A 72,089-nucleotide genomic window follows, 5' to 3' on the forward strand; every position below is an offset into this window, starting at 1 on the left:
TCTTTTCGCTGCAGAGGAAGCTCAGTTGTTAAACCTCAGTTGAGCTGAGCATGTCGAGTCGTAGATGCTCTTTGAAACCACGTGAACTATTGAATTCCCGGCAATACTTGCATGAGGGAGTGTGGTCGGTATGGACAACAGCTGATTAACGCATGTTTCTTGACATGGAGTAGTGTATCAAGTGGGCTAACCAGTGCAAACCAACACAGAAACAATGATAATCACTCTCCACAACAAGAACAATCTATTCTCGTTGGAATGTCAAGGCAGCTGAGACTAATTTGAACACTCAGGGTATGTGTTATAGCTGATAACAAAAGCCATCACATTCCATCAACTAAATTGCTACTGTGTTTCTACCGAAGTGAGAATATTACAAATGCAAGGGATAAATATTATTTATAGCTCATTTTAAATGGGTTGAGAAATATACAATGCATAATATTCATTGTGCAGCTTTTATTAAATCGAGTCGCCACATCCAAACTAAGATTAAAATGAGAAGCAGGTAATGAGTATATATATTTTAAATTCTCAACGTAATGATTACAGTGAGAAGGTACTTTACCCACTTCTCGGGAAAGAATGAGTTTGAGAAGAAGACAGTGAGATATAGTTGTGAAAATAAGTGTAATGGAGTCTGCACCATCATGACTAAAGTACAGATGAAACTGATGTCCACAAAAATTACATAACAAAGCAAACTTAAAGCAAACTCACTGTAATGAAAGTTTCTGACATGCCAACCACTGACAGAGGAAACACAAATTGGTTTAGTCAGAATGAATACATCTCTCAAAGCTTGCAAAAACATGTTAGGCATTAATACACCGAATTCTAAAACCCATTTTAATTTGAAACATTTTTACTTCCTTCTTTTGGTTTTGTTTACTGCTGTGTATTTTGTATGGTCCCTTCATCCAAGTAAAGCCGCAGTTCCAAGGTGATAAAAAATCTCTGGTCCATTGTTCAGTTACATTGAATAAAATTTCAAAACACATCGAAAGCCCAAGGCATCCCACCAATGGAATTTGCATATGTTGTTGATCAATTTTGCGAGCACACAATGAAACATTGGTTATAATATTTATTGTAACTCTGTACTCTGTAAATAATTCCAAATTAAAGAACTGCTTTGCACGCAAAAAAATGAAAATCTGATTTAAAAGCATAATCCTTTCAGAATGCTCTGCATTGTTCTTAGGTAAATAACTAAAAATGCAAGTTCAATAATCCAGCATTAGTGGGAATTAAGGTGTGTAACAGGTTGGAACAATGTAGTCAATTATTTGTCTCAAAATTACTGATTGCGATATTGGACTATTAACATGTGCTTTAGTTGAATGATTTTCCATATGCTCAGCAGTTTATCTGAGACTTTGATCCACACAAAACAGATGGGTAAGTGCTTCTGTTGAAATATCCTGCAGAAGGATGTTGTAGAAAGAATTAAGACTTGCATTTCATACTTGCCATTTTTATAGCATCATTCACAATCTCAGGGCGTTTTAGTTTAGAGAAAACAGGCCCATCTGCCCACCGAGTCCACCTTGACCATCGATCACCCGTTCACACATTAGTTCTACACACACCCTCCACACTTGGGACAATTTACAGAGGCCAATTAACCTACAAACCTGCATGTCTAAATTTAGATTAGTTTATTAATTTGCTTTATTATTGTCGCGTGTACAACGGTACAGTGAAAAGCTTTTTTTTGCACGCTATCCAGTCAGCGAAAAGACTATATCAAGCTGTCCATAGTGTACAGATACGGGATAATGGGTATAATATTTAGTGCAAGGTAAAGTCCAACAAAGTCCGGTAAAAAATAGTTCAAAGATCTCCAACGAGGTAGATGGGTGGTCAGGATCAAGTTTGTGATGTGGGAGGAAAGCAGAGCACCCAGAGGAAACACACACAGTCACATGGAGAATGTACCATCTCTACACAGACGGCACCCAAAGTCAGAATCAAACATGGATCACTGGCACTGTAAGGCAGCAGCTCTCCCAGCTGCGCTACTGAGCTTCCCTATGGCATGGAATAGAATCAATTCTTTTGAGCTAATTATATACATTTGAAGTATGAAAAGTGCATTCACACTTTTTTGAAGGTTCAGAAAAGGGGGACGTCACGTTTCCCATTCCAAGCAATACTGAAATTAACCTTGTTTCCTCCAGTTTTCACCCACACCCTAGAGATGTACACGTTAGTAGGTTAATTGGTGACCCCAAATTATTTCTAGTTTGTAGGCGAATTGTAGAATCTAAGGGGAGTTGTTGGGAATGTAGGGACAAGAGATTACTTGGAAAATTAATGGGGTCATGGGACCATTCACCAACACAGTACAAATGAAAAACTGATATGTTCACGTTCACATGGACCATCTCTTCCTTCATCAGTTCCGACACCAACTACAGGCTGCGACTTTCAGAGTAAAACCACGCGGTGATGCAAGGTCGCACACCGGGTCTATTTGTTAGAGCCCCAGATGGAACGTGCGGAGTAACGCAAGCGAGACAGGCAGTATCTCTGCCGAAGGGGTGTGCTGATTTGGGTCGCCCCTTCTCAGACAGATCTGCAGCAGTCCCACCAGCATCGGGCGGGAGAATGTCGCCGTTCGCGGATTAGCCCCAAAAGTGGTCTCCCATTGGGAGCTGGGCTCCCGGTGTGCGGCCGTCCGCCAAACCCGCAGTTGCAGCCTCTGAATCTCCTTCAGGTCAGGTACGTCAGCAGCGCTCCACCTCTTGGTTGATTGATTGCATTGATTGAAAGATACAGCGTGGAACCAGGCCCTTCAGCCCACTGAGTCCACACCAACCATCAATCTATGTTATCCCACTTGCGCATCACTCCCTACCCTCCAGGGGCAATTTACAGATGTGCGGAGCAAGTTTTTTTACACAGAGGGTGGTGAGTGCCTGAAGCGTGCTGCTGGGAATGGTGGTTGAGGCAGATACGATAGTGGCATTTAAGAGGCTTTTGAACAGGCATATGAAAATGCAGGGATTTGGATTATATGGTATCATAGCCGGCACAGACATTGTGGGCTGAAGGGCCGGTTCCTTTGCTGTGCTGTAATCTTCTATGTTCTATGAAGTCACTTCTCATTCATTAACTTCAAATGTCCCCATGATTGCAGGGTGCAAAAGTGGGATAACATAGAATTAATGAATGGGTGATCGATGGTCAGCATGGACTCGGTGGGCTGAAGGGCCTGTTTTCACGCTGTTTCCCTAAACGAGACTAAACTTGGTCTACAGTCAGCAATCGTCTCGCCTCCTCTGTGCCTCAATCAGTCTAATCAAACTGCACTGCACTGATTGTGTGGCTTCCTGCTGCCTGCTATTAATCAAATTAAAGTCCTGGATATAGCAAGTCAGAGTAGGGGACAGCTGCAAACAGGAGGAATTAGAAAGTGCAGTTTGGTATTCCATCCCTTGGTGATGATACATTGAGGTGCTCAGTAGATGTTGCCTGTTGTTTATTAAAAAAATGCACGTAAATTCAATAAAGAAACCTGCGGTTGCGTTTGGATGTTGGATGTTGAATGTCTAATGTCTGAACGTTAGTGGAGATGTCTGAATATTGGAGTGCTCGTAAAATGGCTGCTACAAATTGATCCATGACAAGAAGTGACAGTGAGGATAATGCAAGATTTTTTAAGATGGAAAAGAGAAAGAAACGTGTAAAACTTGCAAGAGTATAGAGTAATTGTCAAATTTGAGGTCCCAAGGTACTGCAAATGCTGGAACCTGGCATAGAACTTAAAGTAACCCATTGGTTAAGGCAGCATCTCTGATGGATATGGATAGGCAAGATTTTTTGTTGCACCACCTTCTTCTGACTGCATAACCCACTGAGTTACTCCAGCACTTTGTATTCTTGTCCAAACTGAATGTGTGTGGATCTGGCCAGACCAGTTGTGAGTTGGGAAGACTCCTTCAAGTGTGGGTGCAGAAGTATTGTAGTCATCCAGACTCTTAAGCTAATAACAGAATATATGAGTTCAAATCCTGCTCAGGCATAATGGTAAATTCAAGTACTTTTATGCTACTAAATTGTTGGAAAATCCATTTAGTTATTTGATATGGATGGAAACAAAACAATGAGAGCAGCTGAAGGAACTCATCTGGTCAGGCAGCATCTATGGAGGAAAATGGATCCGAAACATCAACCGTTCATTTCCTTCCACATATGCTGCCTGACCCATCAAGTTAATACAGGGTCTCTACTTACTTGCTACAGATTCCAGCATCTGCAGTCTCTTGTGCCTCCATGTAAAGAAATAACATTGTTATTCTATATTGTAACCCAGACCACAGTTATCCCCTGAAAATGTCACACAAGCCACACATTTCAATGGCAATTAGAGATGGGGAACACATCTTGGCTTTATCATTAATTGCCAGAAATGATGAATGAATAAAAGCCATGTGGTTGGATATTACAAATAACCAATTGTAATGAGAGGATGAAATCACTAGATGGCAACAAAATATAATGGAAGTGTTCTAATTCAACTGAGCAAATGCATAAACAGTGATAAATCAGTGGGAAACTGAGGAATATTGTGACCATCTATGGGGATACATTTTGTAGACATTAGCTATCTTCAGTCTTTTGTTCTGTTACTGGCTTTTTATATGCAAGGTCAACTTCCAACAATAATTTGCATTAAATGATATTCATATTATGACTAGAAGGAGGCCATAATGGCTCATTGAATCTGTGCCGTACTGCAGTACAATCCTATCCCCGCACTCATTTTTTTCCTGTTCTCCCTATATTCTCATCAGTTCACCCCAAATTCTACCCCCCACTTACATTAGGGGCAAGTGCCAGTGTCTCATTAACTTGGCTAAAACAACCAATGGGGAATTATTGGGCTGAATTTGACACTGAGTTCATGGAGATAGACTGTTTGGTGAAATTTGACAAATGTAAAAAAATTGTACTGAAAAAATTTGTATAGTCTCCGAAAATGTCGGATGAATTTTGTTTGTTTGAATGGTTCAGGAATTGTATATATTTATCAATTGAATAAAGTCTATTTTGAAATTTTAAAAAAAATAATAAAAAGTTCATGGAGATATTAGAGTAGGAGCCCAAAAGCTTGGTCAAAATGATAGATTTCAAGTACAATGGGATTATAGCAGGCTCGTGTGGTTGGATTCATGAATCATGTTCATCTCTATCTATCCATTAACTATTAAAAGTCTGATCTTGCATGTGTGTGTTTGTTTGTGTATAATCACATCTTCACGAAAAAAAAGACGCTGTAACGGTAACATTTTTACATATTCCGGTAGACATTTTTCCCGTGGAGTCCAAAATCTACTTTTCTGAAAATTTCATGCTTTATTTCTCGAGTTATTACTGAAAATGTTCAAAAATCTGACAAAACTTTGAATTCAAAAACAACTGTCTGTTGCTGATGATGTCACAATAGGTCTGCGTGTCGTCTTCCTCGTGCTGCGAGTAATGTCACCCCCCCCCCCCCCCCCCCCGGTTATTTTAAATGCAGAAAGAATGAGCAAGTCAGGCCCTATACTTGCCCCGGGTCAGCACATGGTGGGGAGGTTGCTGGAGCCTGGAGCATTGCATTCGGAAACCAGCCCTCCCCTGTGATGCCGTTCCCCCCCCCCACCCTTCAAACTCAACCCCCTCCTTCTCTGCCCACCCCCTGCTCCCTCTCTTCTCCCCCCCCCCCGTTCGCACTCTGCCTCCCCCCCGCCCCCCCCTGCCTCTGCTGCCCTCTGCCCTCTGTCTCTGCCCTCTGTCTCTGTCCTCTGCCCCTGCCCACCCTCTGCCCCTGCCCTCTCTCCGCCCCTGCCCTCCCTCTGCCCCTGCTCCCTCTGCCTCTGCCCCTGCCCCTCTGCCCCTGCCCCTGCCCCTGCCCTCCCTCTGCCTCTGCCCTCTCTCCCTCTCCCTCTCTAGCCACGCCTGCGAGTTAGGGGCTATGCATGAGTGGATAGGGCGGGGGATGGGGTAAAAGGAGCGAACTAATAATCTATATTACTAAAAGTCTGTTCTTGATCGGTTTTGGCCATCTGCGTTTTCCGAGAGAACGCCGCCACCTACGGCCGCCATTTTTGGCCACCTCGCTCAGAGCCCCCCTCCACCGCATGTGTGCCGAGGATTTTTCCAGTCGATGAAAAATGACAGAGATATTAATGATTTTACAAAATTCCCCATTCTCTCTGCTGCCCCCGCTGGCGGCAGGGGGGATGGACTATAAAACCAGGAAGTGGTGTGCCTCAATTAGTCTGCAAGCTGGAGGAAGGCAGAGGGTCACGTTTCTCAGAGCTGTGAATAAACACATGTCCACACAACTGGGAGTAAGTACCCTTAATGTGTTTTGAACATGAAAATATGGTTAAAGTAAAAAAGCACTGCCTGCAAATGGTTGTTTGGGGGGTTTGGGTTGAAATAAAAAGGCACTCTCTTCCCCCCCCCCCCCCCTCCTCTCCTCCCCACTCTCCTCTCCCCCCCTCCTCTCCCCTCTCCCCCCCACTCTCCTCTCCCCCCCACTCCCTCTCCCCCCCCTCTCCTCCCCCCTCCTCCTCTCCCCCCTCCCTCTCCCCCCCTCTCCCCCCTCCTCTCCTCTCCACTCCCACCCTCTCTCTCTCCCCTCTTTTTTCTCCCCCTCCTCCCCTCCATCCCCTCCCCCCCTCCCCTCCCTCCCCTAAACCACCCTCCCCTCCCACACACCCTACCCCCCTTCCCTCCACCCTTCTCCCCCCCCTCCCTGCTCCCCACCTCTCCCCCTCCCCTCACCTCACCCCCCTATCAGCACACCCCTCCCCCCCCCTCTCTCCCCCCTCTCCTCCCCCCTCTCTCCCCCCCTCTCCTCTCTCCCCCCTCCTCCCCCCTCTCCCTCCCCCCTCTCCCTCTCTCCTCCACCTCTCACCTCCCCCCCTCTCCCTTCCCCCCTCTCCTCTTCCCCCCTCCTCCTCTCTCCCCCCCCTCCTCTCTCCCCCTCTCCTCTCTCCCCCCTCTCCTCTCCCCCCCTCTCTCTCTCCCCCCCTCTTTTTCTCCCACTCCTCCCTCCCCTCCATCTCCTCCCCCCCTCTCCGTCCCCCCTCCCCTAAACCCCTCTCCCCTCCCCCCCCTACTTTCTCTCCCCCTCCCCTCACCTCCATCCCCCTCCCCCCGTCCCCCCCTCCCCCTCCCCTCCTCACCTTTCCCCCCCTCCCCTCCCCTCCCTCTCCCCACCCCTCCCCCTCCTCACCTCTCCCCCCTCCCCTCACCTCTCCCCCCTCTCCCCTCACTCCTCCCCCACTCCCCTCACCCTCTCTCTCTCTCTCTCTCATCCCCTCAACCTCTCCACACCCCCTCTCCCACCCGCGATCCCCTCTCTCTCCCCCCTTTCTCCCTCTCTCCCTACCCTCCTTCCCTTCCTCCCCCCTCTGCCACCCCCCACTCCCACCCCCCCCTCCCCCCCCCCCCCCTAGATGTGACTGCCAGTTGGGGGGTATGGGTCAGTAGATAGGGTGGTTTTGGGGTAAAAGGAGCAAATTAATAATATTAATATAATATCAAGGGGGGTAATTAGCGTGAGTGCGGGGGGGGGGGGGGCGTAGTTAGTGTGTGTGAGGCTGCAGGCCGCCCCCCCCCCCCCCCCCCCCCCCCGCAATCACTCGTTGAGGAGACTAGACCCAACGGGTCCCACGTGGTCTAGTAGAAAATAAACAAAATAAAACTAAATAATTGGATTGCTGTCTTAATGTTATCCCAAATCCTCTACTATTCTAAATATTTTCGGTTCGAAAAATGGTCAGTTTGAAAAATGTGATTTTTTTAAAGATTATTGTTATCTGATTTAGTGCTATTTTAAGATTATTGGCATCTGTAATTTCTGATTTAGTGCTTCCTTAGAGGAGCATTACTACATAGCCAACGCATTAGTCTGTGGCTCTTGTGAAATAATTGAATTCTAAATGATACTGCAGGATATATTCAATGCAATGCTCGAGATATAGATTTTATTGTGCACACTGTCTTAAAAATCCAAGTTACATGACTTGGTCTGCAATGTCCTTCACGGTTGAATCCTGGGAATTAGATCCAAAAGTGAACCCTGTGCACCAGCCTCTCCAATGCTTCATACAAGCGTTGTTTATGCATGAAACGTGAGTAGCTTTGATGCATTGTAGTTGATGGCTAAATGGACAAAGAGAAAGGCATGTCCTTTCTGCATTTATTAATTACTAGACCAAGTGCAGACCCGTTGGGTCTGTTTCCCCAACAGGGGGGGGGGGGGGGGGGGGGGGGGGGGGAGGCTGCTGCATCACACTCACATTAACCCCCCAAACACACAGGTGGGGGGATGGGGGTGAGAAGAGGGGAGGAAGGGGAGAGGAGGAGGACGAAACGGGACAGATTTGGGGAAAGGGAAAGGAGAGAGGGGTAGGGGGTGAGAGGGGGGGGATGGGGAGAGAGATGTTGGGGAGGGGGGGGGTGGGGAGGTAGGGGAGGAGGAAGGGAGGGGGAGAGGGAGAGGGGTGGGGGGAGAGAGGGGAAAGAGTGGGGAGAGAGAGTGGCGGGGAAGGGAGAGATGGTGAAAGAGCGGGGAGGGAGGAGGAGAGGGGTAGGGGGAGTGATGAAAGAGGTACAGAGGGGTAGGAGGAAGGGAGCGGGTGTAGAGAGGGAAGGGGGTGGTGTAGAGAGGGAAGGGGGGGGGAGGGAGGGATGGGGTGGGAGAGGGAGTGGGGTGAGGGGAGGGAAACATAGAACCATAGAAATTAAGTGCAGGAGTAGGCCATTCGGCCCTTCGAGCCTGCACCACCATTCAATATGATCGTGGCTGATCATCCAACTCAGTATCCTGTACCTTCCATCTCTCCATACGCCCTGATCCCTTTAGCCACAAGGGCCACATCTAACTCACTCTTAAATATAGCCAATTAACTGGCCTCAACTACTGGCAGAGAATTCCAGAGATTCACCACTCTCTGTGTGAAAAATGTTTTTTCTCATCTCTGTCCTAAAGGATTTCCCCCTTATCTTTAAACTGTGACCCCTTGTTCTGGACTTCCCCAACATCTGGAACAATCTTCCTGCATTTAGCCTGTCCAACCCCTTAACAATTTTGTACGTTTCTATAAGATCCGCCCTCAGTCTTCTAAATTCTAGCGTGTACAAGCTGAGTCTATCCAGTCTTTCTTCATATGAAAGTCCTGGCATCCCAGGAATCAGTCTGGTGAAGATTCTCTGTACTCCCTCTGTGGCAACGATGTCTTTGAGCATTGGGCATTGTGACATTCACACGATGGAACATGAATCAAACAGGAAGAAAGGCAGGCAGCCGGCAGCCGGACGGATGAAGTAGCCAGTTATTTTTGACGTGGGATATCGAAGGATTTGATTAAAAATGTGTACCTAGGCGGCAGCCACAGACTTTTATATAATAACTAGACCAAGTGCAGACCCGTTTGGGTCTGTATCCCCAACGGCGTTTGCGGGGGGGGGGGGGGGGGGGGGGGGGGGGGGGGGGGGGGCTGCGGCATCACACTCGCATTAACCACCCCTCAAGCACACAGGTGGGGGGGAGGGGGATGAGAAGAGGGGAGGGTGGGGAGAGGAGGAGGAGGAGGAAATGGGACAGATTTGGGAGGGAAAGGAGAGCGTAGGGGGGTGAGAGAGGGGAATGGGGAGAGAAATGTGAGGGGGGGGGGGGATGGGGAGGGAGGGGAGGAGGGAGGGAGGGGGAGAAGGGTGGAGGGAGAGAGGGTAAAGAGTGGGGAGGGAGAGTGGAGGGGGAAGGGGGGAGAAGTGGAAGAGTGGGGAGAGAGGACGAGAGGGGTAGGGGGAGTGATGGAAGAGGGACAGAGGGGTAGGAGGATGGGGGCCAGTGGAGAGAGGGAAGATGGTGGGGTAGAGAGGGAAGGTGGGTGGGGAGAGAGGGATGGGTGGGAGAGGGAGGGAGTGAGGAGAGGGAAACATAGAAACATAGAAATTAAGTGCAGGAGTAGGCCATTCGGCCCTTTGAGGCTGCACAACCATTCAATATGATCATGGCTGATCATTCATTATCCTGTACCTGCCTTCTCTCCATATCCCCTGATCCCTTTAGCCACAAGGGCCACATCTAACTCCCTCTTAAATATAGCCAATGAACTGTCCTCAACTACCTTCTGTGCCAGTGAATTCCAGAGATTCACCACTCTCTGTGTGAAAAATGTTTTTCTCATCTATTTCATAAAAGATTTCCTCCTTATCCTTAAACTGTGACCCCTTGTTCTGGACCTCCCCAACATCTGGAACAATCTTCCTGCATCTAGCCTGTCCAACCACTTAAGAATTTTGTATGTTTCTATAAGATCCCCCTCAATCTTCTAAAATCTAGCGAGTACAAGCTGAGTCTATCCAGTCTTTATTCATATGAAAGTCCTGACATCCCAGGAATCAGTCTGGTGAACCTTCTCTGTACTCCCTCTATGGCAACAATGCCTTTGAGCATTGGGCATTGTGACATCACACGATGGAACGTTCACCAGGGGCTGGGGCTGCTTCTATGGGTGAGAAGCCAGTTTATTTTTGAAATATTGGGGGGGGGGGGGGAAGGATCTGATTAAAAGTGTACTTAAACACGACAAAATGTAATGAGGAGCGGATACTTAGAAAGAAAAGTGAAATCTCTACCGAAATGGAAAAGATGTCGGCGATTCTGCGTCTTGTTTCGGAGTTGCAGGGAATCAAAGGAAGAAAGCCGGCAGCTGCAGCCGGCAGCCGTCCATGTAAATGGATCCATTCTGATTGGACATCTGCGAGTATTGGGCATTGTGACATCACACGATGGAATGAATCGAAAGGCAGCCGGACGGCCGGACGGCAGGCGGCAGCCACAGACTTTTATATAATAACTAGACCAAGTGCAGACCCGTTGGGTCTGTTTCCCCAACGGCGTTTGCGGGTAGGGGGGTTGTTTGGGGGGCTGCGGCATCACACTCACATTAACCACACCCCAAACACACAGGCGGGGGGAGGGGGGTGAGAAGAGGGGAAGGAGGGGAGAGGAGGAGGAGGCAACGGGTCAGATTTTGGAGGGAAAGGAGAGCGGGTAGGGGGTGAGATGGGGAGAGAGATGTGTGGGAAGGGAGGGAGGGGAGGCGAGAGGGAGGGGGAGAGGGGTGGGGGGGAGCGAAGGGAAGAGAGTGGGGAGGGAGAGTGGAGGGGGAAGGGGGAGAGAAGTGGAAGAGTGGGGTGGGAGGGGTAGGGGGAGTGGTGGAAGAGGGATAGGGGAAGGGGGTGGGGGGAAAGGGAAGGGGGTGGGGTAGAGAGTGAAGGGGGTGGGGGAGAGAGGGATGGGTGGGAGAGGGGTGAGGAGAGAGAAACATAAGATTCTATAAGATCACCCATCAATCTTCTAAATTCTAGCGAGTACAAGCCGAGTCTATCCAGTCTTTCTTCATATGAAAGTCCTGACATCCCAGGAATCAGTCTGGTGAACCTTCTCTGTACTCCCTCTATGGCAAGAATGTCTTTGGGCATTGGGCATTGTGACATCACACGATGACACGGTCACCAGGGGCTGGGGCTGGGGCTGGTGCAAAGGCATATTTAAATGGATCCATCCCGATTGGACATCTGTGAGCATTGGGCATTGTGACATCACACGATGGGAATGAATCAAAAGGCAGACAGGCATCCGGACAGACGGCAGGCGGCAGCCACAGACTTTTATATAAAAATAGATAGATAGAAGATAGATAGATGTTATAAATAACATATTTATTTGAAAGAAATATCACTCATCAGCTATAAAACTGTATGCTAGACACTTGGAGGTGACATGCAGATCATTTTTTGCTTTGACAAACACTTCAAATTTAATTTGAAATTTGCACATGAGTTAGTATATCTTACTCTCTGTTTGGATGTGACTGGGTAGGTTGAAGCTCAGGATTCATTATTGGCTTTGTATTATGGTGTACAATTTTGGTCACCTAATTATAGGAAGGATGTCAACAAAATAGAGAGAGTACAGAGGAGATTTACTAGAATGTTGCCTGGGTTTCAGCAACTAAGTTACAGAGAAAGGTTGAACAAGTTAGGTCTTTATTCTTTGGAGCGAAGAAGGTTAAGGGGGGACTTGATAGTCTTTAAAATGATGAGAGGGATAGACAGAGTTGATGTGGATAAGCCTTTCCCATTGAGAGTAGGGAAGATTCAAATAAGAGGGCGTGACTTGAGAATTAAGGGACAGAAGTTTAGGGGTAACATGAGGGGGAACTTCTTTACTCAGAGAGTGGTAGCTGTGTGGAATGAGCTTCCAGTGGAAGTGGTGGAGGCAGGTTCGATTTTATCATTTAAAAATAAATTGGATAGGCATATGGACAGGAAAGGAATGGAGGGTAATGGTCTGAGTGCAGGTAGATGGGGCTAGGGGAGAATAAGTGTTTGGCATGGACTAGAAGGGCCGAGATGGCCTGTTTCCGTGCTGTAATTGTTATATTGTTATATGGTTACATGGTATGTGGTAATTATTTCGTTTCATCTAATGCAAAAGGCAAAGTGCTGGATCTTGCAGCATCTTTGGAAAGAAATGGACAGACGATGTTTCGGGGTCAGGATCCTTCTTCAGAAGTCCAATTCCTTCCATGAGATGCTGCCTCGCCTGCACAGTTGCTCCAACAATTTGTTTTTTGCTCACGATTCCTGCATCTGCAGTCTCTAGTGCCTCCACTTTGTTTCATTTAAAGTTTCTTTCCCAAGACTCTGAAGTTCAGCAACAGTGGCTGGCTACAGAAAACATTTGGGGGAGTTCTGGGCGAACACAATTTCTCAAACCAATACGCAAGTCTGAGAAACCAGCGAGGGCAGGTTACCTTCTTCCAGCAGAAGGATCGACAAGCCAACCAGAGAATTTCGGAAATTCTGTCTGTAGGTTCACACAAATAAAGTTACTTAAACTGTGAATATTGATCCAGGAGCCTGCACTCAGGCACCAAATCCCCACGTCTCAGAGAATAAAGAGGGAGACAGTGTAAAACCTGAATGTTTTTACTGGGAATAACAGTTCAAATCGAGCACGCCAGCTCCATATTTTTTTTTACTATTGTTACCATAATGTGAACCTTGTTTGATTCCAGCACCAACATTTTACTGTTATATCAAGAAAGCCTAACCAGAACGCGACGGACTCAGAGGTTAAAAAGCATTTGCCAGCTATTGACGTATCTGTTGTTTGTTGCACTGTGTCGTCCAGCCCTAACCTCACAGTCTCGCCGGGACAGTCAGCTGAAGGATTAGAAATCTGACTGGTTACCAGCTCAGGCAGTGGAGTTAGTGGAGCTCAACGACAGGCAGACCCCGCACTCTGAGGCCTTTCATGCTGATCGTGTGTGTGTGCTGCCGACTGGTTGTTCCACCACATTGCTAAGGTACCCAGATTCCTTGAAAGGTAAGGAAATACTTCAATAAATATTTTCGGCTGTGCTAGGATGACACTGAACTGCAAATTTAATGGTGTCAGGATGACATGCAATTTTGCAGACTGACGCAGATTAGATTTCAGCCATCAGTGGAATAAACCTGCTCCTGAGTGTTTAAAATGGTTTATTTAAGGATGAAAAAATGCATATAAAGAGAGACTGATTTTTCTCTGAAAGAGATTTAGCTCTATTCCAATATGTACATTTGCTCTCGATGCCACTGATCTATAATTTAACTGTTGCATTGCTTTGGAACCTTGAATTTTAAACTGCCTCCCTAATTATTTTGACAACACCGAGCTTCCTTTTGAAAACCTTTATTTTAGAGATTCAAAATGGAAACAGGCCTTGTGGCCTTACTGAGTCCATGCTGACCACCGATCACCTGTTCACACTAGTTCTATGTTGACTCGCCCACTCCCTACACACTAAGGATAATTTATAGATGCCAATTAACCTACAGACCCACACGACTTTGAGATGTGGGAGGAAACCGGATCACCCGGAGAAAACCCACACAGTCACAGGGAGAATGTGCAAACTCCACACAGTCAGCACCCAAGGTCAGGATTGAACCTGGGTCTCTGGCGCTGTAAGGCAGCGTCTCTACCAGTTGCACAACCGTGACACCCAGCCACTTACGTTTTCCACAGTAAAACAGATCATGACTCTGGTTAAAACGTAAAGAATAAATGTAGTACAAAATTCAGAGTTGAAGTCAGTTTTGGCAAGTCCGGCTGGAGTTTGACTAACCACAATTCACTTGAAATATTTTGATCCACATATGATAAAATGTGGATGTATTTTTTAGAAGCTGAAAGGGACGTTGTTAAAATTCTCACTCGTATCCAAGATTAATACAGGAAGATTTTCGCTCTCCAGGTCTCTACCCGAAACATCACCCATTCCTTCTCTCCAGAGATGCTGCCTGTCCCATTGAGTTACTCCAACTTTTTGTGTCTATCTTCGGTTTAAACCAGCATCTGCAGTTCCTTCTTACACAATACTTTTTTACCCTTTTTACCATTTTGTTCCACCCGATATTGTAGTTCCCTGTTGTTCCAGTGATAGGTGGTGGTCATGGATTTTGGGTCTATTAAGAAAATGGTGGTCTGGTGGTTATATTGTGGAACTAAGTACCAAATTCTAGGTGAAATGAAACTGGCTATGCTGAGGAGGAAGAAAGATCTGCTTTTAAGAAGCAACATCCATAACCTCGGAATCCTGCTTTGCAGTTCCTGATTGAATACTTTTGATGTGTTATGATGCAAGAAACAGCTGCTGCAGCCTGGGAGAGCAACCCAGCATATTTAACATTGTGACCATGCTAACTTGTGAAGATGGTTGAGGTATAAACGATGCCCAGGTCATTGAAGGATAAATGTTGCCTATAATGCTGAAGGTAGTTCTCTATTCTCTGAACTAGTGCCAGGAAATCATGAGGGAGCAGACATGACCTTGGTTCAACTTGTTTACGAAGAAAAAAGGCACCTCCGCATGTGAAGCGTCCCTTCAGTAACCACACAAGCATAGAGCCATCCAAACTTAGAGCATGCAAGGCCACACTGCAGCCCATGAAATATGCCACTTGTGATCGGGTGATTCAGGTCCACTAGGGTTTTGTGGGTTCTGGGTTGAAAGAGGTTACATGTGGACAAATATTCACCTCAGCGCCCTAGAAAAGGTAAATAACTTTGCCTGCCATTATCTGGTGATTTCTGTTGATGGATGCATGGCCAAGGTAGTGTTGCATCCCTCAATCATGCTGATCCCACACCGTCCAAGGTCATTCACATGGATCAGAATCAGGAACCAGAAGACAGCTATGCTTGTGGAATATTTTTCTCCTCCTCTTCTTTTCTCATGGGACGACAGATGGCGCAATGGGCTAAGTGTTCAGCTGGCGACCAGAAGGTAGCCGGTTCGAATCCCGCTTGGAGTGCATACTGACGTTGTGTCCTTGGGGCAAGACACTTCACCCACCTTTGCCTGTGTGTAAATGTAATGTAATTATGTGAAGCACTTTGGGGTCAATGCAAGTTGACTAAAAATGTGCTATATAAATAAGATTATTATTATTCCTAAGGGAGTTCTTCAGGATTGAGGATGACTTACTCCCACTCTGGTTCTCTGGGTTGTCAGGGGGTCGATGAGAGGCCAGACGTTTTCATAGATGGGGCAAGTGATGGCCCACAGGATGAATGAGCGCATTGTAAGGTGACCCATTCCTTCTGCCATTTACACAGGTCCAATGCTTATGTCCGGGCTCTCAATAGCTACCCCAGTGCTCCCTCTTCACTTTGAGTGATCACGCGTCAGAGATTCTCAGGAATCGGTGTTCATGTCACAATTCTTGAAGGAAGATTTGAGCGACTTCTTGAATCTCTTCCTCAAAATCTCTTCTCGTGAAAGTGCTTGGAATAAGGTGCCTGTTTCACGGGTCTGGTGCTGGGTATGCATACAAAAGTAAGTCTGAAAAGGAATCCCGACCTGTAACGCCACCTATCCATGTTACCCAGAGACGCTGCCTGACCTTCTGAGTTGCTCCAGCACTTTGTGTCGTTTTTTTACACGAACAAAGTGACTTTCCCAAAGGAGTTAACAAGGAGCTCAATGGTGAAGATGTTGACCCGAGAGAGGACACTGGTTGCTTATCCTTCCAAGAGGACTTTGCAAAGTCAGCAATTTTTCTATGTCTTCTGTAGGTAGTCCTCGTCTGTCAGAAGGGATCATTGTGGTCAGGAAACTATTTATTTTATGCCAGGTCGGGGGGTAGGGTCTGATTTCCAAGCACCCTTTTCCATTGGTCTACCGAAGGTGATGGTGAATCTCGTCATTGATGCTTGTCGGCGATAAGAGGTAGCTCCCAACTTGTTTGAAATAGTCCCAAGTTAAAATAACAAGCCCAAGGAAACCGCTGCTATCTCCACTGAATCCTGAAGTTCAGCAGTGAACACCTTCAGTTTAAAAACCTCAACACCCACATGTGAGAAGAGGAGTATGTAAGAAGGGACCTCAAAGATGCTGTAAACATTAATCGTCTTCAAGAAAGGAGACAATCTGGCTGTGATAACTACAAAAAGCTCATCCTACAGGAGTATAGTGAAGGTCGTCTCCAAGCTCTTCTTCAACTGCCTCCGCCCAGTGGCTAAAGAGCAGCTCCCTGAATCACAGTGTGGATCCCAAGCATCCAAAGACACAGTAGGCATGATCTCAATAGCTGGCCTTCTCTCCCTCGTATCCAAACCAACAAATCCTTTGGGGGTCACAAGAGAGGAAGACAATTGCAGAAGAATCCCAATTTGTGGCCGTAACCTTGTTAGCCTTTTCTAGAATGGAGTTTGCATGTTCTCCCTGCGACAACGTGGGTTTCCTCCATTTATTCCGTAAAGACATGCAGGTTTGGAGGTTAAGTGCCCTCTGTAAATTGCCCCGAGTGCATAAGAAATTTAGATGACATTGAACTAATGTGAACAGGTGGTCAGTGTGGACCTGGTGGGCTGAAGGGCCTGTTTCCATGCTCTTATCTTTCAATTCAATTCAAATCATTGCATTCACTAGAATTAAAGCAGGTTTACTGTGGAAACCAAAGCTCCGCTATAAGATCTTTGGTGGAAACAGTATCCCCTCGTGGTCTAAAGCACCCCCTAGTGGTCGAAAGTACTGCACTACAACTGTCAAAGGGTAACATCTGGAAAGAAAGGAATTCTCTCATCAAAACCTGCATGTTGTAACATTGAAAGGTAATTTTGCAGTATTATGTTCTGAATCTTGTTGTTAAATTAATCTCTCTTTCCCAACAAACTGTTGTCAGCACTGATAACAACCTTCCACTGTAACAACAGTCATTGATTTATGTGCACAGTAACAGTCCATTCAGCCCAACAGGTCCGCACACCAACTATGATGTCCATCTCTAACATAATTTGCCTGCATTATACTTGTATCCCTCTACTCTCCTCCTATCCAAGTACCTGTCCAAATGCCTTTTAAATGGTGTGATTGTATCAGCCTCACTCTACCACCTCCTCTAGCAGCTTATTTCAGACACCCGCTGCTTCCTGTGTGAAAAACGTACCCCTCCGAACTCCTTTCAATTTCACCCCTCTCAGCTTCAGCCTTCTAGTTTTTGACTCATCTACCCTGGGAAAAATAATCTGATTATCCACCACATGATTTTATAACCCTCAATACAATCACAGCTCAGCCTCTCATCAATGAGAACAAAGCCAGCCTATATAATCTCTCCTTATAACTATAGCTTTCTCATGCGGCTCAGTCCATATTTGCACCAACATCTACATTAAGGTTTGTCCCTCAGGTCTCTTTTGTCTTATCCCTCTTACCTTAAGCCTGTGCCCTTTAGTTCTGGATTCCTCCACTCTGAAAAAATACTATTCACCTTGGCACAGCTGGAAGAGCTGGGGAACCTGAGTTCAACCCTGACCTTGGGTGCTGTCTGTGTGGAGTCCCTGTGATCCCATGGGTTCCTCTGGGTGCTCTGGGTTCCCCCATATCTAGGGTTGCCAACTTTCTCATTCCAAACATAAGGAACAAAAGGACAAAATACGGGACAGATTTCCGGCGGCAGTTCGTTGACTGACTCGGCCGTGACTGGGTGAATGATGAGTTGACCTGGGTGCTGGACTGCACACAAAGCCCAGCCGGCGGGCCAGCTGAGTAGTTTTGGCTCGGGCCATGCAACATCGCGCGCAAAGTCCGGCGCCCATCCATCTAATGAGCCGATGATCGGTCATGAGAAGGAGGGGTGGTGGTGTCGGCGGTAAGCAAAGGTCCGAAGGTCGGACAGCTGGCCGGGCTGACGACTGACAGGGCCACGGGCGAGGCGCTGCAGCTGCACTCCATGGGCTGCACTAAGTCACGGCGGGGGAGGCGGGGCCGGATGCGGGGCATCGACCCGAGTAATACCAGTCAAATACGGGACAAGGGCGGTCCCGTATGGGACAAACCAATTTAACTCAATACACGGGATGTCCCGGCTACTACGGGCCAGTTGGCAACCCTACCCACATCCCAAGAACATGCAGGTTTGCAGGTTAATTGGCCTCTGTAAAAATTGCTTCTAAAAAATGGGATAACTTAAAATTAGTGTGAATGAGTGATCAATGGTCAGTGTGGAGTTGGTGGGCCACAGGGCCAGACATTGTATCTCTAAACAAAGCTAAGCTAAACCATATCCATTCCTCTCATAATTTTGTATACTCAGCTCCTCTGCTGTCCAAGCCTATCCAGCATCTGCATATAACTCAAGCACTTGAGTTCTGGTGACCTCTTGTTCAACACCTTTTCAAGCTGAATAATATCTTCCTACAACATCGTGACCAGAACTGCACACAATACTCCAAATATGGTCTCACCATCATCTTGCACAGCTGAATGCATGCAAGTCAAATGACTTCTTCACCTCCCTTTCCACCTGTGGCACCACTTTCAGTAAAGGTGTATGTCTTTACCCCTCGGTCACTCTGCTCTCTAACACTCTCCAGTGCCCTCACATTTACTGTTTAAGCTCTACCCTTGCTTGACATCAAAAATACATCTCCTCACTCTTGTCAAAGTAAAATTCCTGTTGTCATTCCTTGGTCCATTTCCCTAGTTGACGCAGATCCTTATGTAAACGTCGAAAGTCTTTCTCACTGTCCATTATACCACCAATTTTGGTGCATCCTCAAGTTTACTAAACTTTGTGAACAACATTGGCATCCAAATCATTAATATAGATGACAAACAACAGTGGACCCAGCACAGATCCTCATGGCTCACCTCTGGTCGCAGGCATCCAGTCAGAAAAACAATTAAGACCTGGCCCATCTCCTGTGTCATGACACATAGATTATTCCATGTTGATCCTTAAGGAGATTTATTCTATTACTTGTAACCCTTTTGCTCTTACCCATACCTGTTGAATCTCTTAAATCTTTCCTTTATCTTGTGTACCAGAGCTATCTCATGTCTTCTTTGTGCCTTCCTGATTTCCTCTGAAGTATATTCTTACATTTGTTAAATTCCTGCTTGAGGTACCAGCTGGCTGCACCTAACATCCGACTTATTATTTCTGAAAAAAGTCTCAATATCCTCATCAACCAAACCTGCCAGCCTTTCCCTTCACTCAAACAGGAACATGCTCTCCCAATCTCACCTTTGAAAACCTTGCACTTTCCAAGCATCTCCCAGTCAACTTCTGCACGATCCTGTCTAATATCTTCAAAATTGACCTTGTCCCATTTTTTGTACTTAAGGTAGTTCCCAGTCAACTACTTTGGTAGATCTAATTCCCCATTAGGCCAGAGCAGATAAAAACAGTCAATTTCCTTTCCAAAAGAAGAATGGTTGTAACTGGATAAATAATAATTGTCACTATTGGTACAATATAACCATATAATAATTACAGCACGGAAACAGGCCATCTCGGCGCTTCTAGTCCGTGCCGAACACTTACTCTTACCTAGTCCCATCTACCTACATTCAGACCATAACCCTCCATTCCTTTCATAGAAACATAGAAACATAGAAAATAGGTGCAGGAGTAGGCCATTCGTCCCTTCGAGCCTGCACCGCCATTCAATATGATCATGGCTGATCATCCAACTCAGTATCCTATACCTGCGTTCTCTCCATACCCGCTGATCCCTTTATCCACAAGAGCCACATCTAACTCCCTCCATATACCTATCCAATTTATTTTTAAATTATAAAATCTAACCTGCCTCCACCACTTCCTCTGGAAGCTCATTCCACACACCACCACTCTCTGAGTAAAGAAGATCCCCCTCATGTTACCTCTAAACTTCTGTCCCTTAATTCTCAAGTCATGTCCTCTTGTTTGAATCTTCCCTACTGACAATGGGAAAAGCTTATCCATGTCAACTCTGTCTATCCCTCTCATCATTTTAAAGACCTCTATCAAGTCCCCCCTTAGAATATCCCCTCAAAAGAATAAAGACCTAACTTGTTCAACCTTTCTCTGTAACTTAGTTGCTGAAACCCAGGCAACATTCCAGTAAATCTCCTCTGTACTCTCTCTATTTTGTTGACATCCTTCCTATAATTAGGCGACCAAAATTGTACACCATACTCCAGAATTGGAGACACCAATGCCTTGTACAATTTTAACATTACATCCCAACTTCTATACTCAATGCTCTGATTTATAAAGGCCAGCACACCAAAAGCTTTCTTTACCACCCTATCTACATGAGATTCCACCCTCAGGGAACTATGCACAGTTATTCCTAGATCCCTCTGTTCAACTGCATTCCTCAATTAACTACCATTTACCATATATGCCCTATTTTGATTTGACCTGCCAAGATGTAGCACCTCACCCTTATAAGCATTAAACACAATTTCCATTAGTGAGTAAGCTGAACGCAATTTTGACGGATTCCATTTTGAGATTTATATTCACGCTTCACAATAAGAGTAAAGGCTTGGCTTAGTAATCTAATAAGGTGACCATCACTGTGCCCTTTATATTTATTAAGTTTATAAACAAAGACCAATTTCAGTTGTTTGTTAGGCAATATCTATATTACTAAAAGTCTGATCTTAACCACTTCCTGGTGTTCTGTATATTGATTTTAGAAAAAAAACTGCCACTTATGGCTGTGATTTTTGGCCTTCTTATTCAGAGTCCCCCTCCGCTGTGCAAAGAGGATTTTTCCCATCGATTAAAAAAAAAGTTATTAGTGTTTTAAAAATGTTGAGATTCTCTCTCCTGAAAGCCACGCCCCTTCCGGAGGGACTATAAAACCCGGAAGTGTAGAGTGCCTCAGTCAATCTCTGCAAGATGGGGGAAGCGAGAGGGTCACGTCTCTCAGTCTGAGCTGTGAATAACATTGAACACATGTCTACTAAACTATGAGTGTGGTTTTACTGACCTTGAGCGCCCTTATTGTGGTTCGAAAATGAAAATGTGGTAGGTTCGAAATAAAGCACAGCGAATGGTTGGTGGTGGTCGGTTTGAAATAAAGTACAGCAAATGTTTGAAATGGCAAATGATTAAAAGCCTAGGTACACAAAAAAGCTGGAGAAACTCAGCAGGTGCAGCAGCATCTATGGAGCAAAGGAAATAGGCAACATCTCGGGTCAAAACCCTTCTTCAGACTTAACTTAGACTTAAAAGCCCAAACTTGACAACTTCCTGTTTGCACGGTATATTGATTTTAGATAAAACACTACCACTTATGGCTGTGATTTTTGGCCATCTTACTCTGTCCCCCTCCGCTCATCAGGTGCAGATTATTCATCCCATCAATGAAAAATAAAAGTGTTATTGGTGTTTAAAAAATATTGAGAATCTCTCTCCTGTCAATCATGCAATGAAGGCCACGCCCCTTCCGGTGGGAGGGGGGAGGGATTATAAAACCCAGAAGTTTGGGTGTGGCTCAGTCTCTGCAAGATGGGAAGGGAGAGATCACGAATCTGTCTGAGCTGTGAATCAACTGAGCACACTGAATGTCTACTGAACTGTGTGTGGTTTTGTGGTGGTTTGTGTGGTTTTATGGTGGTTTCACTCTGCTTGAAATGGTATGAAACTGCATTTGAATGTGGTGGCCTTGCACCCTGCATGAAATAGGATGAAACTGCACTTGAATTTAGTGGCCTTGTACCCTGCTGGAAGTGGTATGAAACTGCACTTGAATTTGTTGGCCTTGCAACCTGCTTGAAGTGGTGTGAAACTGCACTTGAATTTTGTGGCCTTGCACCCTGCTTGAAGTGGTCGGAAACTGCACTTGAATTTGGTGGCCTTGCACCCTGCTTGATGTGGAAGAAAACTGCACTTGAATTCGGTGGCTTTGCACCCTGCTTGAAGTGGTAGGAAACTGCATTTGAATTTGGTGGCCTTGCACCCTGCTTGTAATGGAATGTCAAGGAATAGCCGTGAGTCAACTGCCAGCCCAGCAGCCATGAGTGAGCTACCAGCACATCAGGCTTGAGTGACTGAACTGCCACCTGAAGAATCCATTTCGCCCACAATGTCCAATATAGCCCTCTGGAAACCAGTCCCATCAACCCACAACACCCATACTAACATTCAAGACAGCAACCTTAGCACCCACCCCCCCCCCCCCCCCCCCCCCCCCCACCCCCCCCTCCACCCCAATGGCCACCAATATTGGAATTGGTGGAGAGGTGGAATATTACGTTGGGGGACCAGCCCACCCAAACGGGTCCCACTTGGTCTAGTTATTATCTATAATTCTTTGTTACCCTCAGTCTAATAACCTTATCACATCTCACTGATCAATGGTATTGGCCAGAAAACAATAGTATATTCCTGAAGATTGTAAATAGAATGATCAATATTATAATATCTGAAGAAGGGTCTTGACCCAAAACATCACCTATCCATGTTCTCCAGATATGCTGCCTGACCTGTTGAGTTACTCGAGCACTGTGTGTTCTTTTGAGTATAATCATCTACTTGGGTAACTTCTTTAACAAGGAAATAAAACATCTTCCTGAGCTGTTCAGGGGCATGATTTAAAAGATAACTGCTGCAGGAACAAAGCACTGTTTTGTGTACCAGGATGTTGCTGCCTTACAGTGCTTGCAATGCCGGAGACCCAGGTTCGGTCATGGATATGGACGCTGTCTGTACGGCATTTGTACGTTCCCCCCGTGACCGCGTGAGTTTTCGCCGAGATCTTGCTACTCTTTGGACGTCATCTCCTCAATTCCAAAGACGTACAGCTTTGTAGGTTAATTGGCTTGGTATAAGTGTAAATTATGTGTAGGATAGTGCAGGGATCGCTGGTCGGTGCGGACTCGTTGGGCCGAAGGGCCTGTTTCCGCTCTATCTCTAAACCAAAACTAAGCACTGGAAAGACCAAAGTTAAGTCGTTAGCTGAAGAAGAAGGAAGTAGATAGGATGTGAGGTTTGAGAGGGGGGATTAATGAAAGGGGAGAAGCAGGTGGTGGGACAGGACTTCCAAAGAGTAGGATCTAGGCAGTTAAAGGCAAAGCTTTTAATTTTGATACACAGAAGGTCAAGATGAGAGGAATAGAGGATTGGGGAGATTACAGTGGTAATGGCAATGTGGGCAGACAGGGATTGAAACAGTCTGCACAGAATCGAACTGCAGGGTGATCTAGACATAACATGGGTTGAGATGTGGGTACGGGTGCTTTGGTTGAGCTAATGTTCGTAGAACGAGGAAAATGGAAAACCACCAAACACTATTGAAATCTGGAGGTGACAAAGACATTGATGACGTTCTCTCCACTGTAAGTGGGCCAACATTTGCATGGGTCTGCTTGACAATCAATCAGAACAGGGTAATCAAAGTCTGTGTTTATTGAGATGATACCAAGCAAGGCATGGGGCTGAGGCAGACCCCAGGAGGAAACTGGGATATCAACTTTAAAAGAAATGAACAAACCCTGTCAGTGTTAATCAATTGTCTATTCAGGATTCCTGGATTCGGAAAATAATTTTAGAAAGGAAAATTAAATAAAACTGACTTTAATTAAATTGTAAATGGACTTGCACTGGAGTAAATAACCATTGCGTCATCAAAGGATATCTGACCACAGAATAATTGAAGACTATGTCTAAACTGTGTTCATTATGGCGTCTGTCCGATATTTTATCAAAAGAACAGGGGTGGTGGGTGGGTGGCATGATGAGGGGCAGATGCACAGATTGTTCACAATGCCCCTCTCCCTTAATGCGTTGGGTGCCAAGGATGAAGTGTGCCTCACATGCACCACACCTGTTAAAGCCCCCAAATCTGCTGCCCCAGGCTATTGAAATTGCCTGGCACAGCTCCAGCACAAGCCTGGCTGATGGCAAAGTCTAACTCCGTGAACCAGAGATGAAAACAATTGCAGTGGGGCAAACGACCTTCTTACGCACCGTCAAATTCACTGTAAAATTTAACATGGAAACGGTGCTTTTAACAGCACTGTGCTTCAAGCTAAATTTACTCGCAATGTGTTTCACTCCCGTGTCCCTCTCTTGCAATCTGTCTTGATTACTTCCTGTTTGCCGCTGTTTCCAGACCGGCAAAGAAGGCAAGTACACGGTTCAAAGCTGGTCTCTTGTCATCATGCTTTTAACTGGAAGCTCTATCTGATCTTTCACGTTAACTGTTAGTGGTTATTAAGTGGTTGAAATGTTCAGCGCAGGGAGTCGTTACAAGGTGCTCGAAACTTAGGAGGCAGTCGGTTTTGAACAGGTGTGAGTTTCTTCTCCTCTCTATGCAACAACAAACAAATGGTAAAGATCAAACCATTTCCTATGTGCACACTTTCTATTCATTCCTGTTCTATGTGGACTGTGGAACTGAATTAATTGCAGCTGCAGATGAAAGGAGGGATTAGCCGGGTCCTAATGGGACCACAGCGAGAGTAAGCGAAAGGGTGGACAGTTTGCAGGATGAAGTAAGTTTCTTTGGCACAAGCACATATGGGGACGTGTAAATCTTAATTTAACGCTGTGATCTTGATGTTTTGCTTTTGGGTTATATCCAATAGTATGATTGGAGTGGTCCATTTATTGAAACACTGTTCTTATTTCCTATTCCAATTTGGTTGTTGGTGCAGTCTGCATGAAAACTGACTTTAAATCCAGGAATCTTTTTGTGTTACTGAGTGAACCTTTCTGGTCTAAATGGTAACAGTCCACATGACTCTCTGACTGAAAACTCGGCGTCACCTCCCTTTTTAATGAACATTGAGGAATGTTGAGAAACGAGTGCTTTGTGACTTTGGTCCAAATATGTTTTAAGTGAAACTAGTGGGAACTATATAAAATGTCTAACAAGTCCAGGCAAATGAATAGCAATTCATTGAAAACTTGGAATGATGTGAAATGGAACACCACCCGAGGAAAAAGAAGAAGCTAAGTTGAAGTTTGTTTGAAATCTGTTTAGTTTAGAGATACCGCATGGAAGCAGGCCCTTCGGCCCACCAAGTTCGCACTGACCAGCAATCCCCATACACTAGCCCTATCCTACACACTGGGGACAATTTACAATTTTTAACGAGGACAATTAACCTACAAATCTGTATGTCAAGGAATGTGGGAGGGAATCGGAGTCTCTGGGGAAAACCTACGCGGTCACGGGGAGAACATACCAACTCCGTACAGGCAGCACCCATAGTCAGGATCGAACCCGTGTCTCTGGCACTGTAAGGCTGCAACTCTACCGCTGCTCCACCGTGCCGCTCAATACCAAATCTGTCTGCTAAAGCCTCAACAAGTTTATTCAGTGGGTGTCAGCTCTGAGGCATTAAAATTGGCTGTGACATTTTAAAGATTATGATTAGAAGAATTCATCCCAGGATATGTACATGCGTGTGTGTGGAACAGAATTACTCCAGATTGCTACACATTGGTAATCGTGTGCATTTGAATGGGTGTCACATTCGGAGGGAACAAGGCTCCATTGTGATCCCTCCGACATTCATGTATCAGCCAAGGTTTATGAAATGACCATGTGTAAGGCATAAATGAACGATTACTATTTGTGGAATTTATATCCAGGGGATGCCAACAACTTCAGGGGAGGTAGAGAGAGGGAGAGCAGGAGTAAACTACAACAAAAAACTGTTCTAATAATGACAACATTAAAACAAAAATATATACACCCAATCCTGTATTTAAAATGAAGTAACATTCAGATTATTTCACATGCCATATCTCTTCTATCATAGGATGCACAACATAGGAATTGACAGGCTTTTCCCACAATTGAATTTAATTATTACCCCAAAACTGCAGATCTTGAAGCAAACTGCAAGTATACGGTTATAGAAATGTTCTGCACTGAACAAACCTGTTTAATCTATTCCGACCATTTCAGTAACACGACTCTGCTTGTCTCCCCCACCGTCCTGCAATTATTGCCCTTTCAAACTGAGTGGCAGGTTCCAGAGAGCAGTGATGTGCATCCTATCAAAGCTCTCTGAAATGCCTTGATCGTCTGATATTAGCGGAATGCTACACTTGTAAAAATGCCGACTTTTAAATAGGGCGTTAATCGGACATCTTCGCTTTCGAAGATGACCGTAGAATAATCTATATCACGATTGCTGTCTTTGTTTACACTCAATCAACATCATAAAGTCAAGATCATGTTGCTCTTTCTTTTGGGCTGTGCGTGATTGCTTTCTGCGTTCCAAAAGTCACGGCAGGAACCAAGGACTGCTGAAGCAGAAACTCAATTCCAGGCCTAGTCACAGGGAGATATTACCAGGTGGACAGAGGAAATGATTTGAGGATGTGCTTGAAAACATGCAACATCCCCATTGACTCCTAGATATCATTGTGATCACTCCCGGTGGAGAAGGAGCATGTGGGATGCCACTGAGAACATATCCTGTCAATGCTTTAGAAGCACAACGAATTCCAGCATAAATCTTGAAAGAGTGCACTATCCTAAAGGTTACCTGCCCAGGTGCCAGTGGAAGAGTCTAGGTTTCAACATTGTCTCAACAGTTGCCTTAGAACCCACAAACCAAACTGGGAGAAAATCACCCATGAACCTGAGCAAAATTATTTTGAGGCAGACAATGTGGCTGTGGGCCAAGCATCGAAAATGTGTCTAGAATTTAACTTTCATGACCCATGTCTGGGAACTACTTGACATTTTGCACAGATTTAGATCAAATTTAATTCAGAAAGAAGTCACAATTCGTCAGTGCCAAAAGTTGCACACTAATTGAGATCGAAAAAGTAAAATTAGATCGAAAAAGTAAGCGCCATCTAGTGTTCAATGCTCGTATTACTCCACGGGGAGCCTAATTCCATGGTGCGGTCTATTGAAACCATATATTATTATACCATATATATATATATATGACGTATATAGATATATATGACTGTAATTATATAAAATTATATTATATAATAATAATATAATGAATGTAATTGTGAGTGCGTATTTTGAATGAGACTGCCACAGAGGTCCGGCTCCTGAACCAGCCTAATTAATGGGTGAGGGCAGTTCCACTGGGTTCCCCCATTTACTGAACCCCACTGACTGCCAGTGTACAGAGTGGGGGTCACGGCCATAGTGGGACTACGGCAGTGCCAGGCTGGGGGAAGGCTAATGCTTCTTCCACTGACAGGTAAATGTCTAACCCTAACTCTAACTCGCCCCCCCTTCCAGAGCAGCCCATGGCTGGAGCTGGTGCCGCTTTGGGACCGGCTGCGGGCTCCATACGTGTGGCCTCGCAGCGCATCCACCTCGGCCAGCATGCCCTTCTGGATCATCATGGTGATGATGATGGGGAGCAGCACGCCGCCCGGGCCGCCTTAAGCACCCGCAGAGTGCCGGCTCCGTCAGTCCGCCCGCTCGCTCACTACAACACCGGCTGTCCGACAGCCCGCCCGACCGACCACTCGCCGACCGACCACTCATAGAACCCACCGACAGCCCGCCCGACCGACCACTCGCCGACCGACCACTCATAGAACCCACCGACAGCCCGACCGACCACTCTCAGCGCCCATCGGCGGCCTCAGGATCTGCACCAGTTTCATCCCACATCCCAAAGACATGCAGGCTTGTAACTTAATTAGCCTCTGTAAATTTTCACGAGTGCGTAGGGAGTGGATGTGAAAGTTGAGCTAACATGGAAATAGTGTGAGCAAGTGACCAATGGTCGGCGTGGTCTCTGTGGGCTAAAGGACTGTTTCCATGCTGTTTCTTTCAATCAATTAGTTTTGTACCATCCAAATAAAAATCACTGTCTTCCTCATCTACCAAACATGTTAAACAAAATTATGATATTGAACAAAACTGGAGATAGCAGGTCACTTTTTCTTTATTCCTCTCTTTAATAGGATGAGCCCAATATTTGCTTTATTGTCTTCAATCATGGTATTTGGATAAAATATACGTCAACAATGTGATCAATAAAATGTATGTTTATGCCCATGCAACCAAGAATCTTAATGGTAAGGTACTAGTATTCCAGTAATAATCTGCTTAAATAGTAAGTAATCAGTCTGAAGAAGGGTCCCGACCCAAAATGTCATCTATCCTTGTTCTCCAGGGATGCTGTCTGACCCACTGAGTTACTCCAGCATTTTGTGTCTTTCAATAGTAAATTTATTGTCTGCGGAATCAAATGCCACAGCAGCATTGATGAAAACTACAACAAGGCTTTACCATTTCTCATGGCATCTTTATTACACAGTGGGTAGTGCATATATGGAACGAGCTGCCGGAGGAGGTAGTTGAGGCAGGTAATATCGCAATGTTTATGAACCATTTGGACAGGTACTTAGATTGGACAGGTTTAGAGGGAAATGGGCCAAACACAGTCAGGTGGGACTAGTGTAGATAGTGTTGGTCAGCGTGGACAAGTTGGGCCAAAAGACCTGTTTCCACACAGTAGGAGTCTTCGACTCTGTATCTCTATCTACTAATAAATAAATTGAATTAGAGATATTTTGATTCCAACCATGTATCGCTGCTAAACTTATTTATTTTGCTTGTGCTGGGTAATTACATTGGCTATTTAAGTCATAGGGTCTGGGTGAGATACAGCACTAAAATAGACTTGTTGTACCTCCATCCATAAACCATTCATTTAGACTATACCTGCATTCATCCCACATTATATTTACCCATATTCTCATCAAGTGCCTCTTCGCTTCTAATGCTCACCTAGTCACTACAATTCACAGTGGCCAATTAACCCACCAACCAATATCAATAGTAAACCAATATGGTGATGCAGCAGTAGTGTTGCTGCCTTGCAGTGCCTGATGCCCAGGTTCAATCCTGATTACGGATGCTATCTGAACGGAGTTTGTACATTCTTCCCGTAACTGCATGCATTTTCTCCGGAGGTTCCAGTTTCCTCCCACAATCCAAAGACATATAGGTTTGTAGTTAATTGGCTTTGATAAAAAATATAAATTGTCTCTAGTGTGTAGGATAGGGCTAGTATATGGGATCGCTGGTCAGCGCAGACTCAGTGGGCCAAAGGGCCTGATTCCACGCTGTATCTCCAAACTAAACTAAACCAACCTGTGTGTCTTTGAAAAACCAGAGCACCAGCAGGAAATGCACATCTTTGCAGGGTGAATGTGCAAACTCCACACAGGCAGTATCCAAGGTCAGGATTGAATGCAAATCACAGAGACTGTGAGGCAGCAGCTCTGCCAGCTCTTCCACTGCACTACCTCTTGTGGCTTCCAATCCCTTCTGTTCTAATGACATTTTTTGTAAACACCCCGAGTAAATTTGGTCCCTGAATTTAATTAATGACCAGATTAAACCCATGCAGACTTATGGCAGTCTTTAGATGGGTCTCGACCTGAAAGGCCACCCATTCCTTCTCTCCAGAGATGCTGCCTGTCCCGCTGAGTTACTCGAGCTTTTTGTGTCTATCTATGGCAGTACTGAAGCTGTGTTACACGATGGTGCCTGTTTAAAATCTCCAGGGTTTATAAAATGTTTCAGAATCAGGTGACGGGTGGCCAGGAACATTGAATAGGTATAGCGCTTTTAATCTCCTTTTTCCTTTTTTCTTTTTTTTCTTCTCTATTTCGTCTCTTTCTCGTTCTTTTTCTACTTCTTCTTTTTTCTTTCTTCTTTCGGGCTATCTATCTATTTCACACACCACTCTATGTCAAGCTCTCCTTTTCTATTCTTTTATTTATTTCCTTATTCCTGTTTTATTATTAAATTAAAAATAAGAAGTTGTATATGAAATGTAATATGTCAACAAGTATTAGGTACTGTGGTACCACATTATTGTACTTACTTCTAACAAAAAAATAAAAAATAAAAAAAATCTCTAGGGTTTGGTTCTGCAAAACAGGAGTCCGTCCTGTATCTTCCTGCATCTAGCCTGTTCAACCCCTTAAGAATTAACTTACAAAATTCTTAAGGGGTTGGACAGGCTAGATGCAGGAAGATTGTTCCCGCTGCTGGGGAAGTCCAGAACAAGGGGTCACAGTTTAAGGATAAAGGGGAAATCTTTTAGGACCGAGATGAGGAAAACATTTTTCACACAGAGAGTGGTGAATCTCTGGAATTCTCTGTCACAGAAGGTAGTGAGGCCAGTTCATTGGTTATAGTTAAGAGGGAGTTAGATGTGGCCCTTGTGGCTAAAGGTATCAGGGGGTATGGAGAGAAGGCAGGTTCAGGATACTGAGTTGGATGATCAGCCATGATCATATTGAATGGCGGTGCAGGCTCGAAGGGCCGAATGGCTTACTCCTGCACCTATTTTCTATGTTTCTATGTATTTCTCTGACTCCAATGAGAACATCATACACACTGAGCAACTCCTGCAATTTCGGACCCTCTTCACTATTTTTGTCCTGTCATTTGATATCTAAACCTTGATTGCTTTATGTGGCACAGTAGATATGATTCCACGAGTTCTGGTCTCTTTGCTTCAGGCTTCTGGTGATGTCTGATAAATAATGTTCCTATTACCGAACTCTGAGTCAGGCTCCTTATCTTTAGATAAACGAATGGCAATTTTTAATTAGGTTACTTATACTTCAAGTCTGTTGTTTAACCTTTTCAAGACAATAGTATTAAACAATTCTCCCTCCTGCCTACTCGGTGATGCTTTCCATCTTACTGCAAACGTGTCGGACTCCGTATTTTATTTCCTCATTGGATATTTTTGATGGGCCAGGCATTTCCTTTGAGAAAGCCAGATGAACTATTCTTTTGAAAGATAAATTTTCATTCTTTACTAGGATGTTAAAAAAAAAAAGAATCCTGAGGATTTCATCAAAATTCATCAAAAAGTAGGATTTTTTTTTTTTCAACAAGTTACTTTAACTGGAAAGAGATCCCCAAAGGAAATCTGTGCTGAGAGAGTTAATTTTGCAGTGACATGGGACTTCACGGTAACAGGGAGGAGGAATGCAGAGTGTGCTCGGGGGAGTAAGAACTATTCACTGAAAGCCCTGGTTTGCTTTTACAAAGAGGCCTTTTGACGATTTACGTACATTTCAAAAGTGACAAGCAAGTTGATCTTCACTACCAGTCAAGCCAGGTCAGAGGCAAGACAATTGGTGAGTTGAATTCTAAAGCTGTGACATTTTGATTTATCTATTAAGTTGCCACCAATGTATTTATTCTGGCAACAATTTCTCAAGATCTAACGTCGATTTGAGGTAGACATTATTTAGCAACAAATATTATCACTAATCTACTGATAAACATGAAGGGCGGCACAATGGCGCAGCAGTAGAGTTGCTGCCTTATAGCACCAGAGACCCAGGTTCGATCCTGACCTCGGGTGCTGCCTGTACGTTCTCCCTGTGACCGCGTGGGTTTTCCCTGAGTGCTCTGGTTTCCTCCCACATTCCAAAGACGTACAGATTTGTAGGTTAATTGGCTTCGGTAAAGATTGACAATTGTCCCTACAAACTGAACAAAACACACAGATAATGCTTCATATATTCAGCAAGTCAGGCTGCAACGGTGGGAAAGGAAGCAGAGTTAATGTTTAAAGTTGAAGTACCCTTCTTTGAGCTGAAGTATTAACTCTGTTTCTCTTCCCATAGATGAGGCCTGATCTGCTAAACTTTCCCAACATATTCTATTTTTATTTTAGATTTCCAGTAAGTTTTTTTTTTAAATTTTCATTGCTATTAATACACTTTGGTCTTGAGATTACAAGGAAGTCTTGAAAAAGTTCAAAACTCACCAGTAAATACACATTAGTTTAAATATATTTTGCGAGCACTTTTCAACTTGAAATAGTACGTTAACTCTCTTCAACATCTGTCAGAGAGAGCAATCATGCTCGGATGCCAATTAACTGCTAGTTTCCGTATTATAATTTTTCCTTCAAGTTTTGTTTCTTTTCCTTCTTCATGTCCATCCCATTATGGAAAATCAACATTTGCGTTTCTCTCATGGTGTTCCTTGGCCAGTTTCCAGAAGGGGGCAGTTACACCCTTTGTTAAGTGACTTGTACAAACTGAAAATCAACAGATTTCACATCTCCCCATCGATCAGGGGATGGAAAGGAATGGTTGACATTTGGTAGGGAACCAAGTAATATTGATGAACAGATTAACCTGGTTTCAAAACAATGCTCAAGAAGCTCAATGCCATCCAGAACAAAGTGTGCTGCTTAATAGCACATTCACTCAAGGCAGGCACGTGCCGTCAGGGTGGGCAAGGTAGGCACTGCCTACCCTGAATAAAATTATAACATGGTAATTACTAAATATAAATAGTAAAGGCATGGGAGAATTATGCCAATCTAATAGATCGATCTCTTAGGCAGGCATAATTCTCCGTGCCTTTCATCCACAGCACTTGTAACCCTTGAGGGTCTGAGCAGCCCACATGCCGTCAGCGCTGCTGGAAGCTGTCAATTACAAGCGAGGCTGAAGACAGCTGAAATTCTGCCTTTGCTGTACTGCGCAGGCACAGCAGCCTACTGCACATGTGCAGTGCTAGTTTCTTGGCGGGGTTTTCAAATATGGATCGGCATTATTTTAAGTGTATCTTAGGAAACGGAGAGAGAAGAATGGAGCTCGTGTACCAATGATGTTTTTAAATACCATATTTCCCAGGGTGTGGGGGTGGGGGGAGAGCTCCTTTCACAGCTTTTGGGGAGTCTGGCCCAGGGTAAAGTTGTGGGGAGGGTAGGAGCGTTGTGAAGGAGGGGATCTGGATCATACCAGTAACCCACTTGCGACGCTCCTTGCACGGAGCCATCGCATTGAGGCGGGGGGTGTGAGAAGTAGCTCAGGTGGCTGTGAGCGGCTGCTGGGTGGGACAACAGAGCCGGCCGCCACCTCAGCGCCTGCCGGCCTCTGCTCACCTCTGATAGCTCTCCATCTAAAAACCTCTCTCCTGTCGCAAATCCTTAAATTCCGACAGCGCGCTTAGGTTACTCGGCTGTGGGAATTTAAGGATTTGCAGATTTGCAGGAAGCGGCTGACATGAGCGAGCGGCAGGTGAGATGTGTTCAGATGGAGAGCACTGCCAGAGGTGAGCGGGCCGGTAGAAGGCGCTGAAGTGGCGGCCAGTTCTGCTGTCGGGTCCCAGCAGCCGCTCGCAGCTCCCCGAGCTGCTTCTATCCCCGGCTACAATGCGGTGATTTCGCGCCCGGAGAGCTGTGGCAGCGGTGAGTAAGTGAGTTACTGGCATTATCCCCGACCCCCTCCTTCTCAACACTCCTGCCCTCCCCACAACTTTACCCCTGGCACAGACTCCCCACATGCTGTGAAAGGAACACTCCCCCCAATTGGTCCCTTGAGCAAGTGTTGTCATTCAATTAGATGACAACTGATTCAACTTTTCCCTGTGCTCCCGTTTTTCCCACCATCCCTCCACCTGCCATGGACCTCCTCCCATCACCCTTCACCCCCCCCATTCAGTAATTCAGAATAAAGGAGACTAGGAAGCCTTGAGCAAATTGAATTGGTCCTGTTTTTATTTTTAATTTTTACGGAGAGAACAATCTGTGCATGCGCGGTTTAAATTTTTTTTAAAGCCGACTGACTGCCTACCCTGAGTAATTACTCACGGCACGTGCCTGGCTCAAGGGTACATAGTGCTGGAGTAACTCAGCAGTTCAGGCAGCATCTCTGGAAAACATTGACAGGTGATTTTTCGGGTAGAGACCCTTCTTCAGACTGATCCTCTGTCTTTGCAATACCTGCCATCTACAGAATATAGTGCAGTTAATGATTTTGGTTGGTCTAGCAAACTATGTAAACTTGTGATCACTACTAGCAAAAGGGGCATGTGCAGCAGGCATGTGGGAACATCACCATCAACAGGTAACACAACAACTTGATTTGGAAATATCACACTCTCCCTTCATTGGCACTAGGTTTCAATCTCTACACGTTGACATTGGGTTTACCTTTATCAGAAAATCATCAATGGTTCAAGAATTTTGCTCACCAAAATCACCTCAAAGGCAATTAGCGATGGGCAATAATTGCTGGACGTGCCAGCAAGTAGCAAATCCCCCAAATGAATAGATATTTAAAAAAAAGTTGGAATTGTTTGAACGATTTAGGAGCTCCTCCAAACATCAATAACTGCTGAGACTGTGTGTGCTTGTACTCAATCAAATAAAACCCATTCGAGCACTGTGTGTTCCTTCCAGGTGCCACCAAGTCCAAGAGCAGCCTATTGTTAGTGACATGTTCCAGATACGGACCAAATATGGATGTTACCTTCACATCATCTGAAGCATTTTAGAAGCACCATGTTGAGGCACTTGCTTTGATTGTTTATCAGTGTGTTCACAGCTACTTCCCATTGCTGTATTGGAAACAAAGTAGTTTGTTATACATTTCACAGGAAGAAAGCATTGCAGTCTGACCCTCCAAGCCCACCATTTCAGTGAAGGTTGTGATTAATGTACCAGTCACAAGCCAGATCTTTCTCAGCCATTAAAAGGCAGCATCATAAAATGACTTGTCATGGTGGAGATAAGGTTCCTTCCTCAGCCTAATAATTCAAAATAGATCAGGAATTTGTAACAATGGAGATGTTGGCAATTAACGATCGGAATGGTACCATTTGGCGCCACTGTTTTGGCGCCGCCGTTTCGGCACCACTGTTTTGGAGGCGCCGATCTTTTGTCATTTTTAATATATTAACTCCAAAAAGAACAGTATCTTGCTCGAAACATGAAGCAAGGTAAAGAGGTAACGCTTTTATACACAGCGTGTGTGTATAAAACCGATAGGAAGCTCTCACTCCCATTCTACCAAACAAGCCTTCCTGCTCCAGCACTGGGAAAACAGCAGAGACCGACAACTTTTACCAAACTGCAGGCTTCCCTCAAAACTCTTCGAAACTGACTGACCTCGCTCACCGCGCCAAGCAAATGTCAGAAATGCAACGGTCGTTTCGGCACCGCTGTTTCGATGATTAACAATATAGGTCCGACTATTGGCCTCCCCAATCCTCCAGTTTCAGTTTGATGCCATAATCCGAACTGAAAGCACTGGAGTACTCAGCGTGGCAGGTAGCACCTTTGGAGGGTAAAAAAAAAAAACAGAGTTAGCATCTTAGGTTTATGGCTTTTACATCAGAGCTGGGAAGAATTAAAAATAAAGCATTTTTAAGGTAGGGAGAATGGAGTTGTACAGGAGTGTGGGGACACGGGGTTTGGTTGCAGAAAATGCAAGGAATTGAAGATCTGGAGTGAATAAATTGCAAACAATTGATAAGGCTCGTTCAGAGATTGTGGTATAGACATTTAGGAATGAAAGATAATAGGTCTAAGGAGTCGTGAATAGGGCAAGGCAGATATTGGTATTATTGTTTATTATTGCTATGTGTATCAATATATAGTGAACAGCTGTGTTGCATGCTCTCTAGGCAAATCATATTACAAATGGAATGAGCTTAGATGTAGATTCTTGGCTAGCATCGACGAGTTGGACCAATGTCCCTGTTTCCGCACTGTATGATTCTACATCTCTATGATAACATCAGATATTATAAAAAAGAAAATAACCATATTATCTAAATTGTTTTGTTGCAGTTTTTGTTACCTTTTCTCAGTGTGTTGGTGAGGCCACACGTGGAGTACAATGCACAGTTTTGGTTCTCCTACCTGAAAAGAAAGCATATAATAGCACTGGGGGCATTTGAAAGGAAATTCACTGTGCTAAATCCTAGGATTAGAGGATTGTCCTTTTGCGAGTGGATAAACAGGTTGGGGTCTGTATTCTTTGGAGTTTAGAGAATAAGAAATTATGTCGTTTAGACATAAGATCCTGAGGGGAGAAGACAGGGTAGATGTTAAGGTGATGAGATTTCATAAGTGGGGGAGTCTGCAAAAAGGGGATATAGTTACTAGTAAATAGGCTGGTAACTTAAAACGTAGGTGCATTTTTTTCATAAGGTGTTGAATCTCTGGAATTGTCTACTCCAGAGCTTGTGGAGTCAAGATCATTCAAAGTACTTAGGATGGAGGTGGACACAAAATGCTGGAGTAATTCAGAAGGTCAGGCAGCATCTCTGGAGAAAAGGAATAGGTGACGTTTCGGGTCGGGACAGTTATCAATTATCGTCTTTGGTTTTCACTGCAAATGGTTTATCTGATCAGAGAATCATATTTTCTTAATTGTATGGTTAGGACATTATGGTATGGTTAGGACATTTTCCCATCCCATACTGGTGGATGGGAAAAGATTGAAACTCTTAACTCTTGGCAACACACAACCTAAATGTACAAACAATGCCAATTCTTCCTCAAAACATGATCTTGAATGAACACTTTTATGGGTACTTACATAGAAAACATGGAAAACATAGAAATATAGGTGCAGGGGTTAGGCCATTTGGCCTTCAAGCCAGCACCACCATTCAATATGATCACGGCTGATCATCTAAAATCAGTATCCCGTTCCTGCTTTTTTTCCCATATCCCTTCGTTTCTTTAGCCCTAAGAGCTAAATCTAACCTTCTCTTGAAAACATCCAGTGAATTGACCTACACTACATTCTGTAGCAGAGAAATCCACAGATTCACATCTCTCTGGGTGAAAATATTTTTCCTCGTCTCTGTCCTAAATGGGCTACCTCTTATTCTTAAACTGTGACCCCTGGTTCTCGAATCCCCCAACATCGGGAAAATTTTCCCTGCATCTAGCCTGTACATTCCTTTAAAGAATTGTATGTTTCTATAAGATTCCCTCTCATCCTTCTCAATTCCAGTGAATACAAGCCGAGTTGACCCATTCTTTCATCATATGTCAGTCCCACATTCCCGGGAATTAACCTGGTGAACCTATGCTGCACTCCCTCAATAGCAAAAATGTCCTTCCGCAAATTAGGAGACCAAAATTGCACACAATGCTCCAGGTGTAGTCTCACCAGGGCCCTGTACAACTGCAGTAGGACTTCCTTGCCCTTAAACTGAAATCCACTATCTGCAGGGATATGTGCATTGGTGGTAACGCCAGTTTTATTGCCCATCACCAGCTGCCCATCACTTGAACCATTGTTGGGCCTTGGCATCAGGGGACTTATCGGACCAAATATGAATCCAGCAACGATGCAGGAAAGGTTCAAAGTCAAGATGATAAGTTGTAACCTGGTGAACATGAAAATAATTATCTTCCTGCGTGCTTATTCTCCTTGATTCCCTCGGCAGTGGGTTTGATGCTGTGCACCCTGTGGATGGTACACACTGTAGTTACTGTACTCTGGAGTGAACACATTAGCCAGTGGAAAATCGACAGCATTTCCTTTCATTGATTTCCCCAAGAAAGAGTGTGTGTGTGTGTCCATCAACCTGTGTGTGCATGTGTGTGTGTCTACCTGTGTGCGCATGTGCATGTCCACTGGTGTGTACATGCGTGTATTTGTCCATGGGCCGGTGCACACATCTGGGTGTGCACATGTGTGTGCACGCACATGTCTGCAGATGCGTATACGTGCATGTTTGACCACAGGTCTGTGTATGCGTGCATGCAAATGGATATCTGCGCCTATTATTCCTTCTCAACCCCATCCTCCCTGTAATCTTTGATGCCCTCACCATGTTCTTGCATGCGCATGCCCTTGTGCATGCTTCATGCTCTGCTATGCATGACTGTACTCACCTTTTTGCGCTGGATAGTTTGTCATTAGTTACTGTTGAGGCTCAAATAGAAAATAAACCAGAATGAGGGAACAAAACCTGGCATGTAAAAAAAAAACCTGAAATGTATATAAATATAGCATTGACACAGACTGTTAATCACTTGAGTTATTACTTCTCTGGTATTTTTAGTTCCTTAACTGGTACTCATTGAAGTGCATGGCTTGTTATGTGCCCGTTGATTTATTCCAGGAGAGAAGACCCGTATGAGCACCGAACTGGAGGCAGAATGGATGTTGGAACAGTGACAAGTTTATCAAACTTGACTGATTCCTTCACTCACTTCCCGGCGAGTTACAAAGACCCAAAACTCCTGTACTGTGAAAATGGAGGGTACTTCATGCGCATTCTCCCTGATGGAACAGTGGAGGGGATAATCAACCGCGACGACTTATACAGTGAGAATCCTTTTCAGTCAGCGTGTGCTCTGTACTGTTTAAATATGTGTGTGTGTTTGGACTTGTGTTGCTTGGCAACTGCTTTGAAACTTAGCAAGTTCCTAAGTTCAATTCACTGAGAACTCCTTAGCAGCTAGAAAAACAAGGATTCAGGCAAAGCTGCAGGGGATAAAGAAATCTTACGTTTAAATGAAAGCAACATTATTTCATAGAACAAATTTGATGTGAACTTTGCTGCAAATTGAAACTTAAGTTTTTCCGGAGCAGTGAGGGTCACTGTGTATAATCGCACCTCGTCGTTCAAAAGTGAAGGGGCTGTCCCACTGTACGAGCTAATTCAAGAGTTCTCCCGCGTTTCCCCTGATTCAAACTCGGAGAATTACGGTAATAGCCGCTCGTAGGTATTCGGGGCTCTCGTGGACATTATTCAACATGTTGAAAAATCTTCACGAGCTTACCGCGTTTTCTGTGTACCTGCCGTTAGTGTTACGAGCCGCTAAGAGACGTCCCAAGCTCCGAGGTACCCGCTACGTACATTCTACGTGCTTACCACGAGTTTGTTTTTTTTTAAACTCGGGAGAGCTCTTGAATTACCTCGTACAGTGGGACAGGCCCCTTGAGAGTTCAACAAGCCTTGAAGAACTAAAGCTTTCACTTTCATCAACCCTGTTTTTTTTCACTCTTTTTCTCACTCACCACATCCTCTCACCGTCCCCAGGTTATCTCTCTTCCAAGGTGAAAATTGGGGAACTATTTGTGTATTGGTTAGGTTTTATGTCCTAGTAGATAGGCGCAGAATGCTGGAGTGACTTAGTGGGACAGGCAGCATCTCTGGATAGAAGAAATGGGTAACGTTTTGAGTCTAGACCCTTCTGCAGTCTTAAGATTGGGTCTCAACCCGAAACGTCACCCATTCCTTCTCTCCAGAGATGCTGCCTGTCACGCAGTCATTCCAGCATTTTGTGTCTATCTTTGGTGTAAACCAGCATCTACAGTTCCTTCCTACACATAGTTATTACATAGTCGTGTTCATCTCTGTCTGGTATGTAGTAATGGGCCTGCTATTTATTGGGGAGATGTGGGAAGATGCATAGGGGAGGCATCAGGGTCAAAATGCTGTCAGTCCAGTGGAGGAAAAGGAGGGGCTGAAGTTCATGGGCTTCTTTCAGGGGCTTGAGTGGAACGTCGCAGAACCTCCTGACACAAGTTACTGTTGCATTTACATTGTGGTGCTGATTTTAGTCGTTAACAAGGCCAGTGTGCAGTTGACTGAACTGAGGCTGATTTTAGTGTTCTTCTACTGAACATGGAATTCATCTCTTCAGGAAACTGAGATCAGTCAATCTAAAGGGTTGATATCACTGTGCCTACTTCCATCAGGAGAGAAAGGGGGGCAAGGTCTTGTACAAGAGGATGCAATAAGAAAACATTTATTGGACCTGCAAGTGTTTAGAGTTTGGAGTTCTCTGGCAGGATTGGTGATGGAAATGGATTGAATTGTAGTTTCAAAAGGGAAGTGGATGGATAGAATGTGAAAGGGGATGGGGAAATGACAGGAGAGTAGAATGAGTTGAATTGCTCTTACACTGGACTAGTACAGAATTGGCAGGGTGAATTGCCTTCTTCCATGCTGTAACCATTCTTTTAGTATTAGTCGAGTCTAATTTAGTTCAGAGATACAACACGGAAAAAAGCCCTTTAGCCCACCGACCAGCGATTCTCGCACACTAACGCTATCCGACACACACTAGGGATAACTTACATTTATACTAAGGCAATTAACCTACAAACCTGTAGATCATTGGAGTGTGGGGGAGAAAACCGGAGATCTCGGAGAAAACCCACACAGGTCATGGGGAGAATGTACAAACTCTGTAAAGACATAACCCACGCAGTTGCAGGAAGAATGTGCAAATTCCGTACAGATAGCACCCTTAGTCAGGATCAAACCCGGGTCTCTGGTGCTGTAAGGCAGCAACTCGACTGCCGAGCCACTGTGCCACCATTTTATTTTGCATTATGTTCCCAAACTAGTGAGCATTGAGGATAAAGGAAACTAGATACATTCATGAAAAGGTGCTTTTGAAAGACTGAATAATATTTTGTTTGTGAATGCTTAAGAATTACAGTATGCCATAACCTGCTATATTGGCAACACAAGCCAAGAAAATTAATAAAACCAATAAAGCTCCATTAATCCAGCAAGTTTAAGAATTTGATGGTATCAGACTGTCTGGACTATTGGATGTTATTTCCAATTAATACTGATTAATTCCAATTAATTTGTATTAAGTTCATACAATTTTCGAATGAACAGATAAATATCATGGGAGCAAAGGAAATAGACCCAGGTGAATTTAAAGTGAGTGTGGGAATAGAGCCTAAGTGCGATAAAAAGAGGGTGCCCTGTCATTAGGATTTTGGAACAATCAGCCTGTGGATTACCTGAGTGTTGCTGTATTTTACTCAATTCTTTTTAGTTTAGCACTTAAAAGAAACAATGCGGAAACAGGTCCTATGTCCACGCCGACCAGCGATTACCCCATGCACGAGCACTATCCTACCATTTACAATTTTTACCAAAGCCTATTAACCTATAAACCTGTATGTCTTTGGAGTGTGGGAAGAAACTGGAGCACCCAGCGAAAACCCACGCAGGTCACGCGGAGAATGTATAAACTCCGTACAGACATCACCTGTAAGGAGGATCGATCCTGGGTCTCTGGAGCTGTATGGCAGCAACTCTATCGCTGCACCACTGTGCCACCAACTTCCCTCTTGTTCTATTTCTCTCCTTTAACATTTAGACTAACTGGTGTGGGCTTGGCATGGTGTTGGCCCTTCACTGCTCAGATTAACTTCTTTGTTTCCATGCAATCATAAAAGCAGAGAAAATCTATGGCATGAAGAAAGCCCTTTGGCCCATCAAGTACAATTTAAACCCATCTCGAAATGCATTTTCCAAATCCCAGTAGCTATCAACAGACAATGACCTCAATCCAAGTACCTTTTCAATGTGGTGAGGATTGCTCCCACCTGCATAATTTTTGTGAGACAAATTGAGATCCCCACTGCCCCTTGGAAGGAAGGGAAACTTCCCAAAGTCCCCTGCAATCCTCGGTCCATTACTTTAAACCGAGCTGTTGACCTCTTTGCTAAGGAAAACAGTTTATTTCTATCCACCTTAACCAGGCCTCTCGTAACTTCACATACTCACTCACCCCTCTGCCTCCTCTGTTCCAAAATAAACAAATCAGCTGGCTAAACTTTCTTCATAACTAAAATCCTCCAGTCCTGACATTTTCGATTAAATCCCCATACCTTCACCACTGATCTCACGCTCTCCCTGAAATTTGCTTTTCACACAAGTCCCACTGTGTTTTTCTTTTGCTAAGTCACATAATTTTGAGCCTTATCTTCCCAAAGTCATATCTTCTGTTTTCTTACTCCGTTGCACAGTACTTTTCTCGCATCCTTTTCTCAATTTCTGGTAAACGAGAAGGAAAGAAAACAGAATTGATGGAAACAGTGCAGTCAAGGCACCATCCGTCTGAAACAAGGACGGGAAGCAGCTAAAAAAGATCAAAGCAGCCACATCAAGTGCTCTGATCTCCTAAAGCTGTAGGACAAATCCTCATCATTTAATCCGGATAAGTATTTTAGCCTTGAACTCTAAGGCTACTAGCTGAGAAATGTTTGCTGTGTGACTTGGTGCTTTACCTTTACCCGAACAGAGCTTCGGAGAACAACAAACTACCGGTGGCTGTGAGAACCTTTTCTACATGAGATCCTCTTTCATTTCTTTCATCAGATGTGAGGTCCCAAAGCCATGCGCGTTTGTAGGGTAGTTGGTCTCTGTAAACAAAAATAAAACCCTTAATGTGCACGGAGTGGATGAGAAAATGGGATAACATCGAACCAGTGAGAATGAGTGATCCATGGTCAGCGTGGATTCAGTGGGCCAAAGGGACTGTTTCTATGCTATATCTCTAAACTAATGTACTCAAATAATGCTGGACTAACTCAGTGGGACCAGCAGCATCTCTGGAGAAAAGGCAAGGGTGTCATTTTGGGTCGAAATCCTTTTTCAGACTGTCAGAGGAGAGGGAGACATAGAGATATAGAAGGGTAAGGTGTGAAAATGACAGATCAAAGGGCTTGGTGAGCAAGGAAAATGTAGAATGGTTAATTTTTAGTCGAGGGGAAGGTGACAACGAGGCACGAGGCATACAATCAGTAAAATTTAATCAGGTGGACAGTGAAATTTGATGGGGAACTAGGATGGGGGAGGGATGGAGAGAGAGAGGTAAAGCACTTGACGTTAGAGAAATCAATATTTCTGGGTTTTAAGTTGCCCGTGAAATATAGAGGTGCTGTTCCTCCAATCTCTGTTGAGAAGATCAGTATGAGAATGGGAGGGGGAGTTAAAGTGTTTAGCAACCAGGAGATCAGGTAGGCTTAGACAGAGTGTGCCGAGGTGTTTAGCAAAACAATCGCCGAGCCTGTGCTTGCACTCGCCGATATATAGGAGTCCACACTTGGAACAGCGGATACAGTAGATGAGGGTTGGAGGAGGTGCAAGTGAACCACTGCCTCAAAAATGTACTCGAATAATCCATTAACACGTTTCAGAAGCTTTTCGGCCATATCAACGTCATTGTGCCATGTTGTGGCAAATATAATTCATCCTTCCCTTCTTTTTCAGTTCAGCTTCAGCTACAAGCCGTGAGTCGAGGAGTGGTGACTATTCAAGGGATTGAGGCCAGACACTACCTAGCAATGAGTGAAAAGGGACAGCTTTATGGTTCGGTAAGTAAAGACCTGAGCATTTCACTGAAACATCATTGTTGTATTTACATTGCACACTGTATCTATATCCAGGGATACAGACACTCCCCGACTTCCATCAGGGATATGTTCAGTGAAACCTTACGTAAGTCAGATTTTATTTAAGTTGGAATCCCTATCCCCATCAGCTGCACAAAATATTTCACTGATGGGATTCAAACTCACATCTCTAGATGAATAGCGTAAGCCTCTGCATGCCTCACCAGTCTAGTGATGTTCACTTGCAAAACACTTGATTAACGGGTGGTTTAGATTAGTACATGGAACACAGAACAGCTCAGGAACAGGCCCTTCAGCTCAGAATGGCTGTGCTGAGTCGAATGTCAAATTCAACTAATCCCCTCTGTCTGGATGTGATCCATATCCCTCCATTTCTGGCATCTTCACGTGTCTACCTACAAGCATCTTAAACACCGCTATTGTGTCTGGTCCACCATCCTTGGTTTAAAGCCCTGTACCACTGTACGAGCTAATTCAAGAGTTCTCCCGAGTTTGCCCTGATTCGAACTCGGAGATTTTACGGTAATGGCCGCTTGTAGACTCTCTTGGACATTCTTCAACATGTTGAAAAATCTTCACGAGTCTTCCCGAGCTTACCGCGTTTCCCGAGTACCTGCCGTTAGCGTTACGAGCCACTAAGAGACGTCCCCGAGCTCCGACGTACCCGCTACGTACATTCTACGTGCTTCCACAAGTTTGATTTTTTTTTAACTCTGGAGAGGTCTTGAATGAACTGGTACAGTGGGGCAGCGCTTTTAATCAGATTCTCCAGCAGCTTTCAAAAGACAATTGAAGATACTTTTAAAGGGGATTAATTTACAGGTTTACAGTGGCTTCTCCAGTTGAGTCTCTATCTCATAGCTCCAGTGATCTGATCTCTAGGACTGAATGTGTGGAGTTTGCAGGATCTCGCTGTGGGTCACCCTGGATAAACTTCTCTTTGATGATTGGAACTAATGTGTAGGTAGGTGGTAGAATCTGGGGGAGCTGAGGGGAATGTTAAGAGAGTTAAAAATGGGATTTGTATATGATGGTGCTCCATGGACAGTGTGGACTTGTTGGGCTGAAGAGCCTGTTAGAACTTAAAATAATACAGCACTGGAAGAGGCCCTTCAGCCCACAATGTTTATGCCATACCTGGTGCCTAGTTAAACTGATCTACCTGCCTGTACATGATCCATATCCCTCCATTCCCAGTACTTCCACGTGCCTATCTAAATGCCTCTAAAACGCCATTATCGTATCTGCCTTCACAACCACTACTCTCTGTAAAAACTTGCCCGCACATCTCCATTTAACTTTCCCCCTCTCACCTTCTCCCTCTAGTGTTGGACATTTCCACCCTGGGAAAATGATTTTATGTTCTAAGTTTCCCAACTTCTATACTCAATACCCTGACTGATGAAGGCCAATTTCCCAAAAGCTTTCTTGACCACCCTATCTCCATGTGCTGTGCTGTGCGGTGCTGTGTGATTCTCTGACTCTTTAGGGGGAAATTGCTGGAGCATGAAATGGTTTGAGAGCTGACGTGGAGTTAATGGGTTAAATAACCATTTTCTGTTCTGTGAGATCGTGCCATTCTTGCAGTATCATAATTATCTGTGGTAGATTGAGAAGATGTTCAGCAGGTTAATGCTTTGTGCATGGACTTTTCTTTAAAATAAACAACAAGAGAGATTTAATCACCAAAGACCAGCAGGAGACATGTACAAAACATTCAACTCTTCCCAACATATTCAGCTCCAATATTAACAACGGAAGTACAGACAAAACTCTATTCTTCGAACCCTAGCCCCTCATTATTGCCTTCCCAGCTAAGGGGGAAAGTGGGTCCCTTTTATTAACTGTATCTATGCCCTCTATTTTTAATCGACAAAAACAGAAATAAATCTCCCCTCAGTGTCCTCTATTCCAAAGAAAGCAAGCCGAGCGATACATAATTTTCTTCACAAATACTTCCTGGATTTTATTCCAGATCACATCTGATGATTCCTAAGAGTCATCAATTTGAAAGGGAAGGGTTGTAAGAAAAGACCCCCTAGCCCAGTGGCTAATATTCTCTGCACCAGGATCGTGCGGCACGGTAGTGCAGCGGTAGAGTTGCAGCCTTATAGCACCAGCGACCCGGGTGCGATACTGACTACGGGTGCTGTCTGTACAGAGTATGTACGTTCACCCCCTGACCTTATGGGTTTTCCCCGGGTGCTCCAGATTCCTTCCACACTCCAATGACGTACAGGTTGGTAGGTTAATTAGTTTTGGTAAAAATTGTAAATTGTCCCTAGTGTGTAGGATAGTGCTAGCGTGCAGGAATCGCTGGTCGGTGCGGACTTGGTGGGCCAAAGCACCTGTTTTGGTGCCGTATCTTTAAACTAAATTAAGCTAATCAGGAGCTCAGGATTTCATGCCTCACTCTGCGACCTTGAACTAAAAATCTAAGTTCAGTTTAAGAGTAAATTAAATGTCTTACTCAAAGTCGTATTATTGCCGGGTTAACGTCCTCGTACAGATTATATTGGCTGCTTTCTAAGCTGTACCCATTCCTGACTGCTCCGACTTGTTTTTACCTCTGCTTGTGCTTCTAATGCAGACAGAGCACTGCCCTGTCAGAGGTACTGATCGTCAGAGGAAGTATTAAAGTTTCATCTGCTGACATAAATGATCTCCTGCCGCTTTTTTAACAAGAAGTTGGGGAGCTTACTCAGTTATCCTGGCCCATATCACTGGCTCGGCCTACTGCACCAAAGAGCCATTTGTCCATTTACTTCACTGTTGTTTCTGAGACTGTGCACTTAGCAAACAGCCCACCATGCCTTTTGCATTAAAGCAGTGACTAGACTTTAAAAAGAACTATTAAGCACCTTGACTACCTGAGATTTGGAAATGTAATTCTTCCTTTGTATTTTCTATTTTAGCAGAGTAGTAGTAGAGCCATGTCCTGTGCTCTAAAAGGATTCTTTGATCACAAAGAGCTCTGTATAATAACTCGTGTATCCATAACAACTTCCTTCCCACTCCCCCTCCTCTTCTGCCTTCCTTCCTTGCTACTCTTTCTCATGCTCTTTCCTGTCGAACCATAAATCACATCCCACAGCTTGAAGAGATAAGTATAGGGGAAGTAGCATCTTAGTAAATTACTGTTATAAGACAAAGGAAACAACACTCACCTGCACACACTGAGCTCAGGACAGCTTCTCTTCCCCGAAGCAAAATAAACTGGAAAAGCAACTGCGAGAAAAGGTATTCTTCAAGTTAATGCCATGCAATATCAGGTAATTATTCTGCTTGACAGCAAACAAGCTGACTTTAACAATATATATTTTTAAATTGATATCAAAGTTTGTTCTCAGTTGGAGTGTGCTTCTTCATTTTTTATGTTAAAATAAAGGCTTTGACACTAATCCATTCACCAAAATGTTCTTCTTGAGAGAATGAACTATTAAAGTTCCTGAAGAACTGGAAAAGGTGCAGAGAGGATTTACGAGGATGTTGCCAGAACCTGAGGGCCTGTGCCATAGGGAGAGGTTGAGCAGGCTAGGACTCTATTCCTTGGGGCACAGAAGGATGAGGGCTGATCTATTAGAGGCTTACAAAATTATTTGAGGTAGACGCACAGAATTTCTTGCCCAGAGTAGGAGAATCGAGAACCAGAGGACATACATTTATGATGAGGGGGATTAAGATATTTAATACAAACCTGAGAGGTAACGTTTTCACACAAAGGCTGGTGTGTATATGGAACAAGCTGCCGAAGGAGGTAGTTGAGGCAGGTACTATTGCAACGTTTAAGAAACGATTAGACAGATACATGGATAAGACAGGTTTAAAGGGGTATGGGCCAAATGCAGGCAGGTGAGACTTGTGTAGATGGGACATGTTGGTTAGCCTGGGCATGTTGGCCGGAAGGGCCTGTTTACGTGCTGTATCATTCTTTGATTCTTTAACTCACCACCCTTGATATTCCATTGAAGGTACAAATGAGCCCAGTTGCCACAGGAGATCATAGAATCTCATGCTATTTTTGGGTGGCACTCACTTCATAAGCTCGTAAGTTCACAAGGAAGAGGAGCAGAATTAGGCCATTCGGCCCATCGAGTCTACTCCATGGGGTATCACAAGGCTCAATGCTGGGACCGCAGCTATTTACAATATACATCAATGATTTAGATGAAGGGATTCAAAGTAACATCAGGAAATTTGCAGATGACACAAAGCTGGGTGGCAGTGTGAACTGCGAGGAGGATGCTATGAGAATGCAGGGTGACTTGGACAGGTAAGGTGAGTGGAAAGATGCATGGCAGATGCAGTTTAATGTGGATAAATGTGAGGTTATCCACTTTGGAAGCAAAAACAGGAAGGCAGGTTATTATCTAAATGGTGTCAAGTTGGGGAAGTACAACGGGATCTGGGGATCTTTGTTCATCATTCAATGAAAGTACAGGTATAACAGGCAGTGAAGAAAGCGAATGGCATGTTGGCCTTCATAACAAGAGGAGTTGAGTATAACAGCAAAGAGGTCATTCTGCAGTTGTACAGGGCCCTAGTGAGACCACACCTGGAGTATTGTGTGCAGTTTTGGTCCCCTAGTTTGAGGAAGGACATTCTTGCTATTGAGGGAGTGCAGCATAGGTTCACGAGGTTAATTACCGGGATGGCAGGACTGTCCTATGCTGAGAGAATGGAGCGGTTGGGCTTGTATACTCTGGAATTTAGAAGGATGAGAGGGAATTCTTATTGAAACATATTAACGATTTGGACACGCTAGAGGCAGGAAACATGATGAGGTACAGGAGCATTAGCTGCAAAACCAGCAGGATGCTCCTCAGCTTCTTCCCGCAGGCTATAAGACTGATAAACGGACTTTGCCCCCTGCCAAAGTATCGCGCACCAACCACCAACCTGGACACACTGCAGCAGAGCCACTGTCGTGCCGCTGCCGATCGGAACGCCTGTTGATGTTTAGTAGAGAGTAGAGTGTTTAATTTGTTCATGATATATGTATTTTTATTTCTATTTATTTTTTACTGCACAGTGAATGGACACTGGTTGAGCAACGTTTTTTTTGTTTCCTCTGGGTATGCGAGTACTCAGGAAAATGACAATAAAGATATACTACTACTACTACTACTACTACTACTACATGTTCCCGATGTTGGGGGAGTCCAGAACTAGAGGCCACAGTTTAAGAATAAGGGGTAAGCCATTTAGAACGGAGATGAAGAAACACTTTTTCACACAAAGAGTTGTGAGTCTGTGGAATTCTCTGCCTCAGAGGGCGGTGGAGACCGGTTCTCTGGATACTTTCAAGAGAGAGCTAGATAGGGTTCTTAAAGATAGCGGAATCAGGGGATATGGGGAGAAGGCAGCAACGGGGTACTGATTGGGGATGATCAGCCATGATCACATTGAATGGTGGTGCTGGCTCGAAGGGCCGAATGGCCTACTCCTGCACCTATTGTCTATTGTCTATTGCCTATCATTCAATCATGGCTGATCTATCTTTCCCTCTCAACATCGTTCTCCTGCTTTCTCCCCATAATCTTTGACACCCTTACTAATCAAGAATCTATCTATCTCTGCTAAAAAAAACACTCAATGACTCGGCCTCCACTGCCGTTTGTGGCAGGCTATCTTCAGTCAATTTTTCCAGAGACCAGTCTGAAACTGTTCCCAGAAAATTGGGCATCTACTGACTTGTGGTAACAATGTCAATAATTGACGAATAGGGCTCAATTGAGGTTGGTTGAGAGATCGGGAATACATTCTTAGCTTATTCGGCCATTCAGCAGTCTTATAAGAACAGCGTAAAGGCTGCTGCTGAATCTGGTGGTAGGTGCTTTCAAGCTTTGGAACTTACACCTGACAATTTTCCAAAATCTGGAAACAAGCAAAGAAACCTCAAAGAAGGAGTGTGGGTGGGACAAGGAGAGGAGGAGCAAAAGGGAGGGAGACAGAGAGCAGAGTTTAGGATGAGGTAGCCATATTTTCTCATCCAAGTTTAACACCTCATTAAAAAGTTACAATTACTAGCAGACGTTTTTAAGTTGGAATTGTAAAAATACCTTCATTACATTGGAATATAATGTAAAATACAATGTTAAAGAAGTTGATCGTTGTATTATCATAATTTGGACATGAAGTGATTTACAGACTACAAATAATCATGTGATTATTGATTAAATAGTAAATTTATTGCAGTTTTAATCACATGATTAAACAATAGTAAGATATTATTTTTGAATAATGCAAAAAGCAAATGCCTTGATTTAGGAGTGGAAAATAAGGAACGGACTGATGAGGATGAAATGGAGTGGCTGTGCTGAGAAATTGAATTAACATTTTTCGGAAATGCACAGTTTCCAAACTATAACATGAAAAGCCTCCCAAAGCATTTTAAGCAAATGTTTCCAATTTTTAAAACTTCTTTAAAATAGCACGAAGGAGATACACCACTGTTTTAATCAACAAAGTGCTGAAGGGACTTGTATGTGTCGGAAGGAACTGAAGATGCTGGTTTAAACCGAAGACAGGCACAAAAAGCTGGAGTAACTCAGCGGGTCAGATACCATCTCTGGAGAAAAGGAATAGGTGACATTCCGACCCTTCTTCAGACCCGACCCAACCCTAAACATCAGCTATTCCTTTTCTCCAGAGGTGTTGTCTGACCCACTGAATGACTCCAGCTTTTTAATGTCTATCTTCTGCTGAAGGAACAGCAGGTCAGGCAACATCTGAGGAGGGATATGGACTGATGACATTTCAGGTCAGGACCCTTATTCAGACTGATGGCATAGAGGGGAGAAAGCTGGTAAAGAGAGATGAAGGGAAGAGGGAGTTGATGGGTGTGTGCAGTTGAGAAGTGACTGGGCAATGGGTGGAGACTGTAACAGGTGAAATGGAGACAAAAGGGTGCTCGATGAAGGATGACTGAAATGTAATGCCGGAGAGAGGGACACTGGGTAGAAGTAGATACGGGGACAAAGTGGAAGGAGAGAGGGGATTAAAAGAAATATAGGGAATGTGGAATAGGGCGGGGAGACGTCAGCAGAAGGAGGCGGGGAATGGAACAGAGTAGAAACATAGAAACATAGAAAATGGGTGCAGGAGTAGGCCATTTGCCCCCTCGAGCCAGAACCGCTATTCAATATGATCATGGCTGATCATCCAAACCCCGTTCCCGTTTTCCCCCGTGACGGGATAGTGGGAGTAAGTTTTGTGCATGGGGAGGGGTGGGGAGAAAATGGATGCGAAAAGGGGGTGGGGGGAAGGGTGTGATGACCTGAAATTGGAGAATTCAACGTTCCTGCCGTTGAGGCTATGTAGTCTGGCGAAGCAAAAGATGAGGTACTGCTCTTTCAAATGTTCTTCTGCGCATTGTTTAAATGCTGAGCGATTTACATCTGGGAAGTTTCTCTTTGTTTATACTCTATATGCAGCACTGAGGCATGTCAGGGCTGGTGAAATAGATTGTTTCCCTGTGTGACCATAAGCATTGCCAGAGATTATTTTTGCTGGATAAAGATGACATATTGACATGTTACAGAGACGGGACAGGTAGTTGGAATTAAAGTGCAATTTGACCCTGATTTCTGTGTAAAGAGGAACAGACGAAAGGGACTGAATGGAGTATACTAGTGGCGAACAGAGCAATGCAGTTTGAAGACGCACTGTTCTGCCCCAGCAATGTAATTAATCCTGTGTTCATATATTCTTAATGATTGCATTAATCAACACATGAAATTCCATAATCAGTAGCCAAAATAGATGAGCTAGCTCTTGCATTAATTATATAAGACACTGGGCAGTTTTCTCTTACTCATATCACGCAGTGGAATTAGTACATTATGAAGATCAGCTTTAATCAGTGAATAATATTCTTGTCTCCATATCATAAGGTTGTGGACTCCAAAATGGCATTTCCTGAGGAAGTTATATTATCAGTGATCTCGGCCATCAGATGAAACCTTAGACCAAGGATTTGTTTGCCTATTCATAAAGATGAAAAAGACCTCTTGGGACCAGTCGAAGGACTTTTCTCTGAAGCCACGGCCAATATTCTTCCTCCCCTTGCATTAACTAGTTGTACGCCACACTCCCTGTTTATTGGGCCTTGCATTGTGCGAATTGCCTGCCAAAATGGTCCATTGGGGATGCGCTTCAGAAGAAGTAAATCACTTGCAATGAAACGCATTGGAAGGTCTTGTGATCATGAGGAGACGAGATGTTATTGCTAAAACCCAAGGTCCCAAGAGCAATCACTCCTACATCAATCTAGTAATCCACTTCCTGCACTAAGTCCTTCACTTATTCCAGGGCATAGCAATTCCTGGCTGACATTTGATGTTCTCCTTTCCTTGCCTTGAGGGTGCTGATTCACACATTCTGCAGCTGCACGTAGCCTACTTATTATCTCTTTGCAGTGATTGTTGGCAGGGTCTTTTATGGTGGGTGGGGACAATGCAACCTCACTGTCAGTGGCCTCGGCTAATATTCACGCAGGCTCAGACTCAAACAGATGACATTCAGCTGCCGAACCCCTGGGTGGTTCCCTCACCCTTCCTTAGCCAGCAGGCAAACAGCACATCCAACCCCAGTCCTGACAGTCTGCTGGAGAGGGAGGGAGGGTGGACTCCAGACCGGCTGACCCCGGATGAACCAGAACTGCAACACTGCAGCGGTTCAAGAAGGCAAGCACATCAGGCCCTTTCACAAGGTCAATTAGGGATGGGCTGGTACTACTGGACTTGCCTGCAACACCCACATCCGCAGAAGAATAAAGGAATCATTGAGGATGGCGATTAACATGAAAGGCTAAGACATGGCACGTTGCTTTGACTGGGCTCATGTTACCTTAGACATAGAAGATTAAGGAGCAATTTAATTGAGGTGTTGGGATGATTGAAGGAATTGTTGATGTAGATAGAGGGAATCTTTTAACTTTAGTGCAGGGGGGTGCAGTACAAGAGCCATAAAATTAGGCCCAGGCCGCAAGCATGTTCTCCTTCACTGAAAGGGTGGTGGAGATCTGAATTCACTGCCCACATCAATAGAGAATTTAAACCCAAAATTAAATGAGTTTTATTACAGTAGGATACAAAGAGAAATGGCAGCATCTCTGGAGAAAAGGGATAGGTAACGTTTTAGGTTGGGAGCCTTAAATCTGAAGATTGAGTACAGACTTTTCCTTTTGCTCCAGATTCCAGCATCTGCAGTCTCTTGTGTCTCAAGCTGGGAACCTCCTTCTCCAAGACTTTGCCTATAAGCCACCAGGGGGAGTGTGTTTCATTTCAATTGTTTTTATTCCTTCTATTTTATACACAGCCATCTCCAACTGAAGAATGTTTCTTCCTGGAAACCCTGGAGGAGAACAATTATAATACCTACAAGTCCAAAGAGTACGTGGAAAGGAACTGGTACGTTGCCTTTCGGAAGAATGGGAATGCCAAGCCTGGACCTAAAACGGGGCCTAGACAGAAAGCAATCCTGTTTCTTCCCATGCAAGTGATAAGTGGTTAAAAGTAAAACACGACACAGAGCCGTTTCTGAAAGGACTGGAGTAGGAGCCTGATTGGATTAGGTAATCATTGGTCAACGTCTTCAGAGTGATCACCACTGGCAATAAAATGGGATCTGAAGAATATTTACCCCCTAATTTCTGCCCATGTTTTATTCCTGATAACACTGACTTTCCCTAGAACCATGGAGGTTGTAGGGTCAGCATGCACCTTCTGACTTGTCCACCCCAGAGTGTGAGCCTTGGTAGTGATCAGCATTCAAAGGCTCCAGCCTCAAACCAATCTTGGGCCAACTGGGTAATGCTTAACACAGGCATTTAACAGCAGCTCCATGGAGACTGGAATCGTGGATGCAAGTTTGGGATCACTACTTTTTTACACTCACGCCAGACCATAGAAGGATTATTTGGATCTTTCCCAACTAAGCCTGGCAGACCAGAGCAGAAACCAGGCACCTCCAACATTATGCATCTTATTAACAAATCAAGTGCATATCTTCTCAACTACGGAATGATGTGGAATGGGGGACGTTGCCACTACAGACTGATGTTGAGGGACTGGGCAGTAACAAAGACATTCCATAACTGACATTTAAGGACAAATTCTCTGAGTTTTCAGCTGTAGTGAAGTAACTGACCTTGTTATAAGATTGCTTACACTCACAGTAATTAATTTGTAGAGAGAGACACAAAAAACTGGAGTAACTCAGCGGGACAAGCAGCATTTCTGGGGAGAAGACTTTGAGTTTGATAAAGGGTCTCAACCCGAAACGTCACCAATTCCTTCTCTCAAGAGCTGCTGCTGTGTTACTCCAGCTTTTTGTGTCTATCTTCGGTTTAAATCAGCATCTGTTCCTTCCTACACAATTAATTTGTAAATCCAGGTAACTTCAGAACAATTCCTGGGATGTTGTATTATGGATTTGAAGAACACAGGCTGACTTTAAACACCGTTATCTGTATGTTAAATAAGTACTGTACTGTTCCTAGATCTTCAATCATTACAGGCATGTGAGCTTACTTTAAGGATTCAGATTTAAAAAACTCACCTCGTATATGAATTTTAAAATATTGCTCATCAGTCATTTTATTTCAGAAATCATGTACTTTAAACAGCCAATCTGAAAAATGACAGATTAATGCCACAAATTCTGCTCGCTATATTCTCTGTATCTTGTAAACATGCATTTATTCATTAATATTTGGATGAAGTCATTAAAGAAACAGTGTAAATCCAAATGTAGTGTTTTCCTTTATATATTCATGTACCATATTATAAAATGATTTATGATAACAGTGTCACTTTACTGTGAAGACAGTGTCATGAGAGATTATGTAACAGTCCTGTATTTTCTGTTTATTAGCAACGCGGAAATCAATTTATATTATTCAAAGTAGCATCTGTGGAGAAAGAGCATAAAATATAGAAAGGTACAGCACAGAAATAGGCCTTTGCCCACAATGTCTGTGCTGAACGTGATGCAAGGTGACCTAATCCCATTTGCCTGAACAAGATCCATATCCCTCCAACCCCGTCATAGCAACGTGCCTATCTAAAAACTTCTTAAAAACCACTATGGTATATGCCTCCACCACCACCCCTTGCAGCACATCACAGGCACCTTCCCCTAATTGTGTAAACAAAAATTGCTGCATGCATCTCCTTTAAACTTTGCCTTTGTCACTTTAAAGAATTAGGTGAATTTAATAATTTAACCATTTAGGTTAATAATCCTGCATCACGCGGAAACTAATTTTCAAATTATTAAGCAAGATTATTGACCTGTAATGTTAGGTGTGTTTATCTCTCCACAGATGCTGACTGCTCTCCTGGGTATTTCCAGCACTTTGTGTTTTTATTTTACTTGAGTTATAACCAGTGACCTGCTTCCACCATGCCCTGTGGTTAACTGCGCAACATTTACTTCTCCCACAGCACATGTGATTCCAGTGCCCAAACTGGGAAAACTGAGAATGAACCGGAGCATAGCTTGGGGCAAAGGGTAGAAACAAGGAACTGCAGATGCTGGTTTTACAAAAATTCACAAAGTGCTGGAGGAACTCAGCAAGTCAGGCAATATTTCTGAAGAACATGAATAGGTGACGGTTTGGGTCACTACCTTTCTTCAAACTCAAAACATTTTGTTTTTCTCTGTTTCTCTTTCTATTCCCATTATTATTCTTTTACTTTCTGTCTCTTTGTCAGAGTCAAAAAATGGTTGCTTGATGCCCAATCCTTGGGAGTGGAATGTAAACTCCAAACTGACATTTCAGTGCGATATAGGTTCATAAGACATAGCAGCAGAATTGGGTCATTCGGCCCATCAAGTCTGCTCCACCATTCTATCATAGCCAATCTATTTTTCCCTCTCAACCCCATTCTCCTGCCTTCTCATCAGAACCTTTGGTGCCCTTACTAGTCAAGAATTTATCAATGTCTGCTTTAAAAATACCCAATGACGGCCCCACCACCATCTGTGGCAATGAATTCCATAGATTTACCAACCTCTGACTACAGAAATTCATTTTCATCATTCGAAAGGTACGTTCTTTTACTCCGAGGCTCTGGCCTTTGGTCCAAGACTCTCCCACAATGAGGGAACAATCTGAAATGTTGTCTTTCAATTATGGCTAAAATTGCAATGCTTTCTCCTGCACTCGCCCTCAAACAAATGAAGTGCCATTTACTTAGATTAAAACTGGCATGCTGCTGGCTCCTCACCACAATATAATAATCTGACCCCCACCCATCTCTACAAAAGAAAAAATCAGGTAATTTAATTTTTTTTAACCAAGAAAAAAAAAATCTTGAAAATGTATGTTTTAATAAAATCGTGTTGTTCTAATCAGAAGTTGCAAGGGGACCTGCTGATGGAAAATAAAATTCTCATAACGAACTTGTTACACATCCCATGATGATCAATGGTTTATTTTTATAAACCATCCCGCCTCCGTGCATCTTCTTTCTCCTTACGCATCTTTTGCCGCTTAAAATCAGTCACAAAATAGTCATTTTCCGATGACCTATTAACAAATAAAAAATCAGTAGAAACGAGGAACTGCAGATGCTGGTTAACACCCAAAAGGACACAAAGAGCTGGAGTAACTCAACTGGTCAGACAGCATCTCTGGAGAACAGGGATAGGTGCCTTTATTGTGTCAAGACCTGAAATTCGTGTTCTCCAGAGATGCTGCCTGACTAAACAAAAAAAATGCTCCAGTTGTGGTGAGATCTCTGATCATTATGCAATGTTAGCTCTAACCTCTATTCAAAATGGGCACTGCTATTTGTAATCACTTACATTTGTTTTTCATGTTTGGTACATGGCAGTTTGTGATCATGAAAGCTACCCCACGTAGGTAGTTTTTGAAGGCGTGATTTGTAAGTTTGCAGTTGACACTGAAGTGGGTGGTATCGGAGATAGCGAAGATAGTTATCAAAAATTACAGCAGTATCTTGACAAGTTGGGCCAGTGGGCTGTGGAATGTTTAATTGAGTTTAATGCAGATAAATGCAAGGTGTATTATTTTGTGAAGCCAAAGGGATCTAGGAGTGCAGGTACATTGTTCTTTGAAAACGACATCACAGGCAGATAGGGTGGTCAAGAGGGTTTTCAGCACATTGGACTTCATCAGTCAGGGTACAAAGTATAGAAGTTGGGATGTTATGTTACAATTTTACAAGACATTGGTGAGGCCCCAGTCGAAGTATTGTGTTCAGTTGTGGCCACCATGTTCTAGGAATGACATTGTGAAGCTGGTAAGAGTGCAGAGAAGATTTACAAGAATGTTGCCGTGACTTGAGGGCCTGAGCTCAAGGGAGAGGCTGGACAGGCTAGGTCTTTATTCCTTGGAGCGCACAAGGATGAGGGGGTGATCATGTAGAGGTGTATAAGATGAGGACAGGAATACATAGAGTGAATGCGCAGATTCTTTTACCCAGAGTAGAGTACCCAGAGTTCAGGGAATCAATAAGCAGAGGACATAGGTTTAAGATGAGAGGAGAAAGATTTAAAACAACCTGGGGAGCAACCTTTTCACACAGAGTGATGGTTTTCTGAAACTAGCTGCCAGAGGAAGTAGTTGAGACAGGTACCATAACAACACGTAAAGGACATTTGCCCAGTTACATGAGTAGGAAAGGTTTAGAGGGATTTGAACCAAACGTGGGCAGGTGGGACTAGTGTAGATGGGGCATGTTAGGCAATGTAGGCAAGTTGGGTTGAAGGGTCTAATTCCATGCTGTATGACTCTATGACTGTGGGAGGTTTTCCTACATCATATAACTCTTCCACTTACATTCAGGTCTAAAGAATATACAGATGCCCCCCGATTTACTATGTTTCGACTTACGATATTTCGACTTTACGCTCGGCAACAGCAGCGAGCTGCAGTTCACGTCTGGCCACGTGATCGCATTGTATTAAATGCATTTTCGTCTTGTGATATTTTTGATTTACGATGTGTTTATCGAAACGTAACCCCATCATAGGTCGAGGAGCATCTGTACTCCAGTACACCATGATGCAAGTGTTAGTATCAACATCACTGTTTCTCAAAAGCCTTTATTTGTCATAGAACCATGAAAGTAAAAAGCTGAAAAGGGATTGCTTGTAAGTGAGATTCTTTTGAAGTGTAGTTACCTCTGGAATGTAGGTAAGATGACAGCCAATATGAGCATAACAACTTCCAAGGTGATAATAATCAACACCAAGGGTAATTCTACTGCTAAGCACAGAAAAGAAATAGAGGGTTGGGAGACATTACTTGAAATTGGACAATTCAAGGTTCATTCCATTGGGTTGTAAGCTACTCAAGGAAAATACGAGGTGCTGTTCCTCCAACTTGCATGTGATCTCACACTGGCAGCGGAAGAGGCTCAGGATAGAAAGGTTGGAATGGAAAGGGAAGTTGAAATGGTGAGCAACCGGGATATCCAGCAGGCCTTGGCAAAACGATCACAAATGTTCATCGAAATGGTTGACTATTCTACATGACATAGTCTGCTGGGTAGTTTACAACCCAACCTGGTGAACATTGGTCTCCAGGTTCAAGTAATACCCTCCTGCTCCCTTCTCTTTCTTGTGTCACTTATTTCTCCCACTATCTCCTACCCCCCCCCCCCCCCCCCCCCCCCCCCCCAAGACACTCTGCTCCTATCACCACCTTTGTACACTCACTTTACTTTAGAGATACAGAGGGGGACAATTTACAATTTTTTACCAAAGCCAATTAGCCGACAAATCTGTACGTGTTTGAAGTGTGGAAAACGGAGCACCCGGAGAAAAGCCATGGATTTACAGGGAGAATGTACAGTACAAATTCCATACATGCAACAACTGTAGTCAGGATTGAACCCAGGTCTCTGGTGCTGTAAGGCAGCAACTCTATTGCTGCGCCACTGTGCTACCCTAAGCTGCGCCACAGTGCTGTCGTCCCATCCCCATCCCCGCGTCCCTCAATTCCCTTTTATCATCCCCCCTGGCTTTACATTTTACTTCTGTCCTAATCTGACACCTTTTCCTCGTTTCCTTTCCACCTGCACCCGTTGAACTTATTCCACCCATTCAAACTCCTCTCATCTTCATCCACTCATCGTTAGCTTGGCTTTGTCCTGTACCGCGCCCCACATATCTTTTCCGCCTTTCCCCCTCCACTACTTTCAGTCTAAAGAAGTGTTCCAACCCGAACCATCGCCTATTCAGAGCCCGCTCCTGTTCCTGGCCAGCTCAGTTCCTCCAGCACTTTGTGCTTTGCTCAAGATTCCTGCATCTGCAGTTACATTTGTCTCGATAATTCTACCGCACTTCTTCGAAGTAATGACATTGGATTGTTTAGGACTATCCATAGCAGAGAACTGTTTTTCAGTTTATTCTCTCATCCAAATGTAGTGCTCCTTTGCTGCTGGAATGGTACAGCAGTCAAGAGTTTTGAGTGCTGCCATCTGGGCCACAGCCAACACTGGGAAAAGCATTTGATTTTAAGACCACATTATTAACCAGCCAACTCTCAGCAACTGGGACAGGCTGTTTATTCGATAATGGGTCATCAGAAAGTGACTGCTGTGTGTCTGATTTAAGGTAGTGTAATTTAAGATCAGGGAGCATAGAAGAGAATCCCAAATCCCAAATTATACAAATTAAGTTGAAAGAAAGGTCACTGACCTGTTACTGGACCACTGTTTCCTTCTTCACTGATGCTGCTCGAGTCTTTTTGTGTGTCTGGTTTCATTCTTTAATGTACATTAAGCAATTTGTATTAATCACAGAGTCACAGCATGGTCACAGTGTAGATGGAGGTCTTTCTGTGCCTAGATGGTCCCGACTCCCTATACAAACAACCTGGCTTCACTACCAATGAATTGGTCCACTACCAATTCTCTTCCTTTGACCCTGCACATTCTTTTGTCTCCAATACTTAGGCAGCTCCCTTTTCAAGACTAAAACTAAATTTGCCTTTCTTACTGCGCTTTTAAGCACATTTATACTGTAGAAAATGAGTGGTGATATTATAGAGGTGTATGACTGTGAGAGAAATAGATCGGTTAAACACAGAGCACAGAGTCTTTTGCCCATAGTAGGGGAATCGAGAACCAGATGACATAGGTAAGGTGAGGGGAGAAAGATTTAATTGGAACCCGAGGGGTAACTTTTTTACACAAAGTGTGGTGGGTGTCTGGATGGAACCCATTGCAGCTGCTGTGAAGAAAACACATGTTTAAGACAGTGAATGAGGTATCACTTGATCCCAGAACAGGCCTAGATAGAGTGGATGTGGAGAGGGTGTTTGCAGTGGTGGAAGAGTCTGGGACCAGAGAGTCTCAGAATAAAAGGACATGCCTTTTAAATGGAGATGAGGGGGGGTTTCTTTAGAGGGTGGTGAATCTGTGGAATTCTTTGCCGTGGAGGCCAAGTCATTGGGTATTTTTTAAAGCAGATATTGATAGGTTCTTGATTAGTAAGGGTGTCAAATGTTATGGAGAGAAGGCAGGAGAAAGGGGTTGAGAGGGAAAAATAGATCAGCCATGATCAAATGGCAGAGCAGACTCGATAGGCCTGATGGCCTAATTCTGCTCCTGTGTTGAATTAACATGAGAATGTCATCAGGCCACTTGTGTTGTGCTAAAGCTGCATTCCTCTGAAAATGACCACTATAAATTCCCCCCAGTGTGCAGGGAGTGGATGAGAAAATATGATTACATAGAACTAGTATGAACGGGTGATCGATGGTCAGTCTGAACATAGTGGGCCGAAGGCCCTGTTTCCATGCTATTTCTCTAAACTGAGCTTAACTAAGTATAAATTATTCAAGAAGGAACTGCAGATGCTGGAAGATTGAAGGTACACAAAATTGCTGGAGAAACTCAGCGGGTGCAGCAGCATCTTATGGAGCGAAGGAAATAGGCGACGTTTCGGGCCGAAACCCTTCTTCAGACTGGGTCTGAAGAAGGGTTTCGGCCCGAAACGTCGCCTAAGTATAAATTAAGTCTGTTTACCCAAAACAGAAAGATGATGCACAAATAGTGACCATAAGTATAAGTAGTCAGCAATAATTCCATTCAGGAATGTGGAAGCGTGGTCTTCAACCAAAGAATGCTTAGAATGTAGAACCTGCAACTCATGGTGTGTCTGTAGGAGGCAACAATAACCAAAGGGGGGTTAATGGGCATGTGAGAGGGAAAGGTTTCCACAGGTGTAAAAGGCAAAGAGAATAGGATTTATGGGATTGCTCTTCTGGGATTTGTCATAGACCCCCCTATGTAACTATAAGTAGTGGTGCAATTATGAAGAATATCTAGATACCTTAAGGAAAAAGCTAACTAAATTCATGAAGGTGAAATGAATAGGATACATAGATGGGGTTAAACGAGGTAGGATAGAGAAAGTTATCTTACAAAATAAACTCCAGTAGGGATGTTACTGGCAAGATGGACTGCTTCCGAGTGAGTATCCTCCATCAGGGCGGCATGGTGGTGCAAAAGTAGACTTGCTGCCTTACAGCGCTTACAGTGCTAGAGACCTGGGTTCAATCCTGACTACAGGTGCTGTCTGTACGGGGTTTGTATAATCTCCCCAGCTTGGTGTAAATGTAAATTGTCCCTGTATGTGTAGGATAGTTTTAATGTGTGGGGATCGCCAGTTGGCGCAGACTCGGTAGGTCGAAGTGTCTGTTTCCGCGCTGTATCTCTAATCTAAACTAAACAAAACATGCAGAGATACTGAACAATATGCTGAACAAAGCATTAAAAAACTGTAGTACTTTATCCAGTGTTGCTTTTCTTTATTTTTTTATTTTTTTTATTTATCCATATGGAGAGTATTCCATCATACTCCTCACTTGCAGTTTTAAGATAATGGAAAGCCTCTTGCAGCTTTGTGGCTGGTCCAGTAGCTTGTATTTCTGTGGTTGGTCCAGCTGAGTTACCAGTCAATGGTGATCCTGGCCTCCAGGATGTTGAATACTTTCGTGGGAAAGAAATAATTTGCATTCATGAAGCACCTTTAACAGCCTGAGGCTATGTCAAAGCACTTTCCACTCAACTCAACACGTATGAAGTGTAAACAAAAAGGACACAAAGTGTTGGAGTAACTCAACAGGTTGAGCAGCATCCATGGAGAACATGAATAGTTGATGCTTCGGATCGGGACCATTCTTCAGACTGTTTCTTCAATTCAGTCTGAAGAAGGGTCCCGACCCAAAACATCACCTATCCATGTTCTCCAGGGATGCTGCTCAACCCGTTGAGTTACTCCAGCGCTTTGTGTCCTTTTTTTTGTAATCCAGCATCTGTAGGACCTTGTTTCTACATATGAAGTGTAGTTATCTCTGAAACATCAGTCGACATAGCAGCCAATTTGCACCCACAACTTAATAACGACTAGACTTTCAGAAATAGATGTTGGTTGTGGGCCAGATAGCCTGAGAAAGCTAGTTGAAGGTAGTTGAAGGTGGTTGCCGGAGGTTGCAGGTAGTGGATGGTAAGACCTTCCACTACCTACAACCTCCGGCAACCACCTTCAACTAGCATCCCAACCGGCTTCGACTAAAAAATTACCGATTTTTAAAACGGCAACCTATTTTTAGTCACGGCTGGTTTTTAATTTTTTGAAATAATCGCCGGAACATAGAAGAAGCGGAAACCACTTTCGATCATTGGGGAGACTGACAAAAACCTCCGGGATCCTCCAGGAACCGCACAGAAACCTTGGGTGGGGCGCAAAGTCTCCAGAGGTTTCCGTTCAGGTTTCCTAAGTGGGACAGGGACATAACAATCAACCACCTGGGTCCAGGTACCCACCAAGAAAATCGTCAGTCAGTCGTTTTTTAGTGCTGCCCAGGCAGTGGCCATGGAGTGGGTACCTGCTGTGTGTCAATATGTTCACAAAAGGAGGAAAGAAAATGCTGAAGAAGGGTCCCAATTCGAAACACCACCCAACCATTTTCTCCAAAGATGCTACCTGGCCAGCTGAGTTACTCCAGCACTCCGTGTCTTTTTTTTTTAAAGCAGCATCTGCAGTTCCTTGTGTCTAAAGACAATCAATGCCACCATAGTGGCGCAGTGGCAGAGTTGGTGCTTTTCTGTGACAGAGACCCAGGTTCGATCCTAACTATGGGTGCAATCTGTACGGAATTTGTACCTTCTCCCTATGACTACATCAGTTTTCCCTGGGTGCTCCGGATTCCTCCCACACCCCCAAGACATACAGGTTTATAGAATAATTGGCTTGGTAAAATTGTAAATTGTCCCTAGTGTGTGTAGAATAGTGTTAGTTTGCGAGGATCGCTGGTCAGCGCTAACTTGGTGGGCCAAAGGGCCTGTTTCTGCGCTGTATCTCTAAACTAAATTAAACTGTAAAAGACTGGCAATAAAAATGTTGTTTTATTTTAACCCAGGAAAGCAGTTATTCTAACTATATTAAAAAATATCAAAAAATATAAAATATAATACTTGCTTTATTTGCATCACATCTGCCTAAATACTAACATAATATTCATGTTATTCTAGAGGCTCTTTTGTTTGAAACCACCTTCAGGTTAATGAAAGGGTTAAGCTGTTGCAAAGTGCTTCAGGAAGCCTGCTGGCCCCAGGGTACAGTAAGAGCAGGAAGGGAGTCATTAGCTGTAAACTGACATGGTATTACTTCCTTCTGGATTACTGTTTAAGGAGGGCAGGAATTTGAGCCCTGTCACTACCACAGTAAAGTAATTTGGCGAGCATGTGTCAGCACTGACAGCAAAGAAGCCTCTGTGGTTTTAGCGAGCTGCTGTGCATTGACAATCATATATTTATACGTCTGGTCAAGGTCTATACTTTACTATTTGGAAATTCTGGCCTTCCGTTTCTTTCAACTACTGTCATTTAGATGTCACCTAATGTAATGGTAATCTATGATCTGTGGGCCTCTGCATTTGACCTTGATGAGTCTGAGTCGCTTCCGGGAATAAAAATGCTGCATCAAAAATGTGTCATTAGGACTCTCCTTATGGGTCATTGGGCAAGTACAGCAAATGGCCAGGGTGCTGCAGATCCATACACTCCAAAGCCGCTGACTGAGATGATTACTTTTATTTTTATTAACTTTAATTTCTTCATGGGCGATGGTCAACATTGGCATTTATTGTCCATCCTTAACAGCTTTCAAAGTAAATAGTTTGTGGAGTGAACTACATAACTGGTGCACTGTATTCAAATACAGGCTAAAGTGGATTAATTCAATAGATTTCATTGAAGTAGTCTGAAGAAGGGTTTCGGCCCGAAACGTTGCCTATTTCCTTCGCACCATAGATGCTGCTGCACCCGCTGAGTTTCTCCAGCATTTTTGTGTACCTTCGATTTTCCAGCATCTGCAGTTCCTTCTTAAACACAATAGATTTCATTGCCTGAAGGATATGTGAGGGGGGTGGATTTTTACAGCAATCCGATCAATTAAATAGTCACTACTGATAGAGCATCAGAGAATAAACTGGATCACAAGAGAGCCTAATATGGAAACTTTCCCACATATAAGTGACACTGGCATTACTAATCAGATAACATTTGCTGTTAACGTTTGTTTACCGGTACTTAATATCGTGGGTTCGACAGCTATCCTACAAGCTCCACAATTAAGAAGGGAATCTCCACAAATCTCCCAAATTCTTGGAAAACAATCTCATCAATGAATAACATTTAACCTACATAACTTTCTACCTCCTTCGCTCCTGAATAGTGAATGCAGGCAACTTCATGACTTTGATTTTGGAGACAAGTATTGAGCTGGCGAATGCAGATCAAAGGCCTGATGTTGCCCTGAATGACTTTCCCTTTTATTGATTACAATGGAAATGAAAATTGAACTGCATATGTAATGGGTGTTCTGACCCAATATTGACCATGTTGTTCTGTCCCCAAGGGATAAAGTTGGCCACATTATCTTTAAAATAGCCTTTAGTTTGGGTCGTTTTGAGGATTTGTACAGTAGACACAATTCCCTGTCTAAAATGTGTCTTCGTCCACTATTTTCTGTGGTACTTTTGGGTTTGTGAACTGCACTGCGGGCAATACAGGATACACTTAGTCCTGGAGCACCAAAGGCCAAGTCTACTGTATTTATTGCAATAGGAGACTCTCGACTGAACATAATGCATTATACAGACAAAGCTGCAGCAAATAATCACCTAACTCAGTTCCTTGATTAGCAGTAACCCCATCAACTTTTAAATTACAATTACATTTAGCAGCTGATGCATATGAGCCACGACCAACATATACCACATTATCTTTAAGCAAGTACTGGTTAATAATTTCACTCAATACTCGAGGACAAGAGAACATATGTGTAAAGAGATGGAGAAACAATTGAATAGGAATCTGAGAGGTAATCTTTTCACACAAAGGGTGGTGGGTGTATGGAACAAGCTGCCAGAGGAGGTAGTTGAGGCAGGGACTATTCCAACATTTAAGAAACATTTTGACAGGTACATGGATAGGAAATGTTTGCTAATGGGCCAAATGCAAGCAGGTGGGATTAGTGTAGCTGGGACATGTTGGCCGTTGTAGGCAAGTTGGGACGAAGGGCCTGTTTCCACACTCTATCACTCTATGACTAGTTGAAGTCTAGAAACCAACACATTTGCAGTGTTCTGGATTGTAGAGAATTAGTCTTTAGCTAGACATTGATATTCAGTCAAATATCCTTTCTTCAACGCATTTAAAAAAAACTTGTAAATCCTACATATGTTTAACCTGCTAACCTGCTGACAATTGTGGGGTAAATCTAAACAAATGGAAGAGAAATACCTTTTATGGTTCTTTCAGAATATGCCAAAGTGCTTTAAGGCAAATTGGGATATTCTGAAAGAACCATAAAAGGTGTTTTTCTTCCACTTGTTTAGATTTATCCCACAATTGAGATTCTTTAGAAGTGTGGTCTAGGTATTAATGTAACAGCCAGAATGCACACAGTAAAGTTAAAGACACAATCTCTTTTAGCGAAGATAGACGCATTCACCTGGAGTAACTCAGAGTGTCCGGCAGATTCTCTGGAGAAAAGGAATAGGTGATGTTCCGGGTCGAGACACTTTGTCAGACCATCTGAAATGTCACATATTCATTTTTTCTAGAGATGTTGCCTGACCCGCTGAGTTACTCCAGCTTCCTCCCTACACATAATCTATTTCAGTGACCTTTCATAAGGAACAGATAGAGGGGCAGTAACTTCTTTGAAATGGCACAGTGAAACTCCAATACTGGCATCTGATTATATGGAAATTCTGTAATCTGGCATCTCTCTCACTCATTAGCCCAGAATGTGAGCCCATGGGTCCAGAGGGCAGCCAGTGCCAGACTCCAAGCTATGGGCTGGGAGTGCAGCCAGAGCCAGGGGTGTGGTCGGATCTGGGGCTGATGTGAATTACCAGGGAGCAGGTAGCCTTGTGGCCAGAGCTGGGGTCCAGAGCGCTTATATAATTCCTGTTCTATTTAAACTCACTTTGTACACTTTGTAACATGTAAAAATAAATCATAGTCGTACAGCATGGAATCAGACCCTTCAGCCCAACTTGCCCACATCCACCAACATATCCCATCTACCTACACTAGTCCCACCTGCCTGCATTTGCCTATATTCCTCTGACCCTTTCCTTTCCATGTACCGACCCAAATGTATTTTAAATGTTACAATAGTACCTGCCTCAACTACCTCCTCTGGCAGCTCGTTTCATATACATACCACCCTCTAAAATGTTGCCCCTCGGGTTCCTGTTAAATCTTTCCACTCTCACTGTAAGCCTATGTCTCCTGGTTCTTGATTCCCCTACTCTGAGTAAAAGATGATGTGCGTCTACCTTATCTCTTCCCCTCATGATCTTTTACACCTCCATATGATCACCCTTCATTTCCTGCGTTCCGAGGAATAATGTCATAGCCTGCAGAACCTCTCCCTATAGTTGAAGCCCTCAAGTCCTGGCAAATGAAATAAAAATATGTGTGGCACAGCGGAAGAGTTGCATCCTGACTACAGGTGCTGTCTATACGGAGTTTGTAGTTCTCCCCGTGACCTGCGTGGGTTTTCTCCAAGATCTTCGGTTTCCTTCCGCACTCCAAAGATGTACAGGTTTGTAGGTTAATTGGCTTGGTATAAATGTAAATTGTCCCTGTGTGTATACGGTAGCGTTAATGTGCGGGGATCGTTGCTTGATGAGGAGTCGGTGGGCCGAAGGGCGTGTTTCCGTGCAGTATCTCTAAAACTAAAATAAAATAAATATTAAATGAATAACATTTAACAGTACGGAAAAATTACTAATCCAGCAACACCAAAGTCCCAAAGGTGTTCAAGAAGGAACTGCAGATGCTGGAAGATCGAAGGTACACAAAATTGCTGGAGAAACTCAGCGCGTGCAGCAGCATCTATGGAGTGAAGAAAATAGGCGACGTTTCGGGCCGAAACCCTTCTTCAGTCTGAAGAAGGGTTTCAGCCCGAAACGTCGCCTATTTTCTTCACTCCATAGATGCTGCTGCACCCGCTGAGTTTCTCCAGCAATTTTGTGTAAAGTCCCAAAGGTGTCGGGTTACTGGAGTTTCACTGCGCTGGGAAATCTCCTACCTCTGCATGAGAGAGCAGAGACACTCCAATGTTGTAATTCTCAACTAACTCAGATGAGACAGATAAAGAAAATCCAAGCACATTACAGGACCTGAAATTATTGGTGAAACTGTTAGTAAGATTTAATATTTATTTACGTTATGTATAATTCCCTCTCATTCAATTGCAGTTTTTCAATTAAATTATTGTACCACTAGAGGGGGCATGAGAGATGTTGCTGAGATAATTCAATGGCATCCCACACGAACCTAATTCCCGTTCCATCCACAGATTTTTTTAAATTTCCAAAAATAAACATAATTCAGATTTTAAAATATATACAAAACAAGAACCGTTCAAAAACTCTTTTGACATTGCCTCTTGAGAAAAACGTTAAGATACAGCGTGGAAAGAAGCCCTTCAGCCCGCTGAGTCCATGCCAACCAACGATCACAGAGCACACTAGCACTTCCCCACACACTAGGGACGATTTACAATCAAGTAACAAGTATCCTTTATTGTCATTCAGACTTTTCAGTCTGAACGAAATTTCGTGCCTTGCAGTCATAACATAGAATAAAATAACAAAACACACAATAAACACAGATTTAACATCCACCACAGTGAGTCCACCAGCCACCTCCTCATTGTGATGGAAGGCAAAAGTCTTAAAGTCCTTGTCTCTTCCCTCCTTGTTCTCCCTCAATTTTACCAAAGCCAATTAACCTACAAACTTGTACGTCTTTGGAGTGTGGGAGGGAGTCGGAGCAGCCAGAGAAAACCCATGCGGTCACAGGGGGAATGTACAAAGTCCATACAGACAGCACCCGTGGTCAAGATCAAACCCAGGTCTCTGACGCTGTAAGGCAGCAACTTTACTGCTGCGCCACCGTGCCACCGTCATTCTTTACATTAATTAGTGTCATATTTGGTGGTGTTCGCAACTACCCTTAAATTAAGTACCCTTGCCACTCATGTGGTCCCCTGAGGAGAGACACAAAATGCTGGAGTAACTCAGCGGGTGAGGCAGCATCTCTGGAGAGAAGGGCGACGTTTCGGGTCGAGACCCTTCTTCAGACCAGCATCTGCAGTTCTTTCTTACACATTTTGTCCCCTGAGGAGATATCTCCTTCCTTTGTTTGAGCGGTGTCTTCACTGGCCTCCCTTCAATGTCCCGCAGCGGGAGGAATCTAGACTGTGGTTCCCCCCGCCCCCCCAACCCCACATCCACAGATCACACAGGCAACCTTTCCAGCAGGAAACACCAAAAACAGCAATCAGGAACAATTACCCAGGCTTGTTATTCTTCATTGTAGCTTAAACCAATTGTAGGACATCAGATGTGATGAGAATGCTGAGAGTGGCCTGAGATCTGGATCTATACTCATGTGGTTCATTGCCGCATCAGATGGTCCCTTTACTCACTGGAACTCCCATGAGGCATTTCCTCTTTTACTTTTGCCATTCTCTTCCCTTTTTTCTTCCACCAATCCTTGCAAGGGTTTTAAGCCGAAACAAAAGGCAGAGATATTAAAACAATTTTTTTTTTTAAGGAAAAAGCCAGCTTAATGCAACAAACTGGAGGTGTTTGAGAGATAGAAACATATTGGTAGTCAAATCACACCAAGTTCTGTAAAGCTCTGTGACTCTACCCAATCTAGCTCCTTATGGGTCAGTGTTCATTATTGGCCCTATAGCAGACTGGCTAAAAACTATTTCTATTACACTATTTCTTTAATCTTGCTAGTCATTAATTGTTTTTTATATTTCCTACATTAAAACAACAACCTCAGCTTCCTGAAGAATACTTAGCCCCTGCTGCATGTGATGAAGATAGACTGCCTGGACATCATTACGCTGCTCTTTGGGGGAGCTTGCTGGAATCAAATTGGGCACAATCTTTTCTACATTAGAATGGTGGCTACAACTCTTTTTTTTATTGATTGCAAAACAATTCATAACTTTCTAGTTTAGTTTAATTGAGCTTTGTTTAGCTTAGAGATACAGTCTGGAAACAGATCCAATGCCCCACCTAGTATGTGCTGACTAGTGATCACCCAAACACAAGTTCAAGCTCTATCCTACACAATAGGGACAATTTACAGAAGCCAATTAACCTACAAACCTGCACGTCTTTGGGATGGGGGAGGAAAATGGAGCACCCAGAGGAAACCCACGCTTACAGGCAGAACGTACAAACTCCGTACAGACTGCACATGCAGTCAGGATCGAACCCAGGTCCCTGGCGCTGTAAGGCAGCAACTCTACCGCCACGTCACTGTATTGCTCCTGCTACGTCACTACACCACCCCAAAGTATAAGCCTGGAATATGAATGTAAAAGGTCTAAAGCTTGGTATGGCAACAGCTCTGCCCAAGACCGCAAGAAATTAAATGAAGTAGCCCAGTCCACCACGCAAACCAGCCTCTCTTTCCCATCGACCCCATCTGCACTTCGTGATGACTAAGGAAAGCAACCAACATAATCAAGGACCATTTACACCATAGTCATTCCCACTTTGCCCCTCTCTTGTCAGGCAAAAGACACAAAAGCTTGAAAGCACATACCACCAAATTTAGGAACATCTTCTTTCCAACTGTCATCAGACTACTGAGTGGACTTTTCACAAGATAAGACTGTAGTCCCAATCTCCCAATCTACCTCACTGTGGCCATTGCAGTTTTTTTTAATCAGTACTTATGCAAGGGTGATGTCATAAAGCTGTAACACTATATTCTGCACTCTGGTATTTTTCTCTTTGTACTTGTATATGGCAGTATAATCATGTATAGTCTGATTTGAATGGACAGCACTCAAGGTTTTTCACTGTATCTCAGTCCATGTGACAATGATAAACCAATTCCAATACCAATAAAGGATATGGGCCTAATGGGCCTTTGTCCATGCTGTATAACTCTACGATTCCATGACTAAGCAATGGAATCCACATATTTTGATCCAGTTTTTATCCATCATCCGCACTTTTAGTTCAATCTGGCTGGCTTATTTTCACTGCCCTTGTATTTTAAGGCCATTTACAAAACTCCTGCTGTCACTTAAGTTACTGTTGCTGAGAGACAGCAAACTATGACACAGTATGACCATCTGCTAAGAGAACCATAGAAACAGCAATACTTATCTGTATTGTAAAAAAGTATTTAGTTATGTGAATGCTATTATTGTCCTCAGGGATTTATGCTGTATGAGAGACTATGAGAATGAGACATTAATCCTTGGACTGGTTTGGATCTGAGCCCAGGTTCCAAAGATGAATGGACAACCTTCGAACATGTTGTACTCTACAGTCCCACATCAGAGAGTCTGGAGATCTCTCGCCTCTCCATCTGGGCTGCTTTTGACCTCAACTCCCAGAGGTAGAAGGACAGCTTTACAAAAAGAAAAGCGCTTCACTGATCTTCAGCAAAGATCAGGCTGCAATCTTAGGGTAATTGGCCTGCAGAGAGTGAATGGGTGAAGAAGCAGGTTTAAAACTGCTGAATATAAAAATGAATAGTAAATACATTTGCATGAGTAGAGTTAAATTAATGATTAATGGACAAAAAAAAGACACTTTGATATAACAAAATCAAATATTGAATTGAATTGAATTGAATTCCTTTATTGTCATTCAGACCTTACGGTCTGAACGAAATTTCGTGCCTGCAGTCATACATACAATCATACAATAATAAACAACACTAAACACAAATTAACATCCACCACAGTGTATCCTCCAAGCACCTCCTCACTGTGGTGGAGGCAAAAATCTTAGGGTTGCAGTCTCTTCCCTCCTCTTCTCCCTCTGCGCTGAGGCGATCCCCCACCGGGCGATGGCACAAACAGTCCCGCGGCTCACCGAACCCCGCGAAACGGGCCGGCTCAAACACCGCGGCCCGGGGTGGTCGAAGCTGCCGCCCTCCAGCCCAGCGGACGCAGCCACTGCCCCGCGGCTGAACCCCGGACTCAGGTCACCGCCGTCAGAACGCCGTCCCAGCCACCAGAGCACCGTTCCAGCCCCGAGCCGGATCGCCCTCACGTGAGTGCCGCTCCTCCCTCGAGCTGGGCTGCTCCGACGGGAGCGCCATTCCACCCTCGGGATGGGCTGCTCCGACGGGAGCGCCACAGCCCCTCACAGGAGAGTCTCAGCCCCTCGCCAGGCCGCCCTCACGGGAGCGTCACATCCCCTCACGGGAGCGCCGTTCCAGCCCCGAGCTGGGCCGCCCTCACGGGGCTGTTATTAAAAATCTATTAAATTGCAAATGTTCTGATGGAACCATATGTTTCTTTAATTCGGCTTTGCAGCTTTCAGCAGTGGAACGTTCCAGAATGTCCGTTTTTTGCAGATGTTCCACACAATCTGTGCGTGTGTTGAAATCATCAAAGGACATGCGGTATTTAAAGGATTAATCATTGTATCATCATCATTTACCCGCCAGGCAATAACAGTACGTTAACAGTTTGCGAAATATTTCCGTATACACAACACAAATTATGGTTTCTATAGCTCAGCAAATGAAACTTCAGAAACATTCCTTCGGAGCGAGGGGTACAATTACACAGATAAACCTGGGAACTTTTTTTTCCAGACAACTTTGTGCATGTATTGAGGATATCAGCTGCAAAAGATTCTTTGCTCGGAGCTATTCTAATAGCTCATCAAATTTGTCTTGTACGTAGCTAAACCATGTAGAAACAAAGAAGACTGAAGAAGGGTCCTGATCCAGAACATCAGCTATCCACTTTCTCCAGAGATGCTGCTTGACCTGGCTCCAGCATTTTAATTTATCTTTGGTATACATGTAAATAAGGATCTGCAGTTTTGTTATTATAATTCCAAGAGGTCTCAGTAACAACTTCGTCTCCTCAGTTATAAGGCTTATAAACAGTCCTTCCACAAGCTAGAGTACTGACCAATTCATCTCTCCCCCATTGTGGACATTGGGCTTTGTCCATGGAGCTGTTGCTAAAATGCTGAGAACTATATTGCGGGGCTTTATAAAGGGCCTGTCCCATGAGCATGCGGCCTGCATGCGGCGAGCGCGACCAAACCGGAAGTGGGGGGCGGCGCGGAGGTCGAGTGAGTGACTTGAAGTTCGAGCGAAGTCCGCGGGAAGATCGCGCGTGACGTATGGCATCAAGATGCTGCGTACGGCGTCAAGACGCTGCGCACGCCCGTCGAGGCGACTGTGGGCCCGTTGCCGCGCTGAATTTTTGAACATGGTCAGTTATTCAGT

General features: G+C 44.1%; 1 protein-coding gene across 7 annotated transcripts; it reads left to right on the top strand.

Annotated features, from left to right (window-relative positions):
* Positions 1–6,290: 6,290 nt before the first annotated feature.
* On the top strand, positions 6,291–54,031 carry LOC129701476 (fibroblast growth factor 1-like). Of its 7 annotated transcripts, none has more exons than XM_055642679.1 (4): positions 6,291–6,344; positions 38,225–38,430; positions 43,136–43,239; positions 52,600–54,031. In XM_055642679.1, the coding sequence occupies exons 2-4, from the start codon at positions 38,262–38,264 to the stop codon at positions 52,792–52,794; spliced, it is 468 nt and encodes a 155-aa protein (XP_055498654.1). In that variant the 5' UTR covers positions 6,291–6,344; positions 38,225–38,261; the 3' UTR covers positions 52,795–54,031. The 7 variants fall into 7 exon arrangements, with proteins under 7 accessions (XP_055498654.1, XP_055498651.1, XP_055498647.1 ...); XM_055642676.1 differs by lacking the exon at positions 6,291–6,344 and adding an exon at positions 13,266–13,411; XM_055642672.1 differs by lacking the exon at positions 6,291–6,344 and adding an exon at positions 21,906–21,934.
* The last annotated feature ends 18,058 nt before the right edge of the window (positions 54,032–72,089 follow it).

This window comes from Leucoraja erinacea, chromosome 11, assembly GCF_028641065.1.
Source record: "Leucoraja erinacea ecotype New England chromosome 11, Leri_hhj_1, whole genome shotgun sequence".
Classification (NCBI taxonomy): Eukaryota; Metazoa; Chordata; class Chondrichthyes; order Rajiformes; family Rajidae; genus Leucoraja; species Leucoraja erinaceus.

Coding starts and splice junctions, on each gene's coding strand:
- LOC129701476 (XM_055642672.1), top strand. Junction 38,431..43,135: donor CAACCGCGACGACTTATACA/GTGAGAATCCTT, acceptor CTTCTTTTTCAG/TTCAGCTTCAGCTACAAGCC. Junction 43,240..52,599: donor AGGGACAGCTTTATGGTTCG/GTAAGTAAAGAC, acceptor TTTTATACACAG/CCATCTCCAACTGAAGAATG.